The sequence below is a fragment of the Rutidosis leptorrhynchoides genome, chromosome 7, assembly GCF_046630445.1.
Source record: "Rutidosis leptorrhynchoides isolate AG116_Rl617_1_P2 chromosome 7, CSIRO_AGI_Rlap_v1, whole genome shotgun sequence".
Lineage (NCBI taxonomy): Eukaryota > Viridiplantae > Streptophyta > Magnoliopsida > Asterales > Asteraceae > Rutidosis > Rutidosis leptorrhynchoides.
In genome coordinates, this window is record NC_092339.1 from 273,208,535 (window position 1) to 273,280,623 (window position 72,089).

Sequence of the window (72,089 nt, forward strand, 5' to 3'; positions counted from 1 at the left end):
TGATCGATTTGGTAAACCAGGGAAATTAAATCCAAGGTATATTGGACCATTCAAGATTATTGATCGTGTCGGACCAGTAGCTTACCGACTTGAGTTACCTCAACAACTCGCGGCTATACATAACACTTTCCACGTCTCGAATTTGAAGAAATGTTTTACTAAAGAAGATCTCACTATTCCGTTAGATGAAATCCAAATCAACGAAAAACTTCAATTCATCGAAGAACCCGTCGAAATAATGGATCGTGAGGTTAAAAGACTTAAGCAAAACAAGATACCAATTGTTTAGGTTCGATGGAATGCTCGTAGAGGACCCGAGTTCACCTGGGAGCGTGAAGATCAGATGAAGAAGAAATACCTTCATCTATTTCCAGAAGATTCGTCAACACCTTCAACAGCTTAAAATTTCGGGATGAAATTTATTTAACGGGTAGGTACTGTAGTGACCCGAACTTTTCCATGTTTATATATATTAATTGAGATTGATATTTACATGATTAAATATTTCCAACATGTTAAGCAATAAAACTTGTTAAGACTTGATTAATTGAAATATGTTTCATATAGACAATTGACCACCCAAGTTGACCGGTGATTCACGAACGTTAAAACTTGTAAAAACTATATGATGACATATATATGGATATATATATATAGTTAACATGATACTATGATAAGTAAACATATCATTAAGTATATTAACAATGAACTACATATGTAAAAACAAGACTACTAACTTAATGATTTTTAAACGAGACATATATGTAACGATTATCGTTGTAAAGACATTTAATGTATATATATCATATTAAGAGATATTCATACATGATAATATCATGATAATATAAAATCTCATTTGATATTATAAGCATTGGGTTAACAACATTTAACAAGATCGTTAACCTAAAGGTTTCAAAACAACACTTACATGTAACGACTAACGATGACTTAACGACTCAGTTAAAATGTATATACATGTAGTGTTTTAATATGTATTTATACACTTTTGAAAGACTTCAATACACTTATCAAAATACTTCTACTTAACAAAAATGCTTACAATTACATCCTCGTTCAGTTTCATCAATAATTCTACTCGTATGCACCCGTATTCGTACTCGTACAATACACAACTTTTAGATGTATGTACTATTAGTATATACACTCCAATAATCAGCTCTTAGCAGCCCATGTGAGTCACCTAACACATGTGGGAACCATCATTTGGGAACTAGCATGAAATATCTCATAAAATTACAAAAATATGAGTAATCATTCATGACTTATTTACATGAAAACAAAATTTCATATCCTTTATATCTAATCCATACACCAACGAACAAAAACACCTACAAACACTTTCATTCTTCAATTTTCTTCATCTAATTGATCTCTCTCAAGTTCTATCTTCAAGTTCTAAGTGTTCTTCATAAATTCTACAAGTTCTAGTTACATAAAATCAAGAATACTTTCAAGTTTGCTAGCTCACTTCCAATCTTGTAAGGTGATCATCCAACCTCCAGAAATCTTTGTTTCTTACAGTAGGTTATCATTCTAATACAAGGTAATAATCATATTCAAACTTTGGTTCAATTTCTATAACTATAACAATCTTATTTCAAGTGATGATCTTACTTGAACTTGTTTTCGTGTCATGATTCTACTTCAAGAACTTCGAGCCATCCAAGGATCTGTTGAAGCTAGATCCATTTTTCTCTTTTCCAGTAGGTTTATCCAAGGAACTTAAGGTAGTAATGATGTTCATAACATCATTCGATTCATACATATAAAGCTATCTTATTCGAAGGTTTAAACTTGTAATCATTAGAACATAGTTTAGTTAATTCTAAACTTGTTCGCAAACAAAAGTTAATACTTCTAACTTGACTTTTAAAATCAACTAAACACATGTTCTATATCTATATTATATGCTAACTTAATGATTTAAAACCTGGAAACACGAAAAACACCGTAAAACCGGATTTACGCCGTCGTAGTAACACCGCGGGCTGTTTTGGGTTAGTTAATTAAAAACTATTATAAACTTTGATTTAAAAGTTGTTATTATGAGAAAATGATTTTTATTATGAACATGAAACTATATCCAAAAATTATGGTTAAACTCAAAGTGGAAGTATGTTTTCTAAAATGGTCATCTAGACGTCGTTCTTTCGACTGAAATGACTACCTTTACAAAAACGACTTGTAACTTATTTTTCTGACTATAAACCTATACTTTTTCTGTTTAGATTCATAAAATAAAGTTCAATATGAAACCATAGCAATTTGATTTACTCAAAACGGATTTAAAATGAAGAAGTTATGGGTAAAACAAGATTGGATAATTTTTCTCATTTTAGCTACGTGAAAATTGGTAACAAATCTATTCCAACCATAACTTAATCAACTTGTATTGTATATTATGTAATCTTGAGATACCATAGACACGTATACAATGTTTCGACCTATCACGTCGACACATCTATATATATTTCGGAACAACCATAGACACTCTATATGTGAATGTTGGAGTTAGCTATACAGGGTTGAGGTTGATTCCAAAATATATATAGTTTGAGTTGTGATCAATACTGAGATACGTATACACTGGGTCGTGGATTGATTCAAGATAATATTTATCGATTTATTTCTGTACATCTAACTGTGGACAACTAGTTGTAGGTTACTAACGAGGACAGCTGACTTAATAAACTTAAAACATCAAAATATATTAAGAGTGTTGTAAATATATTTTGAACATACTTTGATATATATGTATATATTGTTATAGGTTCGTGAATCAACCAGTGGCCAAGTCTTACTTCCCGACGAAGTAAAAATCTGTGAAAGTGAGTTATAGTCCCACTTTTAAAATCTAATATTTTTGGGATGAGAATACATGCAGGTTTTATAAATGATTTACAAAATAGACACAAGTACGTGAAACTACATTCTATGGTTGAATTATCGAAATCGAATATGCCCCTTTTTATTAAGTCTGGTAATCTAAGAATTAGGGAACAGACACCCTAATTGACGCGAATCCTAAAGATAGATCTATTGTGCCTAACAAACCTCATCCAAAGTACCGGATGCTTTAGTACTTCGAAATTTATATCATATCCGAAGGGTGTCCCGGAATGATGGGGATATTCTTATATATGCATCTTGTTAATGTCGGTTACCAGGTGTTCACCATATGAATGATTTTTGCCTCTATGTATGGGATGTGTATTGAAATATAAAATCTTGTGGTCTATTATTATGATTTGATATATATAGGTTAAACCTATAACTCACCAACATTTTTGTTGACGTTTTAAGCATGTTTATTCTCAGGTGATTATTAAGAGCTTCCGTTGTCGCATACTTAAATAAGGACGAGATTTGGAGTCCATGCTTGTATGATATTGTGTAAAAACTGCATTCAAGAAACTTATTTTGTTGTAACATATTTGTATTGTAAACCATTATGTAATGGTCGTGTGTAAACAGGATATTTTAGATTATCATTATTTGATAATCTACGTAAAGCTTTTTAAACCTTTATTGATGAAATAAAGGTTATGGTTTGTTTTAAAATGAATGCAGTCTTTGAAAAATGTCTCATATAGAGGTCAAAACCTCGCAACGAAATCAATTAATATGGAACGTTTTTAATCAATAAGAACGGGACATTTCATATATCAAATCATAATAATAGACCACAAGATTTCATATTTCAATATACATCCCATACATAGAGATAAAATTCATTCATATGGTGAACACCTGGTAACCGACATTAACAAGATGCATATATAAGAATATCCCCATCATTCCGGGACACCCTTCGGATATGATATAAATTTCGAAGTACTAAAGCATCCGGTACTTTGGATGGGGTTTGTTAGGCCCAATAGGTCTATCTTTAGGATTCGCGTCAATTAGGGTGTCTGATCCCTAATTCTTAGATTACCAGACTTAATAAAAAGGGGCATATTCGATTTCAATAATTCAACCATAGAATGTAGTTTCACGTACTTGTGTCTATTTTGTAAAAATCATTTATAAAACCTGCATGTATTCTCATCCCAAAAATATTAGATTTTAAAAGTGGGACTATAACTCACATTCACAGATTTTTTTACTTCGTCGGGAAGTAAGACTTGGCCACTGGTTGATACACGAACCTATAACAAAATATACATATATATATCAAAGTATGTTCAAAATATATTTACAACACTTTTAATATATTTTGATGTTTTAAGTTTATTAAGTCAGCTGTCCTCGTTAGTAACCTACAACTAGTTGTCCACAGTTAGATGTACAGAAATAAATCGATAAATATTATCTTGAATCAATCCACGACCCAGTGTATACGTATCTCAGTATTGATCACAACTCAAACTATATATATTTTGAAATCAACCTCAACCCTGTATAGCTAACTCCAACATTCACATATAGAGTGTCTATGGTTGTTCCAAAATATATATAGATGTGTCGACATGATAGGTCGAAACATTGTATACGTGTCTATGGTATCTCAAGATTACATAATATATAATACAAGTTGATTAAGTTATAGTTGGAATAGATTTGTTACCAATTTTTACGTAGCTAAAATGAGAAAAATTATCCAATCTTGTTTTACCCATAACTTCTTCATTTTAAATCCGTTTTGAGTGAATCAAATTGCTATGGTTTCATATTGAACTCTATTTTATGAATCTGAACAGAAAAAGTATAGGTTTATAGTCAGAAAAATAAGTTACAGGTCGTTTTTGTAAAGGTAGTCATTTCAGTCGAAAGAACGACGTCAAGATGACCATTTTAGAAAACATACTTCCACTTTGAGTTTAACCATAATTTTTGGATATAGTTTCATGTTCATAATAAAAATAATTTTCCCAGAATAACAACTTTTAAATCAAAGTTTATCATAGTTTTTAATTAACTAACCCAAAACAGCCCGCGGTGTTACTACGACGGCGTAAATCCGGTTTTACGGTGTTTTTCGTGTTTTCAGGTTTTAAATCATTAAGTTAGCATATCATATAGATATAGAACATGTGTTTAGTTGATTTTAAAAGTCAAGTTAGAAGGATTAACTTTTATTTGCGAACAAGTTTAGAATTAACTAAACTATGTTCTAGTGATTACAAGTTTAAACTTTGAATAAGATAGCTTTATATGTATGAATCGAATGATGTTATGAACATCATTACTACCTCAAGTTCCTTGGATAAACCTACTGGAAATGAGAAAAATAGATATAGCTTCAAAGGATCCTTGGATGGCTTGAAAGTTCTTGAAGAAGAATCATGACACGAAAACAATTTCAAGTAAGATTTCCACTCGAAATAAGATTGTTATAGTTATAGAAATTGATTTAAAGTTTGAATATGATTATTACATTGTATTAGAAAGATAACCTACTGTAAGTAACAAAGGTTTCTTGATCTTGGATGATTACTTGGAATGGATTTAGAAAACTTGGAAGTAAACTTGCAATCTTGGAAGTATTCTTGATTTTATGAAACTAGAACTTTTGGAATTTATGAAGAACACTTAGAACTTGAAGATAGAACTTGAGAAAGATCAATTAGATGAAGAAAATTGAAGAATGAAAGTGTTTGTAGGTGTATTTTGGTCATTGGTGTATGGATTAGATATAAAGGATATGTAATTTTGTTTTCATGTAAATAAGTCATGAATGATTACTCATATTTTTGTAATTTTATGAGATATTTCATGCTAGTTGCCAAATGATGGTTCCCACATGTGTTAGGTGACTCACATAGGCTACTAAGAGCTAATCATTGGAGTGTATATACCAATAGTACATACATCTAAAAGCTGTGTATTGTACGAGTACGAATACGGGTGCATACGAGTAGAATTGTTGATGAAACTGAACGAGGATGTAATTGTAAGCATTTTTGTTAAGTAGAAGTATTTTGATAAGTGTCTTGAAGTCTTTCAAAAGTGTATGAATACATATTAAAACACTACATGTATATACATTTTAACTGAGTCGTTAAGTCATCGTTAGTCGTTACATGTAAGTGTTGTTTTGAAACCTTTAGGTTAACGATCTTGTTAAATGTTGTTAACCCAATGTTTATAATATCAAATGAGATTTTAAATTATTATATTATCATGATAATATGATGTATGAATATATCTTAATATGATATATATACATTAAATGTCGTTACAACGATAATCGTTACATATATGTCTCGTTTCAAAATCATTAAGTTAGTAGTCTTGCTTTTACATATGTAGTTCATTGTTAATATACTTAATGATATGTTTAATTATCATAATATCATGTTAACTATATATATATCCATATATATGTCATCATATAGTTTTTACAAGTTTTAACGTTCGTGAATCACCGGTCAACTTGGGTGGTCAATTGTCTATATGAAACCTATTTCAATTAATCAAGTCTTAACAAATTTGATTGCTTAACATGTTGGAAACACTTAATCATGTAAATAACAATTTCATTTAATATATATAAACATCGAAAAGTTCGGGTCACTACATGGTTGACATAAGATTATGATGAGTAAGTATCGCACTAAGTATATTAACAATGTATGATATACATAAGAAATGAGATTACTAAGTTAAGAAACTCGAAATGATATATATAACGATTATCGTTATGATAACGTCTACTAAATACATATGTATCATATTAAGATATTGATACACTATATTTAACATGATAAAATGATATTTAAATATATCATTAAGTGTGTTAACAATGAACTACATATGTAAAAACAAGACTACTAACTCAAGAATTACGAAACGAGACTTATATGTAACGATTATCGTTGTAACGATATTTTAATGTATATATCATATTAAGAGATATTCATACATCATAATATCATGATAACATAATAATTTAACATCTCATTTGATATAATAAACATTGGGTTAACAACATTAATTGAGATCGTTAACTTAAAGGTTTCAAAACAACACTTACATGTAACGACTAACGAAGACTTAGCAACTCCATTAGAATGTATATACATGTTGTGTTTTGATATGTATTCTTACACTTTTGAAAGACTTCAAGACACATATCAAAGTACTTCTACTTAAGAAAAATTCTTATAATTACATCCTCGTTCAGTTTCATCAACAATTCTACTCGTATGCACCCGTATTCGTACTCGTACAATACACAGCTTTTAGATGTATGTACTATTGGTATATACACTCCAATGATCAGCTCTTAGTAGCCCATGTGAGTCACCTAACACATGTGGGAACCATCATTTGGTAACTAGCATGAAATATCTCATAAAATTACAAAAATATTAGTAATCATTCATGACTTATTTACATGAAAACAAAATTACATATCCTTTATATCTAATCCATATACCAACGGCCAAAAACACCTACAAACACTTTCATTCTTCAATTTTCTTCATCTAATTGATCTCTCTCAAGGTCTATCTTCAAGTTCTAAGTGTTCTTCATAAATTCCATAAGTATAGTTTCATAAAAATCTAGAATACTTCCAAGTTTGCAAGTCTACTTCCAAGCTTTCTAATCCATTCCAAGTAATCATCTAAGATCAAGGAACCTTTGTTATTTACAGTAGGTTATCTTTCTAATTCAAGGTAATATTCATATTCAAACTTTGATTCAATTTCTACAAATATAACAATCTTATTTCGAGTGAAAATCTTACTTGAACTGTTTTCGTGTCATGATTCTGCTTCAAGAACTTTCAAGTCTTCCAAGGATCCTTTGAAGCTAGATCCATTTTTCTCATTTCAAGTAGTTTTATCTAGAAAACTTGAGGTAGTAATGATGTTCATAACATCATTCGATTCATACATATAAAGCTATCTTATTTGAATGTTTAAACTTGTAATCACTAGAACATAGTTCAGTTAATTCTAAACTTGTTCGCAAGAAAAAGTTAATCCTTCTAACTTGACTTTTAAAATAAACTAAACACATGTTCTATATATATATGATATGCTAACTTAATGATTTAAAACCTGGAAACACGATGAACACCATAAAATCGGATATACGCCGTCGTAGTAAAACCGGGGGCTGTTTTGTTTGGATAATTAAAAACTATGATAAAATTTGATTTAAAAGTTGTTCTTCTGGAAAAATGATTTTTCATATGAACATGAATCTATATCCAAAAATCTTGGTTAAACTCAAAGTGAAAGTATGTTTTTCAAAATGGTCATCAAGATGTCGTTCTTTCAACGGAAATGACTACCTCTTTAGTAATTGACATGTAACTTAAATTTCTGACTATAAACCTATACTTTTTCTGTTTGTATTCTTAAATTAAAGTTCAATATGAAACCATAGCAATTTGATTCACTCAAAACGGATTTAAAATGAAGAAGTTATGGGTAAAACAAGATTGGATATTTTTGATCTTTTAAGCTACGGGAAATGTTTAACACATCTATACAAATCATATCCTAGCTAACTTATATTGTATTATACATGTATTCTAATATATTATGTAATCTTGGGATACCATATACACGTATGCAAATGTTTTGACATATCATATCGACCCATGTATATATATTATTTGGAACAACCATAGACACTCTATATTCAGTAATGTTGGAGTTAGCTATACAGGGTTGAGGTTGATTCCAAAAATATATATACTTTGAGTTGTGATCTACCCTAAGACGTGTATACACTGGGTCGTGGATTGATTCAAGATAATATATATCGATTTATTTCTGTACATCTAACTGTGGACAACTAGTTGTAGGTTATTAACGAGGACAACTAACTTAATACACTCAAATCTTTAAAACATAATAAAAATGGTTGTAATTATATTTTGATCATACTTTGATATATATGTACATATTTGTATAGGTTCGTGAATCGATCCGTGGCCAAGTCTTATTTCCGAGGAAGGAAATATCTGTGAAAGTGAGTTATAGTCCCACTTTTAAAATCTAATATTTTTGGGATGAGAATACATGCAGGTTTTATAAATGATTTACAAAATAGACACAAGTACGTGAAACTACATTCTATGGTTGAATTATCGAAATCGAATATGCCCCTTTTTATTAAGTCTGGTAATCTAAGAATTAGGGAACATACACCCTAATTGATGCGAATTCTAAAGATAGATCTATTGGGCCTAACAAACCCCATCCAAAGTACCGGATGCTTTAGTACTTCGAAATTTATATCATATCCGAAGGGTGTCCCGGAATGATGGGGATATTCTTATATATGCATCTTGTTAATGTCGGTTACCAGGTGTTCACCATATGAATGATTTTTATCTCTATGTATGGGATGTGTATTGAAATATGAAATCTTGTGGTCTATTGTTACGATTTGATATATATAGGTTAAACCTATAACTCACCAACATTTTTGTTGACGTTTAAAGCATGCTTATTCTCAGGTGAATACTAAGAGCTTTCGCTGTTGCATACTAAAATAAGGACAAGATTTGGAGTCCATGTTTGTATGATATTGTGTAAAAACTGCATTCAAGAAACATATGTCGATGTAATATATTTCTATTGTAAACCATTATATAATGGTCGTGTGTAAACAATATATTTTAGATTATCATTATTTGATAATCTACGTAATGTTTTTAAAACCTTTATTGATAAAATAAAGGTTATGGTTGTTTTAAAAATGAATGTAGTCTTTGAAAAACGTCTCATATAGAGGTCAAAACCTCGCAACGAAATCAATTAATATGGAACGTTTATAATCAATATGAACGGGACATTTCAGTTGGTATCCGAGCGTTGGTCTTAGAGAATCAAAAAATTTGCATTAGTGTGTCTTATCGAGTTTGTTAGGATGCATTAGTGAGTCTGGACTTCGACCGTGTTTTCTTTAAAAATGATTGCTTAACATTTTTCTTGGAAACTATATATTATTAACAAGTAAATATTATGTGATATATTAATCTCTTAACATGTTTGATATTGTGTGATAGATGTCTACCTCTAGCATAAATCCCATTGACTCACCTAATAATAACGAAGAGTCGAATATATATTAGCAAGATTCACAAGTTCCCGAAGAACCGGAAGAAGAGGAAACGGAACCGGAAGAAGAGGAACCGGAAGAAGAGGAACCAGAAGAAGAGGAACCGGAAGAAGAAGAAGAGGTTCTGGAGGGGGGAATAGTAGGAACCACAGAAAACTGGTCAAATAAAAAAAATCCTCAACCAATGGACCAAAGTTAATAATGGTCAATGGTGTTTCCGCTAAGGAAGCAAAATATTGGGAAAATTACCAATTTTCCGATGAATCGGATCCTGATGAGGATTCCGATGATGTTATAGAAATTACCCCGACCCAATTTAATGAGGCAAAAGAAAATAATAAGGGAAAAGGCATCAAAATAGAGAAATCTGATTCCGACCCCGATGAACTTTATATATACCGTCAACACCCGTATTTTCAATATCGTGACAATAACCCGGGAACCTCTAAACCACCAGGTTTTTCTAAACTAATGTGGAAAATGACGACTCGTATTAGAGGAACATCATATATCCCTAGAAGATTAGGAAAAAGAACCAAGTACGAAGAAGAAGAAACCAGTGATTCAGATTAAAGGGGCGTGAGCATGTTGTGTAATAAATGTATTGTAGTGTGCTTGTAGTTTTATGTTCTATGTAAAAAATTACTTGTATTGTTTGTTATTACGAATCTAATCCTTGTCTATTTTACAGTATAAAAATAAAATGGACGTTAAGGGTAGACAACCGAATATTTTAGAAAACCTACCAGAGGATATGATTGAGGAAATCTTATCTAGAGTCGGTCAGAATTCATCAGCACATTTAGTTATGGCGAAATTAACTTGTCAAACATTTGAAAGACTTTCCAGAAATGCCTTAGTTTATAAAAGGCTTTCCTTTGATAGGTGGGGTATATCACATTGGGGAGACTTTAAGTTACGCCGTGTTTTCTTTAAAGCGTTAAATGCGGGGAACCCAAATGCAATTTTACGCTATGGGTTAAGAACCTATTTTGACTCAACATATCCCAACATAGGATTTCGTGAATTAGAAAGAGCTTCTAACATGCAACATAAAGAAGCATGTTATGCTTACGGGTTAGTGATGTTCGCTTCTTACCAAAGTGAGAAAAAGAACATCGGATTGCAGCTTTTAAATAAAACTTTCCCACAAGTGACGGATTCAGTAGTTGGAGTGAGAATCAAGGTTTTTAGATTATTACGGGGCTGTTGGACATTACGAAACCCTCGTCCTTTTGACGACATTACAACATACTGCCTAGCTAATGGTCATAACGGTTATTTTCCACAAGACCAAGGATGGGAAGTCGTCTTAGTAAAACCAGAATGCATGACTTGTTTCTGGACTTATGAATTACGTGTATTTATTTCCTTTGATGAACAACTTGCGTATTAACTAGATTTATCTTCAAAACTGTCATGTATCATAGTATACTATATTTCATGTTATATGTAATATAGCGAAGTTGTAAGTTTGAAGAATATTGGTATGTGATATATTATTATAATCAGTTTTTCATATGGAATTGTAGTAGTTGAATTGTATATATTAGCTAATAAGTATGAACTTAACGGGTAGGTAGTACCCGAATTTAAAATTATAAAACGCTAATATGAAGAAAAAGCTTTTATAAATGAGTTCATATTATGCTACGAGATACTATTGACTACTCTTAATATTCTGTATGATTAAATTGTTTCATTTGACTATTTTGAAGGAAATGGCACTGACTACTCGACACACCTTGAATATGAGCTAAGAGGAATTTTGTGCCTTTCTTGCTTCAAACATAGCCGCAGTACAGGCCGCGCTACATACCAACAATAACTCTGAATCTAGCAATACAGCTAACGGCGCAAGAAATCATGTAGGATACTGTAACATCCCGCGTTTTTCCGTTAAATTTATTTTTAACACTATTTTTGTTTTAATAATACCTTTCGTTATTTAAATTCGTAGTTTCCGTTGACCAACGTTCTTAATTTTCCCGTTATTTAATTATAACATCACTCGTTTACTCAGCGTTTTTAAAATATTCGTTTGGTTAATTCCCGCACCCGCTTTGAAACTTGAGGGACCGAGGTTGCCAAGTGGGCAAACTAGTTGACTAGGTCAACTAGTCAACCCACCTTATCCATCCATTCATTTCACCTCCCACCTTCTTCCTCTTTTCTCTCTACTACCCTTTCATGAACTCAAACATCCAACTCGCAAATTCATCATCTAAATCCGATTGGAGAAGCAAACATCAAAACAAATTACATTTTCGTGATCCTCTCTTCATCCTCTTCGATTTGGTACCAATTTCATAGATTGGGGTAAAGTTTCTAAAAACTCTAGATTTCTCTAAATTCGAGTTTTTGACTTGAAATGGTGTTAGTTAGTGTCTATGGCTCGTGTATAACATGAATATATGTTTTGTTTGCTCGATTCGTTGTTTTGAGTAACTAGTTTGAACATTTGAAATGGGTGTTCTTAATCCTTGATTTTGGATGAGTTAATGTTGTTAAATTGTTAGAGTTTATGTTTTAAAAGTGTTACTAGCATCTTTATCATCAATTTGATGTGTAGGTTGATTTGGAAAAACATCATTAACATGATTATTGGTTTTGTGATTCTTGATTAGGGTTTGATGAACTCTAAAAAGAAATTTTGATGCTTTGAATGCCATGAAATGTTATTAGTTAGTGATTAGTTGTATTGTATGTTTCATTACCTTCAAAACGGTATATCATATGTGTGAATTACATTCCCGAATCTTAAAATGCGTTTTGTAAACTTGGAACGATGGTTTTGAACATTTAATGACCACTTGACGAGATTTCGGCTATTGTAAATGATGTTTTTGCATGATGAAAAGTGGTTAGTTGTATTCCTTGTCAAAATACCTTTCCGATGATATAAGATACATGCTTTGGCTGTTTGCGGGTCATAAATGGTGATTGGTTGAAGTTAGGTTCGTGCATAAAACTTAAACTGCCAGAATTCTCTGCACAGGTAATGGCGCGGCGCGCCAAAGTGGTCTGTCCAACTTTGTCGATTTTCGAATAATGTTTGCTATGCTACGCACCTCCGATTCACATGTAACTTGTTCTAACATGCTCATATATGATTAAAAACCTCAAAAAAATAGTTCGGGACCCGACCCGAACGTGTTGACTTTTCGTTGACTTTGACCGATCGAAGTTCGACTTTTTTTCAAACTTAACCAAATGATTGTGCAATCATCCTAACTTGTTTCTATACTTGTATCTTGCATGAAACTTAACAAATTGATTCACATGCTACATAATCGAGTCGTAACGAGCCATAGGACTAATTGAACACATTTCACCCGACCTTGTGTCGTAACCGGTTAATTGATACAACTTATTTGTTTAGGTCAAGGCCAAGCAACTATCATGCACACATTTACTTTGTGAAGTACTTTTATACTCGTGCATGTAACATCCCGCCTTTTTCCGGTTACTTTCCGTTTAACTATTTTAAAGTCCGTTATATATTTATAACATCTTTCGTTAATACGCGTTTTAAATTATCTCGATTAGGTAATTCAGGCACCCGATTCAAACTTGAGGGACTAAACTTGCCAAAATTCCAAAATGGTGACTAGGTCAAAGGAGTCAAACTCCTCTCATCCATTCATTTCATCTTCTCCATCTTTCTTTTTCTTCTTTTTCTCTCAAAAACACCAACAAGAATTCATCATCTAAATTCGGATTAGGAAGTTAGCAACAAAACAAATTACAAATTCGTGATCCTTACATCTTTCTCTTCGATTCCATACCGATTTCATTACATTTGGGTAACTTTCTAAAATCACTAGATTTTGTGTTCTTGATGTTTTTAACTTATAAAAGTATTAATTAGTGTCTATGGCTCAAGTCTAACATGAATATATGAATTGTATGCTCGATCTTGTTGTTTTGAAGTAACTAGCATGAACTTGAATTTTGGTGTGTTGTTCTTGAGTTTTGGATGATCATATGTTGTTAGATGTTAAAAGTTCATGTTCTAATTGTGTTCCTAGTATCACTAGCTTCAATTTGATGTGTAGGTTGCTTTAGAAAAGTTCATGAACTTGATTTATGATTTTGGTGAATTTGGGTTAGGGTTTGATGAACTTGAAATGGACTTTTGATGCATTGAATGCCATGGATTATTATTGGTAAGTGTTTAGTTGGATTGTATGCTTGATTACCTTCGAAACAGCATATCATTCATGTAAATTGGTTGCACGAATCATTGAATTGCATTTATGAACTTGTATGCGGTTAATGTTAAGCATTAGATGCGGTTTTGGTTGTTGTAATAGGTAGATTGATTGATGAAATGTGTTTAGTTGTTTTCCTCGTCAAATTACCTTCCCAACGGTATAAGATACTTGTCTTGATTGTTTGCGGATCATAAATTGTGTTTGCTTGAATTTTGGTTCGTGCACTTGAGACTTTCAGCAAACAGAACCTGAATACTAATCTGGACGCCATCCAGATATTAGGACGCCATCCAGTTCTTCGATACTGGACGCCGTCCAGATATTGGGACGCCGTCCAGTCCTTTAATACTGGACGCCGTCCAGAAAATCTGGACGCCGTCCAGTTACACTTGAAGTTTCTGTTTCGTTTTACCATTTTTCGAAAAATGTTTACTATGCTACGCACCTCCGATTCACATGTAACTTGTTCTAACGTGCTCATATATGATTAAAAACCTCAGAGATATAGTTCGGGACCCGACCCGAACGTGTTGACTTTTTCGTTGACTTTGACCCGACCAAGTTGACTTTTAATCAAACTTAACCAAATGTTTGTGCAAATCGTTCTAACATGCTTTTATACTCGTATCTTGCATGAAACATGACAATTTGACTCACATGTTGTAGTATTCGAGTCGTAACGAGCCATAGGACTAATTGAACATCTTTGACCTATCGTGTTTACCGTTATTGATACAACCTATAGTTTAGGTCAAGACTAGCATTGTTCTTTGCACACGTTTACTTGTTGACGTACTTTACTACTCGTGCACTCAAGGTGAGATCATAGTCTCACTTTTAGTCTTTTGAAACTTACATTTGGGATGAGAAAACATAAACGTTCCTTTTTAACTAAGTGAACACAAGTACAGGAAAACAAACATTCTACATACGAGTTTAGAACAAAAATCCTCAATTCGATTATCATTAGTTACACTTGCCGGGTGTAAGCGAGAACTTATGTTATATGGCCATATGGGTTTGACAAACCCTCATTCAAACGGTTCGCTACCGTTTACGAATGAAATATATTTTCGAGAAACAGTGTATGTTCTAGCACTAAGGTGATGGGGTTCTATGGAAGGAATGTTAAGCATTGATAATTGGGTGCTCGTGATAACAAATTTTTGGAATGGTTAACTATTATTGAAATGTTATAAATCTTGTGGTTCATTTGTACTTACTTACTTAAACCTATGATTTCACCAACGTTTTCGTTGACAGATTTCTATGTTTTTCTCAGGTCCTTGAACGATACATGATACATGCTTCCGCTCATTATTTTGATACTTGCATTGGATGTCGAGTATATATGCATACATGGAGCGTCTTTTGGCTACTTTTAAATTGTGTCGCATAAGTTTCATTTGTACTTATAACTTTGTAACGTAACTTGTGGTGGAACTATTCTTGTAAACTTTGAACAATCTTTACATTTGAAATGAATGTGACATATCTTTTGGTCAAACGTTGTTTTAAAGACTTATGACCACGTAACGGTACCTAAGTAGACGGCGCCGTCAATGACGATTTTGTCGGGTCGCTACAGATGGTATCAGAGCCAGGTTGTAGGGATTTAGAGTTCATTGGTGTCAACCTCGAGTCATGGGGTACATTGGTGAGTCTAGACTACAACCGGCATATAGACTTGAAGTAGGAATTACTTGACTACTTGTGCATTTATACTCGAACGCTTCTACTCATATCTACTCTTAGTTCATCTTAATCTCACGTTGTTTAATTTGATTGACACGCCACCTTGACTATATGAAATGATGTCGAATGCACATATGAATCAGGGTAATATAATTTCGGGATTATATTACGGTGACTCATATGAACGTTCCGACATTGTGGCATAAAGAATTTAAGGCGAGTCAAGGAAAATTTTCTCTCTATCTTTATTCCATATCACGATTAGTATTATTTAGAATACTAACCAACGGTATTCTTTTGTTTTGAAGGAACAATGCCTCCTCGCCGTGCGCCACGCCGTGAAACTCCCGAACAAGCTCTACAACGCATGATAGCCACCGCCGTAGATGCGGCCATGGCCGGTCACTCATCCAACAACAATAATAATAACAACCACAACAACAACAACAACAACAACAATGGAGCCGGTAACTCAAACGAGGGATGCTCCTATAAAGCTTTCATGGGGTGCAAACCTCACACTTTCGATGGAACCGGAGGACCGGTTACTCTCACTCGATGGTTTGAGCAAACGGAAGCCGTTTTTAGCATAAGCGGTTGTCGGGACGAAGACAAGGTCAAGTACTCCACTCACACTTTCTCCGGCGTCACTCTCACTTGGTAGAACACCTATGTACAATCGGTGGGTACCGATGAAGCCCACGCTCTCTCTTGGTCCGATTTGAAAGGAAAGATGATCACCGAATACTTTCTGCGCGAGGAAACCCGAAAGCTCGAACAAGAGCTAAGAACTCTAAAAGCGGTCGGAAACGATCTCAAGGCCTATAATCAACGATTTTCTGAACTAGCCTTGATGTGCCCAAACCTTGTGAACCCCGAGTCTTTAAGGGTTGAACTTTACATGGATGGTCTTCCAAAGGGCATCAAACACGGAGTAATGTCATCCAAACCACCTAATCATCAAGAAGCTTTGAACATGGCCCGCAAATTGATAGAGACGGTGGACGAAATCGTAATACCGGCACCTAAAGCCGAAGACAAGTCGGGTAACAACAAAAGAAAATGGGAAGCTCCCCAATCAAGCAACAACAACTTTGCCAAGAAATCTTTCACCTTCGACGGCAAGAAGGGTTATGCCGGAAATCTACCTCTTTGCAACAAATGCAACAAACATCACTTTGGCGAATGTAGTAAGCTAATTTGCCATCGGTGCCAAGGAATTGGTCATAAGGCCAACGATTGTAAAAGTGCCACTCCCGTCGCTCGAAAGTGGCCCAATGCACCAAAGACGGGCACTTGTTACGAATGTGGCCAAACGGGTCATTATAGAAATGCATGCCCAAAGAAGAAAGATAACCCCAACACGCGCGGACGAGCTTTCAACATCAACACCGAGGAAGCCCGGGATGACACTGAACTAGTCATGGGTACGTTTCTTCTCAACAATTCTTATGTCTCTTGCTTATTCGATTCGGGTGCCGATAAATGCTTTGTATCCAAGACTTTGACTCATTCTTTTAGCACTCCACCTCTTCCATTAGATACCACTTATACCATTGAAGTGGCTAACGGGAAACTATTAAGTGCCGACACATATTACCGGGGGTGTACGTTAAACATTTTGGGTAAGGAATTTGAAATTGACTTGATACCCATGGAACTAGGAAGCTTTGATGTAATAATCGGTATGAATTGGTTAGTCAAAATGAAATCTCACATCCTTTGTGATCTTAACGCAATCTAAATTCCTATCGAGAATGGTGAACCTTTGATTGTTTATGGCGATAAGAGTTGCACCAGACTCAACCTCGTTTCGTGCCTTAAAGTTAAAAAACTACTCCGTAAGGGTTGTTTTGCGATCCTTGCCCACGTTAAGAAAGTCGAGTCCGATGAGAAGCATATCGATGATGTGCCAATTGTTAGTGACTTTTCCGATGTATTTCCCGACGAATTGCCGGGTCTTCCACCTCATCGACCGGTAGAATTCCAAATCGATCTTATTCCGGGAGCCGCACCCGTAGCACGTGCACCGTATAGACTTGCTCCATCCGAAATGCAAGAATTGCAAAGTCAAATCCAAGAACTACTTGACCGTGGTTTTATCCAACCTAGCCATTCACCATGGGGCGCTCCGATTTTATTTGTTAAAAAGAAAGACGGATCCCTACGAATGTGCATTGATTATCGTGAACTAAATAAATTGACGGTTAAGAACCGGTATCCTCTTCCTCGCATCGATGACCTCTTTGATCAACTACAAGGGTCTTGTGTATATTCGAAAATCGATCTCCGCTCGGGTTATCATCAATTAAGGGTTAAGGGGGAAGATGTCTCCAAAAACGCTTTCCGGACTCGTTATGGTAGTTATGAATTCCTTGTCATGCCATTTGGTCTCACTAACGCACCAGCGGTGTTCATGGATCTTATGAACCGCGTGTGCAAACCGTATCTCGATAAATTCGTTATTGTGTTCATCGATGACATATTGATCTATTCTAAAAATGAAGAAGAGCACGAACAACATCTCCGACTTGTGCTTGAACTCTTGAGACAAGAACGACTTTATGCCAAATTCTCCAAGTGTGAATTTTGGTTGAAGAAAGTTCAATTTCTTGGTCATGTTGTAAGTGATCAGGTATTAAAGTCGATCCCACGAAAATCGAAGCCATTAGTAAATGGGAGACTCCTACTACTCCTACTCACATTCGTCAATTCTTGGGTCTCGCCGGGTACTATCGTAGATTCATCGAAAACTTCTCTTTGGTTGCACGTCCTCTAACCGCATTAACTCACAAGGGAAAGAAATTCATTTGGGCGACCGAGCAAGAATCCGCGTTTCAAATCTTGAAGACAAAGCTAACCACCACTCCTATCTTGTCACTTCCCGAAGGCAATGATGATTTTGTTGTATATTGCGATGCCTCGAAACATGGTTTTGGGTGTGTATTGATACAACGGAAGAAATTCATTGCTTATGCCTCTCGACAACTAAAAATTCATGAACGGAATTACACGACTCATGATCTCGAACTCGGAGCCATTGTCTTTGCACTTAAAATGTGGAGACACTATCTTTATGGAACCAAGAGTACTATCTTCACCGATCACAAAAGCCTTCAACACATCTTCGATCAAAAGCAACTAAACATGAGACAACGATAGTGGATTGAAACTTTGAACGATTACGATTGCGAGCTTCGTTACCATCCCGGGAAGGCAAACGTAGTAGCCGATGCCTTAAGTCGAAAAGAAAGAGCGGTGCCTCTTCGTGTCCGAGCTTTAAACATCACCATTCACACCAACCTCAATAGTCAAATTCGTGTAGCCCAAGACGAAGCTCTCAAGGATGAAAACATCTCTCTCGAACACTTGAACGTCCTCACCTCTCGATTCGAAGTTAAAGAGACCGGACTCCGATATTTCGCCAGAAGAATTTGGGTACCTAGTTATGGGGACTTGCGAAGCCTTATTTTAGACGAAGCCCATAAGTCAAGATATTCGATTCACCCCGGTGCCAATAAGATGTACCACGACCTCAAAGAACAATATTGGTGGCCGAACATTAAAAGGGACGCCGCTACTTATGTTGGAAAGTGCCTAACTTGCTCCAAAGTCAAAGCCGAACTTCAAAGACCGTCCGGACTACTTCAACAACCCGAAATCCCGCAATGGAAATGGGAAAGGATAACGATGGATTTTATCATCAAACTACCAAAGACGGTTGGCGGTTATGATACTATTTGGGTCATTGTTGACCGACTCACCAAATCCGCGCACTTCCTAGCCATGAAGGAAACCGACAACATGGAGAAACTCGCAAAACTCTACATCAAAGAAATCGTATCCCGACACGGTGTACCCTTATCGATTATCTCCGACCGAGATGGCCGTTTTGTTTCTAGATTTTGGCGTACTTTGCAAGAAGCATTGGGAACGCGTTTAGACATGAGCACCGCATATCATCCACAAACCGACGGACAAAGCGAACGCACAATTCAAACCTTGGAAGACATGCTACGAGCTTGCGTTGTCGACTTTGGAAAAGCTTGGGATAAGCACTTGCCTCTCGCCGAATTCTCCTACAACAATAGTTATCACGCGAGTATTAACGCCGCACCATTCGAAGCATTATATGGCCGAAAATGTCGTTCTCCTCTTTGTTGGGCCGAAGTAGGCGACAAACAAATCATCGGTCCCGAACTTATTCATGAAACAACCGAGAAGATCGTTCAAATCTGAGATAGGCTTAGGACGGCCCGTAGTCGTCAAAAGAGCTATACCGACACTAGACGCAACTACCTCGAATTCCAAGTCGGTGATCGCTTAATGTTAAAAGTCGCACCTTGGAAAGGTGTAATTCGTTTCGGGAAACGCGAGAAGCTAAATCCGCGGTATATTGGTCCTTTCAAAATCTAGGAGTGTGTTGGAACCGTTGCTTATTGTTTAGATCTTCCGCCTCAACTGAGTTCCGTTCATCCTACTTTCCATGTATCTAACTTGAAAAAGTGTTTAGCCAAACCCGAACTCGTCATCCCTCTCGAGGAGCTTACTATCGATGACAAACTGCATTTTGTGGAGGAACCGGTTGAAATTGTGGTTACCTCCGTCAAAACGTTAAAACAAAGCCGAATTCCAATTGTCAAGGTCCGTTGGAATGCCAAAAGGGGACCCGAGTTTACTTGGGAAAGACAAGATCAAATGCAAAGGAAGTATCATCATCTATTCGTGAATTCGGAAACGCAAGATCTCGAGGAAGAAACAACGACTACTACGCCTACTTAAATTTCGGGACGAAATTTCTTTTAAGGAGTAGGTAATGTAACATCCCGCCTTTTTCCGGTAACTTTCCGTTTAACTATTTTAAAGTCCGTTATATATTTATAACATCTTTCGTTAATACGCGTTTTAAATTATCTCGATTAGGTAATTCACGCACCCGATTCAAACTTGAGGGACTAAACTTGCCAAAATTCCAAAATGGTGACTAGGTCAAAGGAGTCAAACTCCTCTCATCCATTCATTTCATCTTCTCCATCTTTCTTCTTCTTCTTTTTCTCTCAAAAACACCAACAAAAATTCATCATCTAAATTCGGATTAGGAAGTTAGCAACAAAACAAATTACAAATTCGTGATCCTTGCATCTTCCTCTTCGATTCCATACCGATTTCATTACATTTGGGTAACTTTCTAAAATCACTAGATTTTGTGTTCTTGATGTTTTTAACTTATAAAAGTGTTAATTAGTGTCTATGGCTCAAGTCTAACATGAATATATGAATTGTATGCTCGATCTTGTTGTTTTGAAGTAACTAGCATGAACTTGAATTTTGGTGTGTTGTTCTTGAGTTTTGGATGATCATATGTTGTTAGATGTTAAAAGTTCATGTTCTAATTGTGTTCCTAGTATCACTAGCTTCAATTTGATGTGTAGGTTGCTTTAGAAAAGTTCATGAACTTGATTTATGATTTTGGTGAATTTGGGTTAGGGTTTGATGAACTTGAAATGGACTTTTGATGCATTGAATGCCATGGATTATTATTGGTAAGTGTTTAGTTGGATTTTATGCTTGATTACCTTCGAAATGGCATATCATTCATGTAAATTGGTTGCCCGAATCATTGAATTGCATTTATGAACTTGTATGCGGTTAATGTTAAGCATTAGATGCGGTTTTGGTTGTTGTAATAGGTAGATTGATTGATGAAATGTGTTTAGTTGTTTTCCTCGTCAAATTACCTTCCCAACGGTATAAGATACTTGTCTTGATTGTTTGCGGATCATAAATTGTGTTTGTTTGGATTTTGGTTCGTGCACTTGAGACTTTCAGCAAACAGAACCTGAATACTAATCTGGACGCCGTCCAGATATTAGGATGCCGTCCAGTTCTTCGATACTGGACGCCGTCCAGATATTGGGACGCCGTCCAGTCCTTTAATACTGGACGCCGTCCAGAAAATCTGGACGCCGTCCAGTTACACTTGAAGTTTCTGTTTCGTTTTACCATTTTTCGAAAAATGTTTACTATGCTACGCACCTCCGATTCACATGTAACTTGTTCTAACGTGCTCATATATGATTAAAAACCTCAGAGAAATAGTTCGGGACCCGACCCGAACGTGTTGACTTTTTCATTGACTTTGACCCGACCAAGTTGACTTATAATCAAACTTAACCAAATGTTTGTGCAAATCGTTCTAACATGCTTTTATACTCGTATCTTGCATGAAACATGACAATTTGACTCACATGTTGTAGTATTCGAGTAGTAACGAGTCATAGGACTAATTGAACATCTTTGACCTATCGTGTTTACCGTTATTGATACAACCTATTGTTTAGGTCAAGACTAGCATTGTTCTTTGCACACGTTTACTTGTTGAAGTACTTTACTACTCGTGCACTCAAGGTGAGATCATAGTCCCACTTTTACTCTTTTGAAACTTACATTTGGGATGAGAAAACATAAACGTTCCTTTTTAACTAAGTGAACACAAGTACAGGAAAACAAACATTCTACATACGAGTTTAGAACAAAAATCCTCAATTCGATTATCATTAGTTACACTTGCCGGGTGTAAGCGAGAACTTATGTTATATGGCCATATGGGTTTGACAAACCCTCATTCAAACGGTTCGCTACCGTTTACGAATGAAATATATTTTCGAGAAACTGTGTATGTTCTAGCACTAAGGTGATGGGGTTCTATGGAAGGAATGTTAAGCATTGATAATTGGGTGCTCGTGATAACAAATTTTTGGAATGGTTAACTATTATTGAAATGTTATAAATCTTGTGGTTCATTTGTACTTACTTACTTAAACCTATGATTTCACCAACGTTTTCGTTGACAGATTTCTATGTTTTTCTCAGGTCCTTGAACGATACATGATACATGCTTCCGCTCATTATTTTGATACTTGCATTGGATGTCGAGTATATATGCATACATGGAGCGTCTTTTGGCTACTTTTAAATTGTGTCGCATAAGTTTCATTTATACTTATAACTTTGTAACGTAACTTGTGGTGGAACTATTCTTGTAAACTTTGAACAATCTTTACATTTGAAATGAATGCGACATATCTTTTGGTCAAATGTTGTTTTAAAGACTTATGACCACGTAACGGGACCTAAGTAGACGGCGCCGTCAATGACGATTTTGTCGGGTCGCTACAGTGCACTCGAGGTGAGATCATAGTCCCACCTTTTCAACAATTTTTATACTTTTAAATCTTGGGCTGAGAAACATATACTTTGTTACATCTTGTACTACTTACTTTTATGTTTTGAACACAAGCCCGATGAAACAAACATTCTACAGCGAGTTTAGAACAAAATCCTCAATTCGATTATCATTAGTTACACTTGCCGGGTGTAAGCGAGAACTTATGTTGTATGGATCCATATGGGTTTGACAAACCCTCATTCAAACGGTTCGCTACCGTTTACGAATGAAATATATTTTCGAGAAACAGTGTATGTTCTAACACTATTGTGAAGGGGTTCTATGGAAGGAATGTTAAGCATTGATAATTGGGTGCTCACGAACAAACTTTTGGAATGCAACTTTTGGATGATCAATTTTATGGAGATACTAAATCTTGTGGTTCAAAAATAACGTTTATTACTACATCTATGATTTCACCAACGTTTTTCGTTGACAGTTTTCTATATGTTTCTCAGGTTCATACTTGGCTATTTGATAAATGCTCCCGCGTACACTCATACTTGCTTGGAGTCAAGCATGCATGCATACACTCTGATTTCTTGCTTGGGGTCAAGCATACATACATACATACGCTATTGATAGCACCTTTGGATTCAAACATATTGTTTACATACTTACGCTATTTATAGCAACTGCGATTTTAAATTAATTATGTCGCAAGTTATTTCATTTATACTTTATACTCTTGTAAACTTAAACTTGTCGTCGAAAGGTTTTGTAAACTAAACTTTGCAAGCATGATACGTTTCAAAAGAATGCGACATAATTTTGGTCAAACGAGTCTCATATAGGGACTACGACCACGTAACGGGACCTAAGTAGTCGGCGCCGTCAATGACGATTTGGTCGGGTCGCTACAGATGGTATCAGAGCGTTGGTTGTAGGGAACTAGGATGTGCATTAGTGTGTCTGACAGAGTCGTTGGGACGCATTAGTGAATCTAGACTACAATCGGATAGTTAGCCATTGCATTCTGACATACATTTGCTATAGATAGCACTTACTTGACTACTTGTGCATTATACTTGAATCATTCTTAGGCAAACTTCTTGATGGTACCAAGCTTTCATCATACGAATCCGTATTCTGCCACTTTCTGGTAACACACGTAAATTCAAGATTCATACATGTATGGATGACGACGACTTCATTAGTCACACTTGTTCGGGAACTCTGTCTCCCGGATTGTTATTTGCCACCGTTTTAACTTACTATTGGTTTCCCACTGGTGTTTCTTACTATCTACTTTTTGGTGTTACTACCATCACTACCCTAGGTGAGTATCGTCATCAACATTTATCACTACGGTTGCGTGCTACTCGTTATCATGACTCGTTACTCTTTTCATACCTGAATACATTATTGTCTGACTCGAACCGCTTTGACGTGAACAAACATTTATACACTTCCCTCGGGGAACGCTTCTTTAGAGTTGCAGAAATTCTTTCGATTTAATACGAGTCACGTTTGAGACGTCGTTACACTTTGTTCATTCTAGATCTTCACAGTTACACGAACTTGATGTTATGGAGTGATGTGGGAATGGAGGTATGAGTTAGCGTAATATAACGACACTCGATCAACGTGGTTATATTACGGTAAGCCATACCAAAGTTCTAATGACTCATGATGGTGATTGGACTCGATCAACCTAATCACCACCATGTGCCATGTGCATGACTTCATTTTTTCTTGTTTGAATATCCAAAAACTGCGAGAATGTTGATAACAACCATACCAGGGACACATCTTTGATTATTGTCTAACCATACCCATGCTTTCAAAGGAATGATAAAATCTTTCATTTTCAAACATATGTTACACGTGTATACTATCTCGTTTTCGCACAGTTTTATCGACGAACTTCTCCCGCATTACACTTCTCCCGCATTACACTCGTACTTTCGTATAAAGAAACCTTCTACCTAAATTCTCAATGGAGAGAGAGACTCTTCACACTATACAAGCATTTGCCACGAGGGTGAATAGTCCTAACGAACATTTTCGAAAATCGATAAATCTTCCGCGGCGCGAATTTCTTGAGAAACTTGTTCTATCTAACGTTTTCAAGTCCTAACAAACTTTTTCAAATATACCTTAAAGAAATGTACCTCGTTTTGGATCGAGATTCTCATTTCACTTCTAGATTTCGGAGTACCTTACAAAAAGCCTCGGGACCACACTTAAACATGAGTACAACACATCAACCACAACTTGACGGACCGAGCAAACATATGATTCAAACTTTGGAAACCATAATACGAGTTCGTGTTATCGACTTCAAATTTACTTGAGAAAAGTACTTGCCTTTAGTCAAATTCTCTTACAACGATGGTTATCATTCAAGTCTTAACGTGACACTTCTCGAGGACCCGTATAGCCGTAATTGTCATTTTCTTAAATTGTTGAACCGAAGTAGGTGACAAGCGAACTACCGGACCCGAAATCATTCATGAAACAACCGGAAAATTTTTCAATTCCAAGAAAGGCTCAAGACGGCCCGTAGTCGCCAAAAGAGCCATACAAATGTTAAACTTAAACCTCTTGAATTCCAAGTGGGAAACCGCGTAACGTTAAAAGTCGCACCTTGAAAAGGTGTAGTCCATTTCGGAAACGTAGAAAGCTAAATCCGCGATATTTTTAGTCCTTTTTTGAAATCTTGGGGCGTGTTGTGCCCGTTGCTTACCGCTTCGAACTTCCGACTCAAACAAATTCCGTTCATCCTACATTCTGTGTATCAAACTTAAAGGCGTGTCTTGCGAGACAAGAACTTGTTATCCTCTTCGATGAACTTACTATCAACGATAAACCTCACTTCCAAGGAGGTAACGTTGGTGAAACTATAAATCGTGGAACCAAACTTTAAACTAACGTAAAATCGCGACTGTCGAAGTTCGTTGAAATACCCGAGGGAGTACCTTCACTTATTCGTAGAACCGACAACGCAAGATCTCGAGGAAGAAACAACGACTACTACTTCCAACTAAATTTCGGGACGAAATTTCTTTTAAGGTGTAGGTAATGTAACATCCCGCGTTTTTCCGTTAAATTTATTTTAACACTATTTTTTTTTAATAATACCTTTCGTTATTTAAATTCGTAGTTTCCGTTGACCAACGTTCTTAATTTTCCCGTTATTTAATTATAACATCACTCGTTTACTCGAGCGTTTTTAAAATATTCGTTTGGTTAATTCCCGCACCCGCTTTGAAACTTGAGGGACCGAGGTTGCCAAGTGGGTAAACTAGTTGACTAGGTCAACTAGTCAACCCACCTTATCCATCCATTCATTTCACCTCCCACCTTCTTCCTCTTTTCTCTCTACTACCCTTTCATGAACTCAAACACCCAACTCACAAATTCATCATCTAAATCCGATTGGAGAAGCAAACATCAAAACAAATTACATTTTCGTGATCCTCTCTTCATCCTCTTCGATTTGGTACCAATTTCATAGCTTGGGGTAAAGTTTCTAAAAACTCTAGATTTCTCTAAATTCGCGTTTTTGACTTGAAATGGTGTTAGTTAGTGTCTATGGCTCGTGTATAACATGAATATATGTTTTGTTTGCTCGATTCGTTGTTTTGAGTAACTAGTGTGAACATTTGAAATGGGTGTGCTTAATCCTTGATTTTGAATGAGTTAATGTTGTTAAATTGTTAGAGTTTATGTTTTAAAAGTGTTACTAGCATCTTTAGCATCAATTTGATGTGTAGGTTGATTTGGAAAAACATCATTAACATGATTATTGGTTTTGTGATTCTTGATTAGGGTTTGATGAACTCTAAAAGGAAATTTTGATGCTTTGAATGCCATGAAATGTTATTAGTTAGTGATTAGTTGTATTGTATGTTTCATTACCTTCAAAACGGCATATCACATGTGTGAATTGCATTCCCGAATCTTAAAATGCGTTTTGTAAACTTGGAACGATGGTTTTGAACATTTAATGACCACTTGACGAGATTTCGGCTATTGTAAATGATGTTTTTGCATGATGAAAAGTGGTTAGTTGTATTCCTTGTCAAAATACCTTTCCGATGATATAAGATACATGCTTTGGTTGTTTGTGGGTCATAAATGGTGATTGGTTGAAGTTAGGTTCGTGCATAAAACTTAAACTGCCAGAATTCTCTGCACAGGTAATGGCGCGGCGCGCCATATACCCGCGCGGCGCGCCAAAGTGGTCTGTCCAACTTTGTCGATTTTCGAATAATGTTTGCTATGCTACGCACCTCCGATTCACATGTAACTTGTTCTAACATGCTCATATATGATTAAAAACCTCAGAAAAATAGTTCGGGACCCGACCCGAACGTGTTGACTTTTTGTTGACTTTGACCGACCGAAGTTCGACTTTTTGTCAAACTTAACCAAATGATTGTGCAATCTTCCTAACTTGTTTCTATACTTGTATCTTGCATGAAACTTGACAAATTGATTCACATGCTACATAATCGAGTCGTAACAAGCCATAGGACTAATTGAACACATTTCACCCGACCTTGTGTCGTAACCGGTTAATTGATACAACTTATTTGTTTAGGTCAAGGCCAAGCAACTATCATGCACACATTTACTTTGTGAAGTACTTTTATACTCGTGCACTCGAGGTGAGATCATAGTCCCACCTTTTCAATAATTTTTATACTTTTAAATCTTGGGCTGAGAAACATATACTTTGTTACATCTTGTACTACTTACTTTTATGTTTTGAACACAAGTCCGATGAAACAAACATTCTACAGCGAGTTTAGAACAAAATCCTCAATTCAATTATCATTAGTTACACTTTGAAAGGACCCGTCCTAATCCATCTGAACGAAGTCCATATCGATTATAAACGATTCATAACAGTTGATTACATCGCGAGGTACTTGACCTCTATATGATACATTTTTACAAACATTGCATTCGTTTTTGAAAAGACAATCTTCCATTACATTGAAAGTTGACGACATGCATACCATCTCATAATATATCCAATTATAATTGACTTAATAATAATCTTGATGAACTCAACGACTCGATTGCAATGTCTTTTGAAATATGTCATGAATGACTCCAACTAATATCTTTAAAATGAGCAATTACACAGCGGAAGACTTCTTTCATACCTGAGAATAAACATGCTTTAAAGTGTCAACCAATAGGTTGGTGAGTTCATTAGTTTAACATAAATAATCATTTCCATTATTATAATAGACCACAAGATTTTCATATTTTCATTTCTCATAAACATACGTCCCATGCATAGAGACAAAAATATCATTCATATGGATTGAACACCTGGTAACCGACATTCACAAGATGCATATAAGAATATCCCCATCATTCCGGGATCCTCCATCGGACATGATATAAATTTCGAATTACTAAAGCATCCGGTACTTTGGATGGGGCTTGTTGGGCCCGATAGATCTATCTTTAGGATTCGCGTCAATTAGGGTGTCTGTTCCCTAATTCTTAGATTACCAGACTAAATAAAAAGGGGCATATTCGATTTAATAATTCAACCATAGAATGTAGTTTCGATTACTTGTGTCTATTTTGTAAAACAGTTATAAAAGCAGCGCATGTATTCTCAGTCCCAAAAATATATATTGCAAAAGCATTTAAAAAGGGAGTAATGAAACTCACGCATATAAATATTGTAAAACAGTTAATAAAGCATTTTCATGTATTCTCGGCTCAAAAATGTAATGAGTAAAAAGAGAATCAAATGAAACTCACCTATTGTATTTTGTAGTAAAAATACATATAACGTCATTTAATAAGTGTAGGGTTGACCTCGGATTCACGAACCTATATCATTTATATGTATATTAATACATATAATGGTAATCGAACAAATTTAGGTATTAGTATTAATTGTTACTTTAGTAACTTGTACATTTCATTAATAACTAAATTAACTATATTTATTTTTATATACATTAAATAGGTAATTAACATTTATTACAAACTTATTAATATAGTTATGGTTTATGTAAATAATATATTTTTATATAAAAAAATCTTTATTTGATATATTAATAATACTAGTAATAATAATGATAAAAATATTGATAATTGTAATAATAATAATAATGATAATAAAGATACTAATATTTAATACTTGTATTAATAGTAATAATGATGATTAATCATTAATCATAATAATAATAATAATAATAATAATAATAATAATAATAATAACGATAATAATAATAATAATAATAATAATAAAATTAATAATAATGATAATAATAAATGTTACAACCTTTGAAGAGGAGCTTAAAAAAATACGGCAGTGTCGGGGCTCGAACCCAAGACCTCTTGCTAAACTCAAACGTCCCCGACCACTTGATCTGCTATGCTTTTCTGATTTAAATCCGGATTTACAACTATATAACCCGTTTATTTAACATCTCATCTTGTCATCAAAATACCAAACATCATCATCATTTTAATGGGTTTTCATCATCATCTCTAATCCTTTATATTATAATATCAACTTGAAATGGAATCAAGAAATCGGTCGAACAGCAAAAACAACCAGCACAAGTTTACGTGGTTTCTTGGCCCAGTAATATGGCCCAATCATAATAAAATGACAGCCCAAATTAAGTAGCCTGTTAATAAGCCCAAAATATAGATAGAAGCAATCCAGTTCAATTAACAGATTCTGTTTAAAAGAAAGAAACAAAAACAATTTTTGGAAATACAAAAAGGAGCAAACAAAAGGAAGTGGTTACAGTCTGTCATGTTTCTTTCTTTCTTTTTTTTTCTTAATACATCATCAATTGACTTTCACTTGTTTGGAAACTAAAAAGAAAAATGATAGATAACAGTAGCAGGTGAATGGGTTTTCGGTTGTCATTGGTCTTATCAGCCGACTACAACGGATACATGAATCAAAAAATAGCAGCAGCAAGATTGATAGGAAACGAAACAAAAAAGATTCGAGCAGTTGCGATGTTTCAATATTAAACCTGATGTGCAGTAAACTGTGGTACTAATTTGCATGAGAAGGATACACTACCAAGCGAAAATTATGTGGGTGTGTGTTTGAATGAAGAACCCGTGATGGGTGATAATCTTGACGGAAGAGGTGCAACAAAAGAAGTAGGAATGGTGGTAGTTTTTGTTGGTAACGGAAAGGAACAAGTTTAAGTATTAGTTGATGGTGGTCGAATAAGTCTAAACAAAACACAAGCTTGTTGTGGTAGTGGTTCAAGTATATGTAAGTGAGAGAGAGAGAGAGAGAAGGTTGATGATGGTGATAACCGGTTGTTTTGTGGTGGTGGCCGGTTATAAAAGGTGGTGATAGGTGGTGATTCTCGATGGATTGATGGGTGTTGGGGTTGTTTGCAATAAAAGTAGTAGGGTAACCGTAGCAGGGTCTAAATGATGGTTTTTGATCGTGTGTTAAAAAAAATGGTTGTTGTCCAGAGGTGGCCGTAGGCGATTAATGGGGGTGTATGGTGGCTCGGTGGTGGTAGCCGTTAGTGGTGATGGGTGGGCGTTTGTTCATAGTGACCGTTTAGAGTGAAAAGATGTTGGTTCTTACAAACAAAGAAAGAAAAAAATATAATATTGTAGATAGTGATTTCTTAGTTGATAGATGATGAAGAGGAGTTAAGGTGAAAGGTGTTGTGCAGGGATTAAAGAGAAGAAAATATAGATGGTGGTTTTCATGTGTTCCTCTATATCTATATGTATAAAGTTATGTAGATGTAACATATATGATTGAAGAAATGAAAAGACAAATTCGGTTGTAACTAGTTCAAATATAGTGATATCATAAATATAATATAATTAACTTTCAAGTTTGAAAATGAGTAGGAATCAATCACGCATAGTAGATTAAATTTATCAATTAAGCACAGTAGTATCCAAATGATTTGTTATTTAGTTACCGACAGTTTTTCACGGACTACTAAATCGTACCCCGTTGTTAAATCAGTGGTGGATAAAAAGTGTTCAGAAAAATCCCATATTTTTAAATTAGCTATATTTATTTATTTTGGTCATTATGGTATAAAATTCGATCATAAATTATTAAATAAAAATTACATTAATTATTTACTCCCAACCCCTAAGTAAAATATAAAAATTTTTAAAATTAAACAAATAGCTCCTAATTATATTTTTAATAAGCCTATATTTTATATAACTCACTTTCGGATAACCGTTTATTTTAAAATCATATAAGTTTGAATTTTGTTTGCTTAATATCAATCGGAACATTAAACGAGTATTACAATCATTTAATATTTATTTTTACTATACTTTATTTATATATATACTTTATTTATATGTAGTTATGTTGTAAATAATAATTATTATAATATTCTATTTGTATTTTATTTTTACATAATTTGTTTTAATAACAACAACATATAATATTTCCAATTATTATTTATATATACTTATACATATATTCACACATAACTGTTTACAAATAGTGGTTCGTGAATCGTCAAGAACAGTCGAATGTCAATTGAATATATGAACATCGTATCAAAATTTTCTAGACTCAACATTACATATTTTTACTTATCGTATCGAAATCATATAAAGATTAAGTTTAAATTTAGTCGGAAATTCCCGGGTCGTCACAGTACCTACCCGTTAAAGAAATTTCGTCCCGAAATTCGAGTGAGGTGGTCATGGTTAACAATAAAAATGTTTTCATGACGAACATGAGTTGATAAATAGAGTTTTATTACTATTGAGTAGTAAGGATAAATTAATTCGATTATTCGAAGAGTACGAGTGAAGTTATCATTAAATAGTGAAATGAGATATATAAGTTTCATCATGACTTTTCACTAGTCATGGTTGAATTTAGAAAATAAGGTACGTCTTAACTTTTGACGTAGAGGGTTGAATTCCGGAATTCAAGGAATTTTAAAGAAAATCTTCGAAATCTAAAAGATTTGACTCTTCAACGAATAAGGATATTAAGATCTCTATAATTAAATACGGTGATCTGCCTCGATTACTCTGTCTGATATTTCCATTATAAATTAAGCTCTTCCGTTCTCTTATTCACACCATTCCTATACTTTCTTTCTTAGTCCATACATCTAAAAGATTGTGAAAATGCTTAATTCCGTGCTAATCCTTGATATTTTTCTAATTATCATTTCTGTCAGCCCTTCTTTTTAATCTTCCACCAAAAAAATATGTTTACTTCTACTATTACCTTGGGGTGATACTATTCTTAATTATACCGTGTCTTTGTATTGCTATTCGTATTAATATCCACGGTTTGTAACTTCCGTGTTGTTATTGGGCTTTGTATCTCCCCTTAATTTTTTTTTGTTTTGTTTTTTTTGTTTTTTTTTTCAATGTCCCTATTTCTGTTTCCTATCATTATTGTCATCCACAGTTAATACTCCCTCCTATTTGCTGCGATTTATACTCCAATTTCTATTTCGGAGCTTTGTCCATTCGTTTCTTCTTCTTGCGTTTGGGCATCTCTTGTAATGGTCCAAAATTTGCGGATATAAGTTTCAGAATGAACACTGTTAATGTTCTAAGAAGGGAATGGTAATGGCACGATCTTGATTTGTTAAATTACCAGAATACCCTGGAAAAGACCGAATCATCAAGGAATATTTTCTTGATATTTTAGAGGTTTAAATAGAATACAAGAGTTGTGTAACATGGCACATGATGACGTTAGAGTCTGTGAATCATCACGTTTCATTAGAACTCAGCATGACTTACTGTAATATAATCACGTTGATCAAGTGTCATTATATTATACTAACTCATGTATCAGTTCCCAACATTACTTCAATAACATTCATATTTTAAGCTCGAAGTTTACAGAATATAGAAACTAACAGTTTCTATATGATGTAACACTGATAGCACGAAGAGATTAATGATTTCAGATAAGAATAGTTATGAAAATATCTTCAGAAATATGGAGGATATTTATAATGAAAGATACGATGATATCTTAAAATTTTAATATCGAAGGATGATGAAGAATATCGTCCACAAGGGTTTAGAGTAAGGAGCAAGACATTTGCTAAAGGCTTCAACAGGCATTGAATCATTTGCATTTTTTTTGAAGTCAAACTTATTCTTTGTGATTTGTCCACTGCTTTCTTCATAGTTTCGCATAATCTGCATTTTGGTACTAAATTTTCTATTGAATGTTTCCAATATAATGATACACAGGAAGCACGAAGAGGTATATAATTTCGGACGAGAATATTCATGAAAATATCCTCAGAAATATCAAAGATATTGATGATGATATTTTGGAATTTCTAAGTTCGATGGTTGATGGAGAAAGATTTTCTGCAAGATTTTAACATGACTTCGGAACAAGATATTCTCTAAAGATTTCAACGGATCCAGAATTATCTGGATTCTTTGAATATAGGGTATGGTCCTTGTATTTGTCCTTGGTCTCCTTCGTGGTTAACTCTATCCGTTTTCCAGTTCCAAAGTTTCTGAGCTTTTCCAACATATTATTCTTTATCATCAAACTTCCGACGATTAAAGTCGTTTACGGTTGTTTATGGTTTCTGCTGCTTCATTCAGCTTTTTCAACATTTAGAGTATTGATTTGTGACTGAGTGCTTTTCAGAATTTCAGAATGAGAGATCATAATTCTAAGAGATAAATGTCATACATATAAATATTGATGTAGATATGCTGTGAGTTTTCAAAGTACTGATTGCTGATTCCCGGTAATTGTTATGGCAGTTCTCGTTACAAGATGCGGATGAGTATATAATAGGGTTTCAATGAATAAATATAAATATAATGATTTGTCAGAGAGATTTGAGCCAAGGAGCAACGAGGTTGCTGGTACGTCTACTGGTAATATAGTGGAATATAAAAGAATTCTCCGGTATCAAAAGGGTAATCGTATATATCAGGATTATAGTAAGGTTACTTCGAATGAAAAGTCGAAGTTGACTTGCTGGAGCTGTGAAAAAATTGGCTACTTTGAAAAGGGATCGTAAAGTTATTTTTGCTAATAAATGCCAAAGGATCTGACGCGGCTACGTGTTAAATTTTACTCAGTTGCTGAGAGTTTCTCTGGTGCATAACTATATGCATAAATCTTTCCTTCCGTAGATGGAGTGCGGTTGATTCATCCTATCGATTGAGGTGTTTTCAAAAATCATGAAAGGTTTGAACGCAGATTGTAATCGTGAAGATACAAATGATGTTTAAGACGAAATCAAGTGGCAACTTGAAGAATTGTTTAGTTTCATATATTATAATCAATATTTTAATTCATTTTAATTGTCCAATGTTATTAGTCCACAGTCGATAGTCCACAGTAACAGTCCAATAATTCATATATAGTTTAATATACAATATTCGAATTAATTAATACGTGTCGTGACCAGTATACGTCTCAGACTCGATCACAACTCAAAGTATATATATTATTATAGAATCAACCTCAACCCTGTATAGAGAACTCGATCATTACTGCATATAGAGTGTCTATGGTGATTCCAAATAATATATATAGATGTGTCGATATGATATGTCAAAACTTTGTATACGTGTCCCGATATTTAAAGTGCGTAAAATAAATACAGAAATTAAATGACGATAAATAAAATGCGTAAAGTAAATAACAGAAATTAAATAATGATAAATAAAATTGCGAGAATTAAAATTGCGATAAAATAAATTGCGATAAATAAAATGTAATATGGAATTAACAGTTGGCTAGGAACAGTTAGCTAGGATTTTGTTAGCGTGGTTTCTTAACAAAATTTCATATTGTCAATTAGTCTGTTTCTAATCAATTTTTATTGTGTCCATTATTTCTTCATTATGCCACTTGTTGGATTCTGATAAATCAAAATCCAAATATGAAATTGGATGAATATGGTTATTCTGTGGTGAACGGATACGTATATCTGTGGATGTAAGTAGGATAGTAAATGACCGTTGAATCAGGTTTGAAGAGTGTACAGTGTAACTTATAAATGTGAAATATTAAATATTCTTCGCGTATTACCTACCCGTTAAAATATTTTCATCATTAACAGTTTGTACAAAAGAATTTTTAATTACAATCTTTATGAAAACATATATACATATATATTTTCTTCAGATGTATTCATGGATTTAATGAGTTAATATGATATTAAACTCATTTGCTTTTCGGTTGGAACTAGAATAAATAATCTCTAAAACTTTGGAGATTATATATTCGTCATGTCGAACGAAGATAAATGAGGTAGAACGATACGTAGAACGAAGATCATACTCAAAGTACAGATGATGATATTGAAGCATGGATTGTTGATGGTACTGGTGCTGTTATTGATAGGTACTGTTGGTGTCGGTGATGTTGCTGAAGCTGGTACATTTTGCACCATAATCTCCGAATTGATTATTCGAGCGCGAAGTTCGTTGACTTATTACTTCAGGATGATTGTCGGTCGGAACAAGCGGATGAATAAGGTTCAGAATTGTGGATAGAATATAATCTTGTCGAGTTACCCTGGAAATGAGACTGAAAATGGTGTCTCGGACAGGTTCGCCGGTAAACGCTTCAAGTTCATTGTCAAGAGGTGAATTCGGTTGGTGGAAGGGATTGCCTTCTGTGCGTTTCTATTAATTAAGTCGACTACAAACCCATTAGATGAATTGATAATGGCTGATTGGTTGATTCATGCCGATGACGCTGTTTTCGGAGCTTAGGTGAACATCTATGTCGGAATAGCTGTCGGAATAACTATCGGAATAGCTATCGGAATCTGAGGGACTCGAACTGGTTGCAGGATTCATCTCGTACGATCAGATGAAGGATTTTCGATAAGAAATAGATCATAGTATGTAGATTAGTACCCTGCAATACATAATTTACATATGCATATATAATACTAAAATCCCATAAGTTACGGAGGAATCTACGGGAGTTGTCAGACAAAGTTACAGTAACAGATACGCTAAGATATGAAGTAGCAGATACGCTAAGATATGAATTTTGTCTATACACTATTCATGCAGTCAATGCAGTAAAATGTGTCTAGACTAAGAATGATAAGCAAGTGATTCTCTAAGAATGATAAGCAGGTAATTTTTGACACAAAATGATAAGCAAAACTTTTGACATGCAGACACGGTCGAAGTCCAGACTCACTAATGCATCCTAACAACTTATCAGTTAGACACACTAATGCAGACATGGTTCGCTAAGACCACTGCTCTGATACCAACTGAAAGGACCCGTCCTAATCCATCTGAACGAAGTCCATATTGATTATAAATGATTCATAACAGTTGATACATCGCGAGGTACTTGACCTCTATATGATACATTTTTACAAACATTGCATTCGTTTTTGAAAAGACAATCTTCCATTACATCGAAAGTTGACGACATGCATACCATCTCATAATATATCCAATTATAATTGACTTAATAATAATCTTGATGAACTCAACGACTCGATTGCAACGTCTTTTGAAATATGTCATGAATGACTCCAACTAATATCTTTAAAATGAGCAATTACACAGCGGAAGACTTCTTTCATACCTGAGAATAAACATGCTTTAAAGTGTCAACCAAAAGGTTGGTGAGTTCATTAGTTTAACATAAATAATCATTTCCATTATTTTAATAGACCACAAGATTTTCATATTTTCATTTCTCATAAACATACATCCCATGCATAGAGACAAAAATATCATTCATATGGATTGAACACCTGGTAACCGACATTCACAAGATGCATATAAGAATATCCCCATCATTCCGGGATCCTCCATCGGACATGATATAAATTTCGAATTACTAAAGCATCCGGTACTTGGATGGGGCTTGTTGGGCCCGATAGATCTATCTTTAGGATTCGCGTCAATTAGGGTATCTGTTCCCTAATTCTTAGATTACCAGACTAAATAAAAAGGGGCATATTCGATTTAATAATTCAACCATAGAATGTAGTTTCGATTACTTGTGTCTATTTTGTAAAACAGTTATAAAAGCAGCGCATGTATTCTCAGTCCCAAAAATATATATTGCAAAAGCATTTAAAAAGGGAGTAATGAAACTCACGCATATAAATATTGTAAAACAGTTAATAAAGCATTTGCATGTATTCTCAGCTCAAAAATGTAATGAGTAAAAAGGGAATCAAATGAAACTCACCTATTGTATTTTGTAGTAAAAATACATATGACGTCATTTAATAAGTGTAGGGTTGACCTCGGATTCACGAACCTATATCATTTATATGTATATTAATACATATAATGGTAATCGAACAAATTTAGGTATTATTATTAATTGTTACTTTAGTAACTTGTACATTTCATTAATAACTAAATTAACTATATTTATTTTTATATACATTAAATAGGTAATTAACATTTATTACAAACTTATTAATATAGTTATGGTTTATGTAAATAATATATTTTTATATAAAAAAATCTTTATTTGATATATTAATAATTCTAGTAATAATAATGATAAAAATATTGATAATTGTAATAATAATAATAATGATAATAAAGATACTAATATTTAATACTTGTATTAATAGTAATAATGATGATTAATCATTAATCATAATAATAATAATAATAATAATAATAATAATAATAATAATAATAATAATAATAATAATAATAATAATAATAATAATAATAATAATAATAATAATAATAATGATAATAATAAATGTTACAACCTTTGAAGAGGAGCTTAAAAAAATACGGCAGTGTCGGGGCTCGAACCCAAGACCTCTCGCTAAACTCAAACGTCCCTGACCACTTGATCTGCTATGCTTTTCTGATTTAAATCCGGATTTACAACTATATAACCCGTTTATTTAACATCTCATCTTGTCATCAAAATACCAAACATCATCATCATTTTAATGGGTTTTCATCATCATCTCTAATCCTTTATATTATAATATCAACTTGAAATGGAATCAAGAAATCAGTCGAACAGCAAAAACAACCAGCACAAGTTTACGTGGTTTCTTGGCCCAGTAATACGGCCCAATCATAATAAAATGACAGCCCAAATTAAGTAGCCTGTTAATACGCCCAAAATATAGATAGAAGCAATCCAGTTCGATTAACAGATTCTGTTTAAAAGGAAGAAACAAAAACAATTTTCGGAAATACAAAAAGGAGCAAACAAAAGGAAGTGGTTACAGTCTGTCATGTTTCTTTTTTTTTTTTTTCTTAATACATCATCAATTGACTTTCACTTGTTAGGAAACTAAAAAGAAAAATGAGAGATAACAGTAGCAGGTGAATGGGTTTTCGGTTGTCATTGGTCTTATCAGCCGACTACAACGGATACATGAATAAAAAAATAGCAGCAGCAAGATTGATAGGAAATGAAACAAAAAAGATTCGAGCAGTTACGATGTTTCAATATTAAACCTGATGTGCAGCAAACTGTGGTACTAATTTGCATGAGAAGGATACACTACCAAGCGAAAATTATGTGGGTGTGTGTTTGAATGAAGAACCCGTGATGGGTGATAATCTTGACGGAAGAGGTGCAACAAAAGAATTAGGAATGGTGGTAGTTTTTGTTGGTAACGGAAAGGAACAAGTTTAAGTATTAGTTGATGGTGGTCGAATAAGTCTAAACAAAACACAAGCTTGTTGTGGTAGTGGTTCAAGTATATGTAAGTGAGAGAGAGAGAGAGAGAGAGAGAAGGTTGATGATGGTGATAACTGGTTGTTTTGTGGTGGTGGCCGGTTATAAAAGGTGGTGATAGGTGGTGATTCTCGATGGATTGATGGGTGTTGGGGTTGTTTACAATAAAAGTAGTAGGGTAACCGTAGCAGGGTCTAAATGATGGTTTTTGATCGTGTGTTAAAAAAAATGGTTGTTGTCCAGAGGTGGCCGTAGGCGATTAATGGGGGTGTATGGTGGCTCGGTGGTGGTAGCCGTTAGTGGTGATGGGTGGGCTTTTGTTCATAGTGACCGTTTAGAGTGAAAAGATGTTGGTTCTTACAAACAAAGAAAGAAAAAAATATAATATTGTAGATAGTGATTTCTTAGTTTATAGATGATGAAGAGGAGTTAAGGTGAAAGGTGTTGTGCAGGGATTAAAGAGAAGAAAATATAGATGGTGGTTTTCATGTGTTCCTCTATATCTATATGTATAAAGTTATGTAGATGTAACATATATGATTGAAGAAATGAAAAGACAAATTCGGTTGTAACTAGTTCAAATATAGTGATATCATAAATATAATATAAGTAACTTTCATGTTTGAAAACGAGTAGGAATCAATCACGCATAGTAGATTAAATTTATCAATTAAGCACAGTAGTATCCAAATGATTTGTTATTTAGTTACCGACAGTTTTTCACGGACTGCTAAATCGTACCCCGTTGTTAAATCAGTGGTGGATAAAAAGTGTTCAGAAAAATCCCATATTTTTAAATTAGCTATATTTATTTATTTTGGTCATTATGGTATAAAATTCGATCATAAATTATTAAATAAAAATTACATTAATTATTTACTCCCAACCCCTAAGTAAAATATAAAAATTTTTAAAATTAAACAAATAGCTCCTAATTATATTTTTAATAAGCCTATATTTTATATAACTCACTTTCGGATAACCGTTTATTTTAAAATCATATAAGTTTGAATTTTGTTTGCTTAATATCAATCGGAACATTAAACGAGTATTACAATCATTTAATATTTATTTTTACTATACTTTACTTATATATATACTTTATTTATATGTAGTTATGTTGTAAATAATAATTATTATAATATTCTATTTGTATTTTATTTTTACATAATTTGTTTTAATAACAACAACATATAATATTTCCAATTATTATTTATATATACTTATACATATATTCACACATAACTGTTTACAAATAGTGGTTCGTGAATCGTCAAGAACAGTCGAATGTCAATTGAATATATGAACATCGTTTCAAAATTTTCTAGACTCAACATTACATATTTTTGCTTATCGTATCGAAATCATATAAAGATTAAGTTTAAATTTAGTCGGAAATTCCCGGGTCGTCACACACTTGCCAGGTGTAAGCGAGAACTTATGTTGTATGGATCCATATGGGTTTGACAAACCCTCATTCAAACGGTTCGCTACCGTTTACGAATGAAATATATTTTCGAGAAACAGTGTATGTTCTAACACTATTGTGATGGGGTTCTATGGAAGGAATGTTAAGCATTGATAATTGGGTGCTCGCTAACAAACTTTTGGAATGCAACTTTTGGATGATCAATTTTATGGAGATACTAAATCTTGTGGTTCAAAAATAACGTTTATTACTACATCTATGATTTCACCAACGTTTTTCGTTGACAGTTTTCTATATGTTTCTCAGGTTCATACTTGGCTATTTGATACATGCTCCCGTGTACACTCATACTTGCTTGGAGTCAAGCATGCATGCATACACTCTGATTTCTTGCTTGGGGTCAAGCATACATACATACATACACTAGTGATAGCACCTTTGGATTCAAACATATTGTTTACATACTTACGCTATTTATAGCAACCGCGATTTTAAATTAATTATGTCGCAAGTTATTTCATTTATACTTTATACTCTTGTAAACTTAAACTTGTCGTCGAAAGGTTTTGTAAACTAAACTTTGCAAGCATGATACGTTTCAAAAGAATGCGACATAATTTTGGTCAAACGAGTCTCATATAGGGACTACGACCACGTAACGGGACCTAAGTAGTCGGCGCCGTCAATGACGATTTGGTCGGGTCGCTACAGATACTCCTACAAGGAATTCACTGCCTGCAAACCTTCAGAATTTGATGGGACCGAAGGACCAATCGGATTAAAACGGTGGACCGAGAAAGTTGAATCGGTGTTTGCCATAAGTAAGTGTGCTGAAGGAGACAAAGTGAAGTACGCTACGCATACCTTCACAGGTATTGCGTTAGCATGGTGGAATACCTATCTAGAGCAAGTGAGACAAGATGCTGCTTACGCGCTACCGTGGTCAGCATTCAAGCACTTGATGAACGAGAAGTACCGTCCCAGAACCGAGGTCAATAAGCTCAAGTCAGAACTTAGAGGGTTACAAACACAAGGATTCGATATTACTTCGTACGAAAGACGATTCATAAAATTGTGCTTATTGTGTCCGAGAGCGTTCGAAGATGAGGAAGAGAAGATCGACGCGTTTGTGAAAGGGTTACCGGAGAGAATCCAAGAAGATATGTTCATACGAGCCTACCTCCATACAAAAGGCATGTAGAATGGCTCACAAACTAGTAAACTAGATTGAGGGAATAATTAAAGAATAGGCGGCCGAAGAGGCCAACGTGAAGTTAGTCAAAAGAAAGTGGGAGGAAAACGGTGATAAGAGTCACCAAAACAACAACAACTATCCCAACAATCGCAACATCAATCGCAACTACAACAAACGGCACAACAACAACAACAACAACAACAACAACAACAACAACAACAACAACAACAACAACAACAACAACTACAACAATCATCCCAACAACAATAACAACTGCAACAACAACAACAATCAGAAGCAGCTATGCCAAAGGTGTGAAAAGTATCACTCGGGGTTCTGCACCAAAGTTTGCAACAAGTGTAAAAGAAATGGTCATAGCGCGGTGAAGTGTGAGGTCTACGGACCAGGGGTTAACAGAATGAAAGGAACAAATGGTGTCGGAACGAGTAATGGCGGAGCAAGTAGTGTCGGAGCAAGTTATGCCAATGTAGTTTGTTATAAATGTGGAAAACCGGGCCACATTATTAGAAATTGCCCGAACCAGGAGAACACGAATGGACAAGGCCGCGGAAGAGTTTTCAATATTAATGCGGCAGAGGCACAGGAAGACCCAGAGCTTGTTACGGGTACGTTTCTTATTGATAATAAATATGCTTACGTTTTATTTGATTCGGGTGCGGATAGAAGCTATATGAGTAGAGATTTTTATGCTAAATTAAGTTGTCCATTGACGCAGTTGGACAGTAAATTTTTACTCGAATTAGCAAACGGTAAATTAATTTCAGCAGATTATATATGCCGGAATCGAGAAATTAAACTGGGTAGCGAAATATTTAAGATTGATTTGATACCAGTAGAGTTAGGTAGTTTTGATGTAATAGTTGGCATGGACTGGCTAAAGGAGATGAAAGCAGAGATCGTATGTTACAAAAATGCAATTCGCATTGTACGAGAAGAAGGAGAACCCTTAATGGTGTACGGAGAAAAGGGCAACACGAAGCTACATCTTATTAGTAATTTGAAGGCACAAAAATTAATAAGAAAAGGTTGCTATGCTGTTCTAGCACACGTCGAGAAAGTACAAACTGAAGAAAAGAGCATCAATGATGTTCCCGTCGCAAAAGAATTTCCCGATGTATTTTCGAAAGAATTACTGGGACTACCTCCACATCGATCTGTTGAATTTCAAATAGATCTTGTACCAGGAGCTGCACCAATAGCTCATGCTCCTTACAGACTCGCACCCAGCGAGATGAAAGAACTACAAAGCCAACTGTAAGAACTATTAGAACGTGGTTTCATTCGACCAAGCACATCACCATGGGGAGCTCCTATTTTGTTTGTCAAGAAGAAGGATGGTACATTTAGGTTGTGTATTGACTACAGAGAGTTGAATAAACTTACCATCAAAAACCGTTATCCACTGCCGAGAATTGACGACTTATTTGATCAACTACAAGGCTCGTCGGTTTATTCGAAAATCGATTTACGTTCTGGATATCATCAAATGCGAGCAAAGGAGGATGATATTCCAAAAACTGCTTTTAGGACGCATTATGGTCATTACGAGTTTATGGTTATGCCGTTTGGATTGACTAACACAGTAGCTATGTTCATGGACCTTATGAACCGAGTGTGTGGGTCATATCTTGACAAGTTTGTCATTGTTTTCATCGATGACATACTTATTTACTCAAAGAATGATCAAGAGCACGAAGAACATTTGAGAAAAGTGCTAGAAGTATTGAGGAAAGAAAAACTGTACGCTAAGTTTTCAAAGTGTGCATTTTGGTTGGAAGAAGTTCAATTCCTCGATCACATAGTGAACAAAGAAGGTATCCAGGTGGACCCGACAAAGATCGAAACCGTTGAAAAGTGGGAAACCCCAAAAACTCCGAAGCATATACGTCAATTTTTAGGATTGGCAGGTTACTACAGAAGATTCATCCAAGATTTCTCCAAAATAGCAAAACCCTTGACTGCATTAACGCATAAAGGGAAGAAATTTGAATGGAAGGAAGAACAAGAGAAGGCGTTTCAGTTATTGAAGAAAAAGCTAACTACGGCACCTATATTGTCATTGCCTGAAGGGAATGATGATTTTATGATTTATTGTGACGCATGAAAGCAAGGTCTCGGTTGTGTATTAATGCAACGAACGAAGGTGATTGCTTATGCGTCTAGACAATTGAAGATTCACGAGCAAAATTATACAACTCACAATTTGGAATTGGGTGCTGTTGTTTTTACATTAAAGACTTTGAGGCATTATTTATATGGGGTCAAAAGTATTATATATACCGACCACAAAAGTCTCCAACATATATTTAATCAGAAGCAACTGAATATGAGACAACGCAGGTGGATTGAACTGTTGAATGATTATGATTTTGAGATTCGATACCACCCGGGGAAGGCGAATGTGGTAGCGGACGCTTTGAGTAGAAAGGACAGAGAACCTATACGAGTAAAAGCTATGAATATAATTATTCGTACTAACCTTACTACTCAAATAAAGGAGGCGCAACAGGGGGTTATAAAAGAAGGAAAGTTGAAGAATGAGATACCCAAAGGATCAGAGAAACATCTTAATATTCGGGAAGATGGAACCCGCTATATAGGGCTGATAGAATTTGGGTACCAAGGTTTGGAGATGTGAGAGAAATGGTACTTAAAGAAGCACATAAAACCAGATATTCAATACATCCCGGAGCGGGGAAGATGTATAAAGATCTCAAGAACCACTTTTGGTGGCCGGGTATGAAAGCCGATATTGCTAAATATGTAGGAGAATTTTGACGTGTTCTAAGGTCAAAGCTGAACATCAGAAATCATCAGGTCTACTACAACAACCTGAAATCCCAGAATGGAAATGGGAAAACATTACCATGGATTTCATTACTAAATTGCCAAGGACTGCAAGTGGTTATGATACTATTTGGGTAATAGTTGATCATCTCACCAAGTCAGCACACTTCCTGCCAATGAGAGGAGATGACAAAATGGAGAAGTTGGCGCGATTGTATTTGAAGGAGGTTGTCTCCAGACATGGAATACCCATCTCTATTATCTCTGATAGGGATAGAGCGAAAGGACGATACAAACGCTTGAAGACATGCTACGAGCATGTGTTATTGATTTCGGAAACAGTTGGGATCGACACCTACCGTTAGCAGAATTTTCCTACAACAACAGTTATCATTCTAGTATTGAGATGGCACCGTTTGAGGCACTTTATGGTAGAAAGTGCAGGTCTCCGATTTGTTGGAATGAAGTGGGGGACAGACAGATTACGGGTCCGGAGATAATACAAGAAACTACCGAGAAAATCATCCAAATTCAACAACGATTGAAAACCGCCCAGAGTCGACAAAAGAGCTACGCGGACAGTAAAAGAAAAGATATAGAGTTTGAAATTGGAGAAATGGTCATGCTTAAGGTTTAACCTTGGAAAGGCGTTGTTCGATTTGGTAAACGGGGGAAACTAAATCCAAGGTACATTGGACCATTCAAGATTATAGATCGTGTCGGACCAGTAGCTTACCAACTGGAGCTACCTCAACAACTCGCGGCTGTACATAACACTTTCCACGTCTCGAATTTGAAGAAATGTTTTGATAAAGAAGATCTCACTATTCCGTTGGACGAAATCCAAATCAATGAAAAACTTTAATTCATTGAAGAACCCGTCGAAATAATGGATCGTGAGGTTAAAAGACTTAAGCAAAACAAGATACCGATTGTTAAGATTCGATGGAATGCTCGTAGAGGACCTGAGTTCACCTGGGAGCATGAAGATCAGATGAAGAAGAAATACCCGCATCTATTTCCAGAAGATTCGTCAACACCTTCAACAGCTTTAAATTTCGGGACAAAATTTATTTAACGGGTAGGTACTGTAGTGACTCGAACTTTTTCATGTTTATATATATATTAATTGAGATTGATATTTACATGACTAAATATTTCCAACGTGTTAAGCAATCAAACTTGTTAAGACTTGATTAAATGAAATAAGTTTCATATAGACAATTGATCACCCATGTTGACCGGCGATTCACGAACGTTACAAAATTGTAAAAACTACATGTTGTGGTATATATAGACATATATATATGGTTGACATAAGATTATGATGAGTAAGTATCGCACTAAGTATATTAACAATGTGTGATATACATAAGAAATGAGATTACTAAGTTAAGAAACTCGAAATGATATATATAACGATTATCGTTATGTAACGTCTACTAAATACATATGTATCATATTAAGATATTGATACACTATATTTAGGATGATAAAATGATATTTAAATATATCATTAAGTGTGTTAACAATGAACTACATATGTAAAAACAAGACTACTAACTCAAGAATTACGAAACGAGACTTATATGTAACGATTATCGTTGTAACGATATTTTAATGTATATATCATATTAAGAAATATTCATACATCATAATATCATGATAAAATAATAATTTAACATCTAATTTGATATAATAAACATTGGGTTAACAACATTAATTGAGATCGTTAACTTAAAGGTTTCAAAACAACACTTACATGTAACGACTAACGAAGACTTAACGACTCCATTAGAATGTATATACATGTTGTGTTTTGATATGTATTCTTAAACTTTTGAAAGACTTCAAGACACATATCAAAGTACTTCTACTTAACTAAAATTCTTATAATTACATCCTCGTTCAGTTTCATCAACAATTCTACTCGTATGCACCCGTATTCGTACTCGTACAATACACAGCTTTTAGATGTATGTACTATTGGTATATACGCTCCAATGATCAGTTTTAGTAGACCATGTGAGTCACCTAACATATGTGAGAACCATCATATGGCAACTAGCATGAAATATCTCATAAAATTACAAAAATATTAGTAATCATTCATGACTTATTTACATGAAAACAAAATTACATATCCTTTATATCTAATCCATATACCAACGACCAAAAACACCTACAAACACTTTCATTCTTCAATTTTCTTCATCTAATTGATCTCTCTCAAGGTCCATCTTCAAGTTCTAAGTGTTCTTCATAAATTCCATAAGTATAGTTTCATAAAAATCAAGAATACTTCCAAGTTTGCAAGTCTACTTCCAAGCTTTCTAATCCATTCCAAGTAATCATCTAAGATCAAGGAACCTTTGTTATTTACAGTAGGTTATCTTTCTAATTCAAGGTAATATTCATATTCAAACTTTGATTCAATTTCTACAAATATAACAATCTTATTTCGAGTGAAAATCTTACTTGAACTGTTTTCGTGTCATGATTCTACTTCAAGAACTTTCAAGTCATCCAAGGATCCTTTGAAGCTAGATCCATTTTTCTCATTTCCAGTAGTTTTATCCATAAAACTTGAGGTAGTAATGATGTTCATAACATCATTCAATTCATACATATAAAGCTATCTTATTCGAAGGTTTAAACTTGTAATCACCAGAACATAGTTTAGTTAATTTTTAAACTTGTTCGCAAGCAAAAGTTAATCCTTCTAACTTGACTTTTAAAATCAACTAAACACATTTTCTATATCTATATGATATGCTAACTTAATGATTTAAAACCTGGAAACACGATGAACACCATAAAATCGAATATACGCCGTCGTAGTGAAACCGGAGGCTGTTTTGGTTTGGATAATTAAAAACTATGATAAAATTTGATTTAAAATTTGTTCTTCTGGGAAAATGATTTTTCATACGAACATGAAACTATATCCAAAAATCTTGGTTAAACTCAAAGTGAAAGTATGTTTTTCAAAATGGTCATCAAGATGTCGTTCTTTCGACGGAAATGACTACCTCTTTAGTAATTGACATGTAACTTAAATTTCTAACTATAAACCTATACTTTTTATATTTAGATTCTTAAATTAGAGTTAAATATGAAACCATAGCAATTTTATTCACTCAAAACAGATTTAAAATGAAGAAGTTATAGGTAAAACAAGATTGGATATTTTTGATCTTTTTAGCTACGGGAAATGTTTAACAAATCTATACAAATCATATCCTAGCTAACTTATATTGTATTATATATGTATTCTAATATATTATGTAATCTTGAGATACCATAGACATGTATGCAAATGTTTTGACATATCATATCGACCCATGTATATATATTATTTGGAACAACCATAGACACTCTATATGCAGTAATGTTGGAGTTAGCTATACAGGGTTGAGGTTGATTCCAAAAATATATATACTTTGAGTTGTGATCTAGCCTGAGATGTGTATACACTGGGTCGTGGATTGATTCAAGATAATATATCAATTTATTTCTGTACATCTAACTGTGGACAACTAGTTGTAGGTTATTAACGAGGACAGCTGACTTAATACACTAAAATCTTTAAAACATAATAAAAATGATTGTAATTATATTTTGATCATACTTTGATATATATGTACATATTTGTATAGGTTCGTGAATTGATCCATGGCCAAGTCTTATTTCTAAGGAAGGAAATATCTGTGAAAGTGAGTTATAGTCCCACTTTTAAAATCTAATATTTTTGGGATGAGAATACATGCAGGTTTTATAAATGATTTACAAAATAGACACAAGTACGTGAAACCACATTCTGTGGTTGAATTATCGAAATCGAATATGCCCCTTTTATTAAGTTTGGTAATCTAAGAATTAGGGAACAGACACCCTAATTGACGCTAATTCTAAAGATAGATCTATTGGGCCTAATAAACCCCATCCAAAGTACCGGATGCTTTAGTACTTCAAAATTTATATCATATCCGAAGGGTGTCCCGAAATGATGGGGATATTCTTATATATGCATCTTGTTAATGTCGGTTACCAGGTGTTCACCATATGAATGATTTTTATCTCTATGTATGGGATGTGTATTGAAATATGAAATCTTGTGGTCTATTGTTACGATTTGATATATATAGGTTAAACCTATAACTCACCAACATTTTTGTTGACGTTTAAAGCATGTTTATTCTCAGGTGAATACTAAGAGCTTCCGCTGTTGCATACTAAAATAAGGACAAGATTTGGAGTCCATCTTTGTATGATATTGTGTAAAAACTGCATTCAAGAAACATATGTCGATGTAATATATTTCTATTGTAAACCATTATATAATGGTCGTGTGTAAACAGTATATTTTAGATTATCATTATTTGATAATCTACGTAATGTTTTTAAAACCTTTATTGATAAAATAAAGGTTATGGTTGTTTTAAAAATGAATGCAGTCTTTGAAAAAACGTCTCATATAGAGGTCAAAACCTTGCAACGAAATCAATTAATATGCAACGTTTATAATCAATATGAACGGGACATTTCATGGATTTCATAATCCCAGAGGAAGAACCATGAAGAAGGTCAGCCAGGCTTAAGAACAAATCAACATATACTCAGAAGCTGACCACGGAAACTCCAGTTCGTGTACCCTATCCTGGAAGGCTACAAGAAGAAACATCTAAGCTTGATTCCTTCAAACTTGATGGAAGATTCCTGGACACTATGTCTAAAGTTCCCAACCAGAAGAGATACATTCAAAGGCTTCTCTCTACAAAGGAGAGGATACCGGACTATAATAAAATTCCACTGAGTGAAGAATGCTCTGCATTACTCAGAAACTCTCTACCACTGAAGCTAGGAGATACGGGCTGATTTGTTTTCCCGTGTTCAATCTACCAATCTGGAACCATTCATGCGTTAGCAGATTTAGGAGCGAGTATCAACCTAATCCCCTACTCTCTCTACAAGAGATTAGAGTTAGGAGACTTGTCACCAACTAAAATGACAATCCAACCCGATCATACAATTCGATATCCTAAGGGCATAGTTGAGAACGTCTTGGTGAAAGTCGACAAATTCTTGTATCCTACGGATTTCGTAGTAATGGATATTAATGAAGACCTACACACTCCAGTAGTGTTAGGAAGACCTTTCAGGAATACGGCAAGGACTGTCATTGATGTGTACAATCAAACCTTGATCTTACGATCACATGGGGAAAGCGTTACCTTCAAAATTGACTGACCAACTGATCTTTCTGGACAGGCAGAGATATTTGCTATTTCCACCAGACGGATCACTTCCGATGACGAGTCTTCACCTCCAGCCGATGATATCGAGATGGGTATTGAATCACAGCCTGTAGACGACCCATAAATGTAAGAAGAGGATCCCAGCAAAGAAATAGAGGAAGAAGTGGAATCTGAAGAGGAAGAGGAAATGGAAGAAGTAAAAGAAACTGCGACAATACCCGCTCCAAGCATTGAGTGTCATGAGCAAATGATGAGGTTTGAGACGGAAGATCACAGTTTAATCATCCGCTTCAAGAAGAAGACCGACAAGGCTAAGGTCAAGGACATAGAAATTGATCCTGCAAGTATCAAACTGGAGAATCAGAATACTGAAGAAACTCGTTCATCAGACACATCCTCAGAAGAACAATACACCGATGATGATGAGGTAGAGCAACATGAAGACATTCTGAATAACTCACACTCTCCAACCGAACCAGATCAAGGAGAGCCGGACTCTTCTTCAGATCGGATTTCGGTTATATCTACACACGCAGACATGATAACCTTCATCAATGATACCGATGAATTTGAAGATATTCTCAAGGCCATCCGAAAATCAACCGTTGATTTTTTGCTACGCTTAACAGAACGAATTATGGCTATCCGAGAAGAACACAACCTCTATCTCTGAAGAGAAGACAATGATATTGAAATCCTAGAAGAACGCATTCAAGACTTTATCAATTCTCTTCACGATCATATCTACCAAGAAGAAAGGCAACGAGAGCACAATTCAGTGGTTCGCACTATTCTTGAGACAAGATTTTGTCGAGATCATAAGATCATTTACTCTAAGGTCTATAACGCCTTAGCCGGATCTGCACTTTCGTTCTCACGAAACCAACGAGCACTACTGACTCTCATTCGGAAGCCTATGGATCTTTCCACCGGACGCCCAACTTATCACTCTGATTTGCAAATGATCGAGGACATTCACAGCCTTTTCGCTCTCTTGGAAAGAGAAAATTTCAAAAGCACACCAGACAGACTAGTGATTTATGTAACAATTGATCACCATGCTGATCTGATTATCAAAGAGTTACGAGACGCTGTTACGAAGGAAGTAAGGCGAAACAATCCGTTCTCTCATCTTGAACCAGATCGAGTCAACATTGCCACCTATGTTACAAAGTAGATATCATGTATCTTCCACAAATCCACAGATCCTAGTTTCACATTTAAAGCTGGATGTCGAGAGATATACTCAAAGACGGTGACATTAATGCTCGGATCAGGATTGTTGTTCACTTCTTTTCAGCTTCATCTTTTAACAAATCTGTGCAAAGCTACAGACTCTTACTGTGAAGATCACCATTCCGAAGACTTTGAGATTCTAAAAATACAGTTTCTAACATTGTTTGAACACCTCCAAAATGAGCATCCCATCAGAAAAACAATCACCACCGACACTGCCTCTATGATTGACATTTATGGGTCAACCAACAGAGCCGTGGATCATATTCTTATCGAACTTCAAGACTTATCAAGAGCCGAAACTGCGCACTACTTATCATTCAGATGATCTTCAAGAGAAGTACCAGATCTTCTACCACTATTGGTCCGGCACTTTCTCAGGATTTACCCGCCAAGACTCACCTTCCCTCGAGAAGACCAAGATCACAACCATCAGCAAGGAATGTTTGCTTTTTAAAGCATCATTACGGTCGAGCCAACGACCTTAAACAAAAGCGCTTCTTAGAAGGCAACCCGTGCAATAAAGTAGAGTAGAAGAATAAAGGATGACTAATGAGCTGATAAAAGACGCAAGGATTGGAAGCCAGCCGCATCTGCTAGGGGTATTTATTTCTTTTCGCTACTAGCTCAAGATTCAAACTATGTCACATCCTAGTTTATCACTAAGTGTGGGATAACACCCAATTGAAACACTAGACAAATATTCCCAAATCTTCAATTAAAACTCCTAAGTGTGGGATACACTAGGAACATTGAGGACAATGTTCGTCTAAGTGTGGGATGTTGGTATAATCTTTTTATGCTGTATTAAAATAACCCATTACGAAGATTCCAAGTCCTTAAGCCAAATTTCAAAATTTTTGCAAAAGAAAGCCTTTTCAAAAAAGTATTTTTGAAAAACTAAAATGTTTGTCAATTATAACAACCCTCACATTTTCATTCTGAATTTACTAAATTGCCCTTAGGGTTTCCTTTCCTGCTCCTGAGTATTTTCATTAGGGTTGTTATCCAGATAATTAAATGCTCTAAAATTAATGCATGTCATTAATAACTTGAAACCCTAACCTCAAATATTAATTAAAAACCCTAATCTTGTAAATCCTAATACTAAATTAATAATATAAACTATATGAAATAAATAAAATGTGACCCTTATACAAAATAGGAACAAATATGAACTTAGTAAAAATTAATAAAGGTTAGGGACTAATAATTAAATAAAATGTATTTAAATAAATATAACTTTAATAATAATAATAATAATAATAATAATAATAATAATAATAATAAAAATAATAATAATAATAAAAATATACATATATATATATATATATATATATATATATATATATATATATATATATATATATATATATAATATAAGGAAAAAAAAGGTTAATGTCGATTAAAAAATAATAAATATATGATGTAATATATAAAAATCTGCTATATTGATTTATATAAAAAAAATTAATTGCCAAGTAATTAATCCTAATCTTGAACTAGTTGATCTTAATTCCAACACTTAACAATCTAGACCCTTCCTAAGCAAATGTAAGTGGACTCAAACTCTAAATGATCATGCTATATAAACACTCTTAAGGCTAGCTTTTCATTCACAAACCAATCACCAAAAAAAAAAATTATTTGCAACTCTCCTCTTTCCATCTCTTTTCAATCGGCAGTTTTGCAGACCCATCACTCTCCCTTTTAAATGACCAAAACAGCCTCCATAGTCTGCAAATCGCCACCTTTATTCAGCCCTTTGTAGTCGACATCAACCCTTATCAAACAGTCCCTAATCGTCACCTTGTTTACTGTATTTTTGGGCAGCCCAAACAGCCACTAACAGCAGCTTATCTGCTGTTGTATTCGACCCCAAACTGCATCCTTTTTGCAGCTGCAAACACGCCATCATCTCAGCCTTTTTCTGCTGTCAACCGCCACCCAAAACAGCCCAAAAAGTCTGCCGTTTGGTCACTTGTGTTGCTTCGTTTTCCAGTTGTGCCGGCGCGAATAAAAACAGTCCAAAACTCATTCGTTTGGTCGTTCCTGCTGCTGGGATTTTTTTTGTCACTGATCAGTTCTTCCACCACCATCAAACATCACTTTTTTTGTTCCAAACTCACTTAAGGTATTCCATAAACCTAAGCTTTTGTCATCCTTTTAATTTGATTCAATTCCTTATGTTTATGTTAATAAAAATCTAGTTAATACGTACCAATTAAAGAACACTTAATGTTGTTATGATCTTGATGTTGATAAAAAAAACAGAAGTTTACACTCATGTATACGTGAAAGTATATGTATATAAATAAAAAAAATTTAATCTTGTTTTGAGGATGAACATGAATAAAAGATTATGAGGAGATGATAAAAAAAAGAGATATACATTTAAATATAAGTATTAATGAATGAAGTATAATGAATAAGTGGTATGAATAATTAATAAGAGATGAACTGGTCAATGAGGTTAAGTATGATCATGAATTTTTGGAATGGATAATGATTATGATTAAGGATAAAAGTTTGATAAAGAAGGTATGATTATGATTAGATTAATAAGTTACTAGGTTATGAATATTATTAAGTAATAATGGTTAAAAGTTATGGATTAATGAATTATGTACATGAAGTATTGTGATAAAGGTTTAGGGATATTAAGATTAAGAATCATGATGAAACTAGTTTAATAAGTTAAAGAGTATGAATATGAATAATTATCAATCATGATTATGATATAGGTTATGAGTTAAACTAGTGGTTTATGATCTTATGTACATGAATGAAGATTATAAATTAATAATGATAATAATAATGATATACAAGCATGCATGCATGCATACGTATGTATGTACATATATATAGGTAAGTATATGCTTGTGTATATATTTAGATGTATACATATGTGTATATGTAAGAGTATATATGTATGTATATATACGTGTCTATGTATGTATGAATGTGTATTATGTAAGTTATATAAGGTTAGTAAAACATGAAAAGTCAAGTAGTTATATATATATATATATATATATATATATATATATATATATATATATATATATATATATATATATATATATATATATATATATATATATATATATATATATGTACCACCTTTAAATTAATGTATATATGTAACACTTACATATTATATATACATATATCATATAGATAAACATATACATAGTATAATAATTAAAGAGTATATGTATATGTAACATGTAGGTATGGATATATATAACACATGTATTAATGGGTATACATAATAGTTGATTAATTAAATAATAATACTATTATTAGTATAACTTATACACCTAACTATATAGTAACACTTAATTACACTAAGTATATTATCACTTATATATACATATAACTAATAAATGCATTAATAACTTGTTATGTGTATACACTTAACGTGAAGGTTATAATCAAAGATAGCGTACAAAGACTACAAACTTCACCGCTACTTGTGGCCTAGGGTGATCCTTGGTACCATTATGGGACGCTTGTGGATCTCGAATGCCAAGACTTAGATTCTGGTCAAAAGATCCTGGGCCGCTAGGTAACAATAGATCATTCGAGTGACTTGCATGTTAGCAACGAAGTTTGGGCGAGATTGTACAACATCTTTGTTAAGAATTGTAACCTGAATATTCTTAAAACTAGAAGCTTACTATAAGTGGAAGCTTTCCATAAATAGTAGGTTTCAAAATATAAAAACTTTTGAGAAATAATAACTTTTCTCGAAAAATGGTCACTGTTAATATAGTTTACTATATTAATAAACAAACTTATGTCTATTAGACATTAACTAATTAAACATTATATCTCTAGGTTGAGATCTCCGATTACATACTCCGTTCTTACGACTTGCGTGGAATTACTTACTTGCTACTAAGGTGAACTTCATAGCCCCTCTTTTTACTATTTCTTAACTGTTTTATAACTTTGGGATGAGACACATGCTTGCTTTCAAACTGTTTTACGCTTAGACACAAGTACATGAAAACTTTAATTTGATTAGTTCAAACTGTGCTAACATGCTTTGATTCATGCTAAATCCCTGCCATGATATCGTTAATTGCTGGAATTTTGGCAAGCTTAGTTATTGTGAATAGTGCTATTGAGAGTGACGTCTCTATCCGGATGACCGCTGGTCAATGGATACATAATAATGATTCAACGACATGAACGTGATGTGTTTAGGGTAACTTATGGTTAGTTTCGTTATCATATACCTCAGCACTACTAACGAACTGATTAATCTTTATAACTAAATCTTGTGGTCTAAAAACTTGTTATAATTATTAAACCTATGTTGTTCACTCAACTATTTTTGGTTGACACTTTAAGCATGTTTTGTCTCAGGTGAAGATTGCTAAAGATTATTTGCTATTTGGACTTTGCTGCTTTTGGAGTGCGCATTATTACATTCATATTATTGCATTAGAACACTTATTGTAATGACTTAATACTTCCCGCTGCTTTAATACATTGGTTTTAATTAAAATGTCTCATTTAGAGTCGTTCTCGTTTATACATACTTGTGTTGTGATATTGTGAAGTCATATTTCCCGGGCCCTATTTGGGGGTATGACAGAGGGGTATCAGAGCCAGGTTTGTTATAGAGAACCAGGATTGCATTTTATGTGTGCCTTATATGTTAGTTAGGTGTCTTTGCAATCTATAGGACTATAACCTTTTCTGCCTTAGTTTAAGAGCTTTCTTTATACTGCCATTTCATCTTACTTCCTGCCTTTATCTCTTCTGATATTTTGTATCCTTTCCTAAGGATGTCAAGTCAAAACCCTATCATCTTGCCTGATTCCAATTCTGAAGGATCAGTTAGTATGTGATTGTTATCATATCCATACAAATCTTTATGACCTGACTCCGCCATTGTGATTCAAAGTATTCTTTGACTCACACGAGTTATTTTTATCAGACCACCTCGGTTAGTGAAACCAAGGGATGTCACTCATGAATTCTGAAATGCTCGACATTTCAACGTCAAATTTTGATCACGTATCCTGACCTTATGGTGTGATATTAAAGTGGAAATATGAATTAGTGAAATATAATGACGCTTGGCCAACATGATTATATTACGGTAACTCATAGAGAAATTCCAATATCATGACATATGGAATAGAGAGTGAATCAAAGAAAAATTTCCAAGCCATTCATTCGAAAATCTCAATGTTATTACATGAAGGGTAATCATCATCCGATTTTTAGATATATAAAGAGATCGTTTTAACCAAACTATCTAGCTCATATCCATGAGTAGATTAACAATCCCTCCTATACCATAAAGGTTGTAAAACTTTGCAATCTTTCTTTCTTAAACAACCTATCTAGACGCTTAATATTCAAAGCTACTTGTTGGAAGGAAGGATGCATATTCTTAAGTGACCTGAAGTTTTTCCATTTTCTCGCGAGCTGCGGCTTGAGCTAACCCCCCCCCCCCCCCTAATCACATCTGAAACTACTCTAGTGGATAGTATCCACATTCCTGGCTAGGTAAGGCTGAAGTATACATATATTTCCATCACTATATTGAAAAGCACATGATCCCTCACACGCTCCATATGATCAAAGGTAGCAATGATATGGTTATCATTACGTTACTTATGGTCAAACAACGCGTGATTTGTTGTACCTAAACAATAAGTCGTGACCCTTGAATCGTTAACCATTTTTCTGAAAAATCTTACGATTTCGGTGTTAAAAGCATGTTAGATGTATCATTAAATGATCCTATATTAATGGTCCTAACAATAGGCAAGTGACACCATGTCCTTACATTGCCCTTACTCATTGGGAAATTCATACCACTTCGGAAATAATCACATATTTAGCGAGAACTTGATAAATTGATTTTCAATGATCACCACATAGTCGAAAGCCACTGCATTAGCATGTCTTCATACTTGTCTATGTGAACATTGGATTATTCATGCTCAAGTTATTATGAAATCTTTATGAGGGTCGGGATCAAGCAATCCATGCGTAGATAATAAGGGCACGTACTGCCAGTTTTCCAACTCCAATAACTAGTCTGACCTTTTGACATTTTAGAGTCAACAGTGGATTAACTTCACGTTCTCATACTCTACCATTCATATCTCACTTGTCAGCAACAGCTTCACACATGAACATCTTAAATTCCAAGAACATATGCCCTAATAATAGTCAACAATCGTATTTAAATACAATAGATTTCATTACCTCGCAACATTGTTGCTTAAAAATAACCCGAAATTTTCAAAATTTCTTCACCCGATCTTCATCGATCTTTTCCCAACTTGTAACCTCCGAAATATGAAAATTCTGTTACCAAAATTTTACACACACTATTTTACTGAGCGATCCTCTCGAAATTTTATAAAATAAAAATTTTTACTACCATTCGTGCAAATTTTATAAATCGTATATGTTTATATAATAAAGTAAATAAAAATTACCTTTACTTATTTTTGACTAGTACATATAAAATTATACTTTAACGTTTATAAATCAATTCTTTTATTCAAAAGATTTTTACGTAAAATAGTACATGTTGTACTTAACTCTAGTTTTACTAAGAACTTCTTTCCTTTCTACATTGTCACCTTAAACGACTCGAACTTCTGTAAAAAATTTCATTGCTTGTTTATATAAAAATTTTCATATTATTCTACACCTTAAACGACTCTAGTTTTACTAAGAACTTCTTTCCTTTCTACAATTCCTCTTGCTCTTCAAAACTTACCATTGAGTTCATCATTCAAAACTCTATGTTCTCAGTAACTTTTCCCTTAGTAAGGTTGACCGTTGAGATGATTTTACTTCTGATATCTCACGGCTAAACCACAACAACCTCGTAAAACGTCAATTCTATGATTTAATCTCTTTTTGACACAAGAAAGTATTTTTCGGAGATTTCCTCACCTGTTGGAAATAAATTTTTTTTTATAGCCAATGATTCACATTGATTCTCATCCGCACTTAAACTCATAAGTGAATGATAGATCGACTCGTCATCTGAGCGAGAACGTCTTTCTCATCAAGAGATCACAGCTTCTCTTATCCTCTGCGTAAGAACGAAACATGCTTCTTGCGCTCATCAACTATTCTTTTTAGGATTGGCTATGGCAATACTTCACAGCTAAAGGCTTGAAACAGAGCACTATTCCTATTGTTAAGATCTGTTGTAATTCATGTAGAGGCCCCGAATATACCAGGGAACGTGAAGACCAAATGAAGCGGAAATATCCCCATCTTTTCTCAACCGAAACTTCGGGATGAAGTTTAAATTAACGGGGAGGTACTATAACAACCCTCACATTTCCATTCTGAATTTACTAAATTGCCCTTAGGGTTTCCTTTCCTGCTCCTGAGTATTGTCATTAGGGTTGTTATCCAGATAATTAAATGCTCTATAATTAATGCATGTCATTAATAACTTGAAACCCTAACCTCAAATATTAATTAAAAACCCTAATCTTGTAAATCCTAATACTAAATTAATAATATAAACTATATGAAATAAATTAAATGTGACCCTTATACAAAATAGGAACAAATATGAACTTAGTAAAAATTAATAAAGGTTAGGGACTAATAATTAAATAAAATGTATTTAAATAAATGTAACTTTAATAATAATAATAATAATAATAATAATAATAATAATAATAATAATAATAATAATAATAATAATAATAATAATAATAATAATAATAATAATAATAATAATAATAATAATAATAATAAATATACATATATATAAAATATATAAGAAAAAAAGGGTTAATGTCGATTAAAAAAGTAAATATATGATGTAATATATAAAAATCAGCTATATTGATTTATATAAAAAAAAAACACTTAATTGCCAAGTAATTAATCCTAATCTTGAACTAGTTGATCTTAATTCTAACACTTAACAATCTAGACCCTTCCTAAGCAATTGTAAGTGGACTCAAACTCTAAATGATCATGCTATATAAACACTCTTAAGTCTAGCTTTTCATTCACAAACCAATCACCAAAAAAAAAAATTATTTGCAACTCTCCTCTTTCCATCTCTTTTCAATCGGCAGTTTTGCAGCCCCATCACCCTCCCTTTTAAACGACCAAAACAGCCTCCATAGTCTGCAAATTGCCACCTTTATTCAGCCCTTTGTAGTCAACTTCAACCCTCATCAAACAGTCCCTAATCATCACCTTGTTTGCGGCATTTTTGGGCAGCCCAAACCGCCACCAACAGCAGCTTATCTACTACTATTTTCGACCCCAAACTGCAGCCTTTTTGCAGCTGCAAACACGCCATCATCTCAGCCTTTTTCTGCTGTCAACCGCCACCCAAAACAGCCCAAAAAGTCTGTCGTTTGGTCACTTGTGTTGCTGCATTTTCCTGCTGTACCTGCGCGAACAAAAACAGTTATAAACCTCTCAAGTATCATGGCAAAGGTCTTGAAAAAGTTTACCGGCAAAAAGTTTCTCGAGATGAAGTCTCCAATATATATATATATATATATATATATATATATATATATATATATATTTCTGAAAAAGGGCAGAACTCAATAAGAGAAATGCCAAAGAGAACTTGACCGAAAATGATTATCAAATGAAGAAAATATTCAAAAAAATGCTTCTCAAAAATACTTCAGCACTCCGAATAAAAGTCTAAAGACTACATTACCCTTTTATCTCACCCCTTAAAAACAACTTCACTACCACTCCAAAATTCCTTCTCCATCATTGACAAATGACCTACAAGCTGAGATTACTAACGTTCTCGCATTAGTAGCAAGGATTTAATTCTTTATCAAGCCTATGATGATGGGTGCAGCATGACTGGCTATGAGTGTATTCATTTCTTAGATCTATAGGGAACCCTAAATCCTTGAGTGATTGAGTGACCCGTGAAAGCTAGCCTATGTCATGTAACCTCCTCGCATGCTTGCAGAGATAATTTCAATCATAACATAGATGACTCACCTTATCTTTTTGCTCTTATAATAAAAAGCAAACCGCTTAGGCTATTAGAAAAGAAACGTCGAAAAGATTCTTAAGAAAATGAGAGTTTGCTTGAGGACAAGCAAAGTCTAAGTGTGATGACCCGGGAATTTCTGACCAAATTTAAACATAATCTTATATGATTCGACTCGATAAGCAAAGTCTATTAAACCGAGTCTCATTATGTTTGAACTATTTCATGATAACATTTGACCTTTAACTATTTCCGACGATTCACGAACCTTTAATTGTAACTAAGAATGTAAATATAAATAATTATATATAAAACTAATTATATTAGTATTAATGAACTATTAAGTAATTTTGTTATTATAAAAGATAACATTTAATAACTAAAGATTTTCATTTTGAATATATATAGTATATTGTATATAAATGATTCAAACATATTTTACCAACGTTATCAAAATATTAAATGTACAATGTTATTCTTTGTAGTTAATTGTTTAATATACATAATTAATCATCTACTCAACATTTAAAACATAATTTTATATATATGGTAGTATACATATATACATAAATATAACTATATATATGATTTTATACATAATTATTATATTATGTATATGTAGAAATTTATAATATATCTATGATGAAATAATGTACTATTTTAATAAATATATATAATACTTACATATATAAAACATTTATATTTTTCATAATTACATACATAAGTATAATATAATTAGTATGTAAATAAATATTATAATATATTTATATTAAAATGCATAAATATATAATATTCAGTATATGTTACAATACATATTACATAATTATTAAATATTACATAATAATAGATGATATTAATAAATTAAATTTAAATACAAATATAGTTGTTGTAGTAATGTTATTTGTATCGTCAAATATCAATATTTGTATTCATAATATCACTTTATATCATATAAAGATGAAATTGGATGTATATATTAGATTATTATTACTAATATTATTATTATCGATAAAATATTAATATTATCATAATTAGTATGGTATTATTATTATTATTATTATCATTTTTACAATTATTATTATCATTAATATTATATTTATCATTATTATTAATTTTATTAATATTATTAGATATTAATAGTATTGTTATTATATATTATTATTATTAATTAAAAAAACAGTAGGGATCTATATTATACGCGTGACCTCTGTATCCTTTATCTCTATTAATTTTTTTTTTTGTTTCTTTCCTGCTCCCAACTCGTGAACCTGTGTTGACATTTTCTCCATTTTTATCAACCGATCTCTATTATTACAACATGATTATGTATAATTGCAAATCAAATAAAAAGGAAATCCAATGGGATTAAAAAGCACATCGATATTTTTTTTTTCTTCTTCTCTGCACGCTCCAATTTTTTTTTCTCTTAATTCAATTTCGAATAAAGTTTCAAAATCTAAAAATGCAGAAAGGTTAGAAATCTTTCTTTGAATCTATCTGCAAAATCTCAACTCTCAAATCTTTATATCGATCTTGAATTTTGAAGTCAAATTTAGTTTAAAAAAAGTCAACAATTGTTCTTGAGACAAATTCGCTTTCGTGTATATGTTTCTGATCAAATTGACGATTCCAGTAGTTTTTATACATGTTTAGAAAACTATTTCGTGTTATAAACATTATCTATAATGTTATCTATTACGAAATCAATTTTTTTTTGTTCCAAGAACCGACGCTGCAGTAGGCCTTTAGTATATTTTTTTTTATTTTAGAACCCAAATTATTTTTTTTTCTGTAATGTTTTGAAGCTTTAAAGGGAACCCCGATTTTTTTTTTTTAGTTATTGATGTTTTGTTGAATCCATGAGACTTGTGGAGAAGAACAGGAATAGAAGAAAAACAGTTTATATATAAAATTTAAATTCGATATTAGTACAGAGAATCAGAGTTGGTGGGATGGTCGAGAGTGTTTGCGTGTGAGCATGTGGTCACGAGATCGAGTCCAGAGGACGGCAGTTTCTTTTTTTTTTTTGAAACTCTTTTCATGTGAGGTAGTTTTCTTTTCTAATTTTATTATTGTTATTATATATTAATTATTATTAGTATTATTATTATTAGTGTGATTGTTTTGATTGTTATTATTATTGTTATTATTAGTATCATACTTGTTATCATATTTGAAAGTATTATAGACATTACTATTATTATTATGATAGGTATTAATAATATTATTATTAGTAATAAACTTATCATTTTAGTATTTTATCATCATTAGGATTATGATTATGATTATCATTATTATTATTATGAAGGAAATAAAAATATATTATTATCATCAATATTAGAATTTGTACCGGTTTATAAATAATAGTATCATCAGTACATTTATAATTAATAATATCATATTTATCAGTATCATCATTAATATTTACTAGTATTATTATGATTATCATTTATCATTTTATAAATATTAGAACCCTTATTATTAACATAAGTATGGTATTAGTATTAATATTATTTTAGAGTTATTATTATTAGTATCATTAACAGTTATCATTTTCATTTTTTTTTGCTATTAGTATTATCATTATTAATAAAATTATTATTATTATTAGTAAATCATTATTATCTAAATTATTATTTTAACAAATAAATCTTTTGTACACTATATATATACTTATGGTATATACTAGGATTGTATTAATAATTCATATAACAAACTAATAAAATTTCATAAATACAATACTAACCACAAATATATGTATATAAATATATTAATGTCACTATTTATATAAACGTAAATCATTATAGATATATATACATAAAATCGATATATATATATATAAAATATAACTTAAAATATAATATAAGTATACGTTTATATAAACGTAAATCATTATAGATATATAACTGTTTTACGAAATTGACACAAGTACGTGAAACTACATTCTATGGTTGGATTATCGAAGTCAAATATGCCCCTTTTTATTAAGTCTGGTAATCTAATAATTAGGCAACAGACACCCTAATTGACGCGAATCCTAAAGATAGATCTATCGGGCCCAACAAGCCCCATCCAAAGTACCGGATGTTTTAGTACTTCGAAATTTATATCATGTCCGAAGGAGGATCCCGGAATGATGGGGATATTCTTATATATGCATATTGTTAATGTCGGTTACCAGGTGTTCAATCCATATGAATGATATTTTTGTCTCTATGCATGGGACGTATGTTTATGAGAAATGGAAATCTGAAATCTTGTGGTCTATTAAAATGATGGAAACGATTGTTTAAGTTAAACTAATGAACTCACCAACCTTTTGGTTGACACTTTAAAGCATGTTTATTCTCGGGTACGAAAGATATCTTCCGCTGTGTATTTGCTCATTTTATAGATATTACTTGGAGTCATTCATGGCATATTTCAAAAGACGTTGCATTCGAGTCGTCGAGTTCATCAAGATTATTATCAAGTCAATTATAGTTGGATATATTATGAAATGGTATGCATGCCTGTCAACTTTCAATGTAATGAAAGTTTGTCTTTTCAAAAACGAATGCAATGTTTGTAAAATGTATCATATAGAGGTCAAGTACCTCGCGATGTAATCAACTGTTGTGAATCGTTTATAATCGATATGGACTTCGTCCGGATGGATTAGGACGGGTCTTCACAGTTGGTATCAGAGCGGTGGTCTTAGCGAACCAGGTCTTGCATTAGTGAGTCTAACTGATAGTCGTTAGAATACATTAATGAGTCTGGACTTCGACCGTGTCTGCATGTCAAAAGTTTTGCTTATCATTTAGTGTCGAAAAATTATTTGCTTATCATCCTTAAAGTCTAAGACACGTCTTACTGCCTTTATTGCATAGACAGTGTATAGTTAAATTCATATCTTAGCGTATCTGTTATTGTTACCTTTGCCTGACAGCTTCCGTAGATTCCTCCGTAGCTTATGGGATTTTAGTATTATATATGCATATGTAAATTATATATTGCAGGGTACTAATCTACATCCTATAATCTATTTCTTATCGAAAATCCTTCATCTGATCGTACGAGATGAATCCCTCAACCAGTTCGAGTCCATCAGATTTCGATAGCTATTTCGATAGTTATTCCGACAGCTATTTCGATATGGATTTCCACTCGAGCTCCGAAAGCAGAGTAACCAGAATGAATCGATCAATTAGCCATCATCTATTCTGAATGAAATGGAGATGGGTTCGTAGTCGACTTAATCAATGGAAACGCGAAGAAGGCGATCATTTCCACTAACCAAATTCACCTCTTGACAATGAACCTAAAACGTTTACCGGAGAACCTGTTCGAGACACCATTTTCTCTCTCATTTCCAAAGTATCTCATCACGATCATATACTATCTCAGATTCTAAACCTCATTCATCCGCTCGTCCGAACCGACAATCATCCCGGTGTAATAGAAGAAGTTAACGAACTTCGCGCATAAGTTGTAGTCTTGGAAAATATGGTGCAAAACGTACCAGCTTCATCCAAATCACCGGCACCAACAGTACCACCAACAACCCAAATTTCAATATCACATGCCTCAACATCTCAATCTATACCTCGAGTATAATCATCATTCTACATGACATTCTACATCAGTTATCTTCGTTCGACATGGTGATTATGTAATCTCTAATGTTTTAGAGATTATTTATTCTAGTTTCAACTGAAAACTAAATGAGTTTAATATCATGTTAACTCATTAAATTCATGATTACATCTGAAGAAAATATATATGTATATATGTTTTCATAAAGATTGTAATTAAAAATTCTTTTGTACAAACTGTTAATAATAAAAATATTTTAACGGGTAGGTAATACCCGAGGAATATTTAAATTTCACATTAATAAGTTACTCTGTATATTCTTCGAATCTGATTCAACAGTTATTCACTATCCTATTTACAACCACCGGGATACTTATCCGTTCACCAAAGAATAATATTTTCATTCAAATTCAATTTCATATTTGGATTTTGACCTATCAGAATCCAACAAGTGACATAATGAAGAAATAATGGACACAATAAAAATTGATTAGAAACAGACTAATTAACAATATTAAATTTTATCAAGAAACCACGCTAACAAAATCCTAGCTAACTGTTCCTAGCTAACTGTTAATTCCGTATTACATTTTATTTATCGCAATTTATTTATCGCAATTTATTTTATCGCAATTTATATTCTTGCAATTTTATTTATTGTCATTTAATTTCTGTTATTTACTTTACGCACTTTATTTATTGTCATTTAATTTATGTTATTTATTTTACGCACTTTAAATATCGGGACACGTATACAAGGTTTTGACATATCATATCGACACATCTATATATATTATTTGGAATCACCATAGACACTCTATATGCAGTAATGATCGAGTTCTCTATACAGGGTTGAGGTTGATTCTATAATAATATATATACTTTGAGTTGTGATCGAGTCTGAGACATGTACACGGGTCACGATACGTATTAATTAATTCAAATATTATATATTAAACTATATATGAATGATTGCACTGTCAACTGTGGACTATCGACTGTGGACTAATAACATTGGACAATTAAAATGAATTAAAATATTGAATATAACATATGAAACTAAACAATTCTTCAAGTTTGCCACTTGATTTCGTCTTAAACCTCATTTGTATCTTCACGATTACATTCTGCGTTCAAACCTTTTATGATTCTTGAAAACACCTCAATCGATAGGATGAATCAACCGCACTTCATCTACGGAAGGAAAGATTTACGCATATAGTTATGCACCTGAGAAACTCTCGGCAATTGAGTAAAAGTTCAACACGTAGCCGCGTCAGATCCTTTGGCATTTATTAACAAAAACAACTTTGCGATCCCTTTTCAAAATTAGCCAATTTTGTCACAGCTCCAACAAGTCAACTTCGACTTTTCGTATGAAACAACCTTATTATAACGTTTATATATACGCGTGCTCTTTTATTGTTACCAGGTAACCTTTCATATTCCATCATATTACCATCAGCGTTTAATCATCTAAAAACACAATTCTCCTGAAACCACCTCGGATTAATAACCGATGATTCAGATATCATAGCATTAAATGCAGAGGAAACAGAAAAATGGTAGATGGTCTAAACGGACAAAAGTTTGATGATAAAGAAAGGAGTGTGAGGAACGCTCGATAGAAAATTGGGTATTGAAAAACAGATTGAGTTACCCATGAAGGAGACCAAGGACAAATACAAGGACCAAATCCTATATTCAAAGGATTCAGGTAATTCTGGATCCGTTGAAATCTTTAGAGAATATCTTGCTCCGAAGTCATGTTAAAATCTTGCAGAAAATCTTTCTCCATCAACCGTCGAACTTAGAAATTCCAAAATATCATCATCAATATCTTTGATATTTCTGAGGATATTTTCATAAATATTCTTGTCCGAAATTATATACCTCTTCGTGCTTCCTGTGTATCAATATATTGGAAACATTCAATAGAAAATATAGTACCGAAAAGCAGATTATGCGAAACTATGAAGAAAGCCGTGGATAAATCACAAAGAATAAGTTTGACTTCAAAGAATTCAATGTCTGCTAAAGTCTATAGTGAATAACTTGCTCCTTACTCTAAACCCTTGCAGACAATAGTTTCTATCATCCTCTGATCTTAGATATTCTGAGATATTATCGTACCTTTCATTATAAATATCCTCCATATTTCTGGAGATATTTTTATAACTATTCTTATCTGAAATCATTAATCTTTTCGTGCTATCAGTATTACATCATATAGAAACTGTTAGTTTCTATATTCTGTAAATTTTCAAGCTTAAAATATGAATGTTATTAAAGTAATGATGGGAACTGATGCATGAGTTAGTATAATATAATGACACTTGATCAACGTGATTATATTACAGTAAGTCATGCTGAGTTTCTAAATGAAACGTGATGATTCACAGATCATAACGTCATCATGTGCCATGTTACATAACTCATTCATCCTACTTAACTCCGTAACAAATCAAGAAAATGTATTCTTGATGGTTCTATCTTCCGTGATGTTGATAAATTTGAAAATCAAATCGTGCTATCACGTTCCTTCATGCTTAGAACATTATAATCATTCGAAACTCTATATCTATAAATTCTGGACCATTATTCGCTTGACTTGAAGTCGGGAAGAGAAAACAAAAGCATAGAGCTTTGAAATATAAGGGAGAATATAAAGTCCGATAACAACACATAAATTACAAACCGTGTATATCAATGTTTATCGCAACATAAAGACACGGGAGAATTAAAAACATTATAATCCCGAGGGCGAAGTAGAAGAAAGCAGATTCCTCTGGTGAAAGTTGGAAAAGGAGAATGATTGTTGCGATAGTAAGGATGAGGACAAGGATCAGAACTGGATTAATCATTTTCAGAATCTTTTGGATGTATGAACTAAGAAAGAAAGTATAAGAATGGTGAGAATAATGGAAAGGAAGAGCTTAATTTATACTGGAAATATCAGACGTAGTAATCGGGGCAGATCACCGTATTTAATTAAGAGATCTTAATTTCCATAAATCCCGAAGAATCAGATTTTATAGATCTTCAAGATTTTCTTTAAATCCCTTAAATTTCGGAATTCAACCAAGGCAATGTCAAAAGTTAAGAAGCGCCTTATTTTCTAAATTCAAACCTGACTACGTCAAAAGTTAAAAACAAATCTTTGTTTCTCATTTCATCCTTTTGTGAATAGCTTCATTCGCACTCTTCGAATAATCGAATTATTTTTATCCATATTACTCAATGATGATAAAACTCAAGTTATCAACTCATATTCGTCAGGAAAACATATTTATTGTTAGCTATGACGACCTCACTCAAATTTCGGGACGAAATTTCTTTAACGGGTAGGTACTGTGATGACCCGGGAATTTCTGACCAAATTTAAACAAAATCTTATATGATTCGACTCGATAATCAAAGTCTATTAAACCGAGTCTCATTATGTTTGAACTATTTCATGATAACATTTGACCTTTAACTATTTCTGACGATTCACGAACCTTTAATTGTAACTAAGAATGTAAATATAAATAATTATATATAAAACTAATTATATTAGTATTAATGAACTATTAAGTAATTTTGTTATTATAAAAGATAACATTTAATAACTAAAGATTTTCATTTTGAATATATATAGTATATTGTATATAAATGATTCAAACATATTTTACCAACGTTATCAAAATATTAAATGTACAATGTTATACTTTGTAGTTAATTGTTTAATATACATAATTAATCATCTACTCAACATTTAAAACATGATTTTATATATATGGTAGTATACATATATACATAAATATAACTATATATATATATGATTTTATACATAATTATTATATTATATATATGTAGAAATTTATAATATATCTATGATGAAATAATGTACTATTTTAATAAATATATATAATACTTACATATATAAAACATTTATATTTTTCATAATTACATACATAAGTATAATATAATTAGTATGTAAATAAATATTATAATATATTTATATTAAAATGCATAAATATATAATATTCAGTATATGTTACAATACATATTATATAATTATTAAATATTACATAACAATAGATGATATTAATAAATTAAATTTAAATACAAATATAGTTGTTGTAGTAATGTTATTTGTATCATCAAATATCAATATTTGTATTCATAATATCACTTTATATCATATAAAGATGAAATTGGATGTATATATTAGATTATTATTACTAATATTATTATTATGGATAAAATATTAATATTATCATAATTAGTATGGTATTATTATTATTATTATTATCATTTTTACAATTATTATTATCATTAATATTATATTTATCATTATTATTAATTTTATTAATATTATTAGATATTAATAGTATTGTTATTATATATTATTATTATTAATTAAAAAAAAACAGTAGGGATCTATATTATACGCGTGACCTCTGTATCCTTTATCTCTATTATTTTTTTTTTGTTTCTTTCCTGCTCCCAACTCGTGAACCTGTGTTGACATTTTCTCCATTTTTATCAACCGATCTCTATTATTACAACATGATTATGTATAATTGCAAATCAAATAAAAAGGAAATCCAATGGGATTAAAAAGCACATCGATATTTTTTTTGTCTTCTTCTCTGCACGCTCCAATTTTTTTTTCTCTTAATTCAATTTCGAATAAAGTTTCAAAATCTAAAAATGCAGAAAGGTTAGAAATCTTTCTTTGAATCTATCTGCAAAATCTCAACTCTCAAATCTTTATATCAATCTTGAATTTTGAAGTCAAATTTAGTTTAAAAAAAGTCAACAATTGTTCTTGAGACAAATTCGCGTTCGTGTATATGTTTCTGATCAAATTGACGATTCCAGTAGTTTTTATACATGTTTAGAAAACTATTTCGTGTTATAAACATTATCTATAATGTTATCTATTACGAAATCAATTTTTTTTTGTTCCAAGAACCGACGCTGCAGTAGGCCTTTAGTATATTTTTTTTTTATTTTAGAACCCAAATTATTTTTTTTTCTGTAATGTTTTGAAGCTTTAAAGGGAACCCTGATTTTTTTTTTTTTTTGGTTATTGATGTTTTGTTGAATCCATGAGACTTGTGGAGAAGAAGAGGAATAGAAGAAAAACAGTTTATATATAAAATTTAAATTCGATATTAGTACAGAGAATCAGAGTTGGTGGGATGGTCGAGAGTGTTTGCGTGTGAGCATGTGGTCACGAGATCGAGTCCAGAGGACGGCAGTTTCTTTTCTTTTTTTTGAAACTCTTTTCATGTGAGGTAGTTTTCTTTTCTAATTTTATTATTTTTATTATATATTAATTATTATTAGTATTATTATTATTAGTGTGATTGTTTTGATTGTTATTGTTATTGTTATTATTAGTATCATACTTGTTATCATATTTGAAAGTATTATAGACATTACTATTATTATTATGATAGGTATTAATAATATTATTATTAGTAATAAACTTATCATTTTAGTATTTTATCATCATTAGGATTATGATTATGATTATCATTATTATTATTATGAAGGAAATAAAAATATATTATTATCATCAATATTAGAATTTGTACCGGTTTATAAATAATAGTATCATCAGTACATTTTATAAATATTAGAACCCTTATTATTAACATAAGTATGGTATTAGTATTAATATTATTTTAGAGTTATTATTATTAGTATCATTAACAGTTATCATTTTCATTTTTTTTTGCTATTAGTATTATCATTATTAATAAAATTATTATTATTATTAGTAAATCATTATTATCTAAATTATTATTTTAACAAATAAATCTTTTGTACACTATATATATACTTATGGTATATACTAGGATTGTATTAATAATTCACATAACAAACTAATAAAATTTCATAAATACAATACTAACCACAAATATATGTATATAAATATATTAATGTCTCTATTTATATAAACGTAAATCATTATAGATATATATACATAAAATCGATATATATATATAAAATATAACTTAAAATATAATATAAGTATACGTTTTAAAATAAACGTTAGAATAAATTCTACAAAACTATAATATATAAATAATACATATTAATAAATGAAATTTTGTAACTTACATTATACGTATTAATATATACACAATTGATATAGGTTCGTGAATCCGAGGCTAACCCTGCATTGTTCAATGACGTCATATATATTTTTACTACAAAATACAGTATCGTGAGTTTCATTTGCCTTTTTACCCTTTATATTTTTGGGCTGAGAATACATGCGCAACTTTTATAACTGTTTTACGAAATTGACACAAGTACGTGAAACTACATTCTATGGTTGGATTATCGAAGTCGAATATGCCCCTTTTTATTAAGTCTGGTAATCTAAGAATTAGGGAACAGACACCCTAATTGACGCGAATCCTAAAGATAGATCTATCGGGCCCAACAAGCCCCATCCAAAGTACCGGATGTTTTAGTACTTCGAAATTTATATCATGTCCGAAGCAGGATCCCGGAATGATGGGGATATTCTTATATATGCATATTGTTAATGTCGGTTACCAGGTGTTCAATCCATATGAATGATATTTTTGCCTCTATGCATGGGACGTATGTTTATGAGAAATGGAAATCTGAAATCTTGTGGTCTATTAAAATGATGGAAACGATTGTTTAAGTTAAACTAATGAACTCACCAACCTTTTGGTTGACACTTTAAAGCATGTTTATTCTCAGGTACGAAAGAAATCTTCCGCTGTGTATTTGCTCATTTTATAGATATTACTTGGAGTCATTCATGGCATATTTCAAAAGACGTTGCATTCGAGTCGTCGAGTTCATCAAGATTATTATCAAGTCAATTATAGTTGGATATATTATGAAATGGTATGCATGTCTGTCAACTTTCGATGTAATGAAAGTTTGTCTTTTCAAAAACGAATGCAATGTTTGTAAAATGTATCATATAGAGGTCAAGTACCTCGCGATGTAATCAACTATTGTGAATCGTTTATAATCGATATGGACTTCGTCCGGATGGATTAGGACGGGTCTTCACACTAAGTGTGGGATATTTGATATCGGCTAAAAAGTCACGTTTTCACCTCGGTATTAAGGCCCAAAAACAAGAAAGATTCGAACTTCGTCTGTTAAAATTGAAGAATAAGTAATTATGAAGACGGTGCAAAAAGAATCAAGAGAATCGGAGCTAAAACGAAGATTCTAGAGCAAAAACGGTGAAAGACAAGAAATCAAGTTTTGATCCAGGAAAATCAGGCTGACCAGGCCAGAAAACGTCCTGTGATACAGCTTGCCAAACGGCCTGCCAGTATGGCAAACGGCCTGCCAAACGGTCAGATCAAACGGGCTCAATAAACGGTTTGCCTTAGCAAACGGCCTCCAAAAACGGCCTGCCAAACGGCCTGCCATCCGTTTGCAGGAAAAAATCTTGCTTATTTAAAGGGTCTTTGTCATTCATTCCAACACACACTTCAATTCACTTCTTTCTCTCTCTTGTACAATATTAGTCATACTCTCAAGGCCTTCGACTCCGTACGGGAAACCTAGTACCCAGAGAAGAACGCCGAAGATTATATTAGAAGCGGTCTGGAGTCTGGAGTCTTGAAGTTGTCACTTTTGTATTCAGAACTCATTTAATCTACTGGTACTTCTATCCCTTATCTTTATATAATGTCTTCTATCATTGTGTTATGTGATATTGTTGCCATGATTAGCGAGTAGTTATCTTTAGTGTATGCTATGATGTAAGCAGTTATAAT